General features: G+C 43.7%; 3 protein-coding genes and 1 long non-coding RNA gene across 7 annotated transcripts in view; all 4 read right to left on the bottom strand.

Moving 5' to 3' along the window:
• Positions 1-12,040: 12,040 nt before the first annotated feature.
• DTD1 (D-aminoacyl-tRNA deacylase 1) lies at positions 12,041-32,117 on the bottom strand. The gene is made up of 6 exons (XM_027748345.2): positions 32,014-32,117; positions 29,652-29,742; positions 27,228-27,463; positions 20,626-20,723; positions 14,430-14,606; positions 12,041-12,644 (listed from the first exon to the last, which is right to left on the bottom strand). Exons 1-5 carry the CDS (start codon positions 32,054-32,056, stop codon positions 14,451-14,453), a joined length of 624 nt encoding a protein of 207 aa, XP_027604146.1. The 5' UTR covers positions 32,057-32,117; the 3' UTR covers positions 12,041-12,644; positions 14,430-14,450.
• Positions 32,118-33,648: 1,531 nt separating this feature from the next.
• On the bottom strand, positions 33,649-35,596 carry SMIM26 (small integral membrane protein 26). Its single transcript, XM_027748343.2, has 2 exons — positions 35,452-35,596; positions 33,649-34,336 (listed from the first exon to the last, which is right to left on the bottom strand). The coding sequence occupies exons 1-2, from the start codon at positions 35,579-35,581 to the stop codon at positions 34,152-34,154; spliced, it is 315 nt and encodes a 104-aa protein (XP_027604144.2). The 5' UTR covers positions 35,582-35,596; the 3' UTR covers positions 33,649-34,151.
• Positions 35,597-35,912: 316 nt separating this feature from the next.
• On the bottom strand, positions 35,913-52,989 carry SEC23B (SEC23 homolog B, COPII coat complex component). 2 transcript variants are annotated; one of them, XM_027748340.2, is made up of 20 exons: positions 52,974-52,989; positions 50,825-51,060; positions 49,762-49,819; positions 49,049-49,135; positions 48,607-48,843; positions 48,151-48,236; positions 47,207-47,351; positions 46,066-46,224; positions 45,099-45,214; positions 43,780-43,903; positions 43,364-43,444; positions 42,943-43,032; positions 42,333-42,439; positions 41,997-42,150; positions 40,524-40,601; positions 40,078-40,239; positions 39,626-39,712; positions 38,004-38,159; positions 37,116-37,181; positions 36,070-36,159 (listed from the first exon to the last, which is right to left on the bottom strand). In XM_027748340.2, the coding sequence occupies exons 2-20, from the start codon at positions 51,043-51,045 to the stop codon at positions 36,070-36,072; spliced, it is 2,304 nt and encodes a 767-aa protein (XP_027604141.1). In that variant the 5' UTR covers positions 51,046-51,060; positions 52,974-52,989. The 2 variants fall into 2 exon arrangements, with proteins under 2 accessions (XP_039243001.1, XP_027604141.1); XM_039387067.1 differs by lacking the exon at positions 52,974-52,989 and having other exon boundaries at positions 35,913-36,159.
• An 11,734-nt stretch (positions 52,990-64,723) lies between these two features.
• LOC114002412 overlaps positions 64,724-71,082 on the bottom strand; it is an 8,423-nt gene continuing 2,064 nt past the window's right edge. For all 3 annotated transcript variants that reach the window (XR_005565726.1, XR_003545847.2, XR_003545846.2), the window contains 3 exons: positions 70,320-70,366; positions 69,368-69,406; positions 64,724-65,589 (listed from right to left, as the gene is read on the bottom strand). This is a non-coding gene — a long non-coding RNA (uncharacterized LOC114002412). The remainder of the gene's footprint in view (positions 65,590-69,367; positions 69,407-70,319; positions 70,367-71,082) is intronic.

Below are 71,082 nucleotides of genomic sequence, written 5' to 3'. Positions count from 1 at the left end.
AATGAGATACTGTATTAGAATTTGAGCTTAAAGAAAACTTTAAAGTCTTAAAGTTTTCTTTCACAAGGCACACTAGTCACTTGTGCTACTTCACATCATAATGCTGAGGAGAACTGTATATCAAGAGTGAAATACATTGAATTCTGGCAAAATATCAAAATACTAAAAGAAAGACAGCAAGTAGCCAAAGACCAAAAAAAAAAGATTTTTCAAATGTATTCTCTACCATATGAAAATTCTTGATTTCTCCATTGTTTTCCAGCATAAAACGCTCTCAGGTGCATGGACTCAGGTCACCATCAAAATCTTTAAACTCATTGATGCTGTAGCTTTAAATAGCACATAAAGCTCAAAACTTCCAAGAAGTGGCTGAGATTTGATGCTATATCCTGACAATATTTAATCCTTTGCATAATATTTTATGCATTGAAACTGCTTGGTAAGAGAATAAGAAGAGCTTGGAGACAGTAACATCATTATTTTAGAATAATACTGCATTTTGCCATGAATGAATTCCTGTAGGGTTAGGAATGAGGATCTGTAGTAATAAAGGAAAAGTCAGATATAAGGATGTGAAGGTAGCTCACTGACCTACCATATGTATATTATTTTGCCTCTGCAATTATACGCATTGCACTGTAAAACAACCATTATTTTATCATATTTTATAGCAGGGGTGTGTGCATCACTTGCAATGCAAAAAATTACTTGGGTCATATCTAGAAGAATATATCATTCACTAATTTCAAGTCCTTGTTGGAGCCATTGTGTTGAACTGATACACTGTTTGCATGGCATGGTGCTCTTATTCCAAGAATAATGAAGCAGGGAAGGTACAAAATGTGTGTGTATGTGTAAACAATTATAACAGTGTGGCTTAAATGTGTAGCTTTGGCTTCATGCACAACCCTGGCATGCAGAGAAAGTATTTTTCAATAACTCATCCTTACTGTATAGAATCTAACTAATTAAGAGTCAATTTGATTCAATTACGGCATCAAGCCAAGTTCCCAGCAGACAGAGATGAGCTGATAAGGCCTTTTGAAAGCACAAAATCTAGACTGCAATTATGCTCTACAAGACTCCTCTTCACAGAGCTGAGCTTCCCAGAGGAGGTTTCAGCAAAGAGCTTTAGCACATGGCCCCAACCCCGTACAACATGCAGGTATTAAAGGTGTAACTTTGTCATCTCAAGAGTTAAGGAAGGAGAGCAGGAAAACTCAGTAATATAAAGACAAACCCAGTTATGAATAATATTGAAATGTAAGAGGTAAACTTCCTCTTTTTGGAAAACCATTCACCATGTGATCTGCAGCCAAAGGTTAGACACTTTTGAGCACCTGGGCTGTAGCTGTTTTTAGGTATTGTTTCCAATCATTCTTCATCACCATCACAAACTGCTGCACACATAGGGCTCACTTCTGCTGCTTCTTTGCCAGACATTTCATCAGTATTAGCAACTCCAGAATACTGCAAATATCTAGAGTCACTAATTATTTGTGAGACATTAGAGAACAACTACATTTTATTTTTTTCCCATTACTGAGATTGCTTTAAAGAACAGCATTTCAATAATATGCTTTCACACTGATTTACATCGCTGACTGGTTGCATAAATTACATTGCACATGGAGACTCAGGTGCCTCTAACATTTTGTATTCCATTATTTGGAGTAGGCAAGCAATAAATGTGTTTTAATTAGAACCAGAAACAGATACTTGATACGACCCAGTAATCCCTTTCCCAACAATACTGGGTACCCGTGCTATGCATTTAGATACAGGCTTCTCTGGAGTTCAGAGATGAACATGGAAGCTGCAGACAAAATTAGTATTTCCTTCTGCTGAGCTGCACTCACTGAGATATTGAAACAGAAAAATCATCTTATGTAATAAGTTGCCTCTCTGACCTCTGTCCTCCCCAGCTAACAAAGGACTGGGGGGCAGACACCAGTTCTTTTGGTTACTCAGATTTATCGATGCTGCTCAGAGATGGCAAACTATGTATTGTTGGAAAAGTTTACAAAGGCAGTATTTGATTTAAAGATGTTTCTGGTACTGAAACTTTACCAGCCCATCTTTCATTCTTGAGGAGTTTAAGGAAAAAAAGCAGCTCTCAGTATCTGCTGCATCCTGACCTCATCAGCCTGACAGGAGCCCTCAGTCTGCCACACAGATTCAATGACTGCTCAGCTGACAATCCCCTTTTGCTAACAGTTAAGATAAAGTGTCTCCTTATTATTTTTCAGTTTTAAACATATTTAGTCTGTATCAAATATCTTTGTTCCTAAGTGCTGCCAGTCATGTGCAAAACACAGGATTCCTGGGAGAAGCTTCTCTGCAGTGTCTTCCTACTCTGGGAATTGTTTTCTACTCTTGGTTTTCTGCTGCAAAAGCTACTTATTTCTTAGGGATTGGGCACATCAATAAATACAGCCAGGATAAATTCACCTGATAACAATGCAAAAACTATACAAATTATCATTCAGAATGCAGCAGGACATGGAAATGAGGCAACAGATTCCCAGGTTACCTGACACAAAATTTGGGGCAAAGAATTTCTTCCACACTGAGGATGGTGTCACTTAACACTGGATCCATCTTGGATCCAGTGAAATGGATCCTTTGAAATGCCTGTGTGCCCATTTTCAGCACCTTCAAGCACAACAGGAAAAAAGAAGTCATTCTCATTAAGGAGATACAATTAAAGGATAATTAAAGTGTACAACTCAATGATTTTTTTTCACTAAATTCTCACTGCAATAATCATCATAGGTGGTGTGCAGAATCAGTCCTATTAGTACTAGAAAAGATTCCTTATTTACCCTTATATTAAAGATGTGTACAACATGACTACATGTGCTTACTGATACAAATTGAGATACAAATCAGTATATTAAAAATACCAGCAAATTGTCAAGTCCTCAAAAAGCAATCACTGAAAGAAGGAGAAACCCTTACAATCACCATGCCAACTAAACCTAACCACTAAGTGCCACATCTAGTAATTTCTTGAACACTTTCCAGGAATGATGACTCCACCACCTCCCTGGGCAGCCTGTTCCAATGCTTGACAACCCTTTCCATGAAGAAATTTTTTCTGAAGTACAGCCTGAACCTCCCATGGTGCAGCTTGAGGCCATGTCCTCTTGTCCTGTCGCTAGTTTTCTGGAAGAAAAGGCTGACCCAAACCTTGCTACAACCTCCTTTCAGGTAGTTGTAGAGAGTGATAAGGCCTCCCCACTCCTGCAGCCATTTAAACTCTCATGGACCTACTAGGAGGGATTAAAAAAACCTTACAGCTGAGGCATTATCATTGTCATCTGATAAGACCTATCCTAGATATCAAAGGCGGCCCCAGAGAGACCAATAAATATAGTTATTGTTCATCACATGAAAAAAGCCCTCAAGTCTGATTTGAGCTTTGCTGAGATGCCTGAAGAGGCATCAGTCAGCAAAGGTGACTAAGCACTGACCCCAAAGCCTTATACCATCCTAGCACAGTACTGAGTCCAACCCAATTGGCCCTGATGAGTAGCTCAGTCTAGTAGCCATTTACACCACAGCCTCCTAAAGACTCACACAACTGGCTTGGAAAGTCAACATGCAAAACCCCCTCTTTTTTGGTAAGAAAAGCACAATCTCAATTGTTTCTTTGGTCATTTTGCATCTCTGCCTTCAATCTGTCTTGTTGAATTGGGAAAGCAGGATGCCAGAGCATGGCTTATGAAGCAGAATCAAAAACAGGCTGCCTGCCTGAACCATGCTGGGGGGTTAATGAGTGACAACCACAACGATCATAAAATAAAACGAGACGCTGCAGACTTCAATGGGCATTGCATCCATCAAGGGAACAATTTTGGAAGGAAGGAAGAAGTAAAACTGCTCCTACAGGCTCTCTCTCTTCCCTTACTGTGAAGCTAGTACAGCAAAACCTAGAGGTCCGAAATATATTCCATATATTCCACTTTGTTACAGAAAAGGCTCTTTGGTATTTCTGTAAACAGTAGGTGAGAACATAGGTCCAGGTTCTTCTCAGCATCTTTTATTTTATTTTTACATCCTTCTAAATATTTCCAAAACCATCACAAAACCCACTTTGCAAGTTGTGCTAGAAATTGCACTTATGTAGGAGCCCCAGGGGCATGGGTTCACTTTACAGAGGGGGATTACAATAGACAGAGGAACAGGAGCTGATCAGCTTGATCATGGGAAAAGAAGGGATGCTGGAAAGCAAGATAAAATGTGCTCAAAAGCAATGCATCTGGGACCTTCCCTAGGCATAAAACAGGAATTAAATGTATTCTGAACTTATCTTTCCAAGCACGAGTATTTTAAGTAGGAAATAATAGAAAAAAAATGTTGACTGACCTCTCATTGATATGCAAAATCTTTCTGCCTTTTCTGCCTCCTCAGATTGGAGGATAAACAACAGTGCATCAAGAGAAGCAACAATTCTCCCAGTCTGAGATCCTATTCACCCTCAAAGGTACTAGAACTGGCACAGGGGAAGAAACAAGTGAAACCACATAACGCAGAGCACAGTCTGAACACCGATGCAGAAAACAGCTAACAATTTTCAAAGTCGAAGTTAGGAGACCGTAGCCAAAACTTCTGGGCTAATGTGAAAACCTTTTTCCTAAACCATGTTCAACGTAATCAGTTCCAGTTTCAATGTCTGCACTTTTATTCTTGCAAGAATGCACTGTGCTGTCCTTCAAGATGGTTTTCTTATCAGTATATTCCATGGACTTGTCAACAGCACTCTTAGGTAGAAACATTAGTGTGAACCTAAGCACTCAGATCATTTTTCTTTATGGATTTTAATCAATAATGCATTCTATTTCACTGTAATTATTTGTAGGAACATTCTGGCAAGCTCAATATACTTTCACCAATGGAGCATAATGGAAAAAATACAATTTGTCTCACCATCAGAAATATTTCCAATCAGTTTTTACAGCAGAACAATGTGGATTTTCCCAAAACAGGGATGGGGAAATGGAAATCTAGTCATAAAAAGTTTAGTTAGATGTGTTAAAAATATACTTATATTAAACTAACTGAACATAAAAGAGTTTCTCATGTCCCTCCTCCCACCTGAAACGCAGAGGCAGTTTTGCAGCAGGCAGACAACTTGATGGTTGCAGTGGACACCTGAGCATATGAAGTCCACTGGTTATATTCCAATAATTTTCCTAAAACTTAAACTTTTCATTCTTATTCTTTTTAATCCATAATAAATATTAAACATCCCCATTGTTCCAGCCTCCCTCCCCTTCCATCAAGTCCTCCTCACAAATTAGCATATCATAAGCCATTCTAGTAGGTTCAGGGGGTTTTGTTCAGGTTCCCTTTTTAAAAACATTTATTGACTTCTTTGAAACTCTCCACACTGGTCGGGAGTTCTTTGGCTGGTCAGGGCATCACAAGGTTGTTGCCCAAACTGCTCCACTTCCTGGAACACACCCACGAATGTTGTTCCCCAGCTGATTGCTCTGTGTGCCTGCTTCAGGAACAGCAAACCTCAGCATTGTGAGACCATGACAAAACATTCCAAAGCACACAATAATCAACTCCCCACAGAGAGAAATATTCCACCTGACTGCCGTTTTGAAGTATTATCCTGAAATGATAGCTTTTAGAATGTGAATGTGTTTTAGGATTAAAAACGAATGTGTTTGCTCTTTACATTCCTATCTTGTGTCCTCCTAACCCCAAAGAAACAAAGAAAAGCATTTAGAGAAAACTTATTTGCAGCTATCACAAGCCTTTTATTTCCCTGTAGATAAAAAACAAAAATCCATTGTATAACAAATGGTGTCTGACTTCAGAGAAGCCAGAGCATCTCAAAGAAACAAATTCTCAAGCTGGAATGAAAGACATATTCATAACCTAATTAAAACTGCACAAGCAAAGGCAATCTCCTCCCTTAAAAGAGCACTTGTACACATGGATGATCATACTCTGGTTTCATTCAAAAGGCACACAGCTATTTTTGCAGGCAGATATTTGTCAGTCATAAGGAGTAGTTTACGGTATTTGTAAGCATTGAAATTATCTCAGGAAAATCCACCTCCTGCCTTTACGCCCGTAACACATATATTGGTGCTGCCAAAATCACAGCAGTGTAGCTTGACAAATGCTCTAAAGACAGCCCAGAGCCTGAGGCTTCCATTAAGGCAGCAAAGACAGTGCTGGTACCAGCACACAGCTGTGTAAGCTGCAGTGACAAGGGGCACCAGGCACCCCAGTCCAGTGGCTGCTCGTTCCCCTGGCAGGTTCTCTGCAAGACTGAGGGCTTTGCACAAATGTAACGCAGAGCACTGGGTTCATACACCAAAAAAAATTATCATATTGCACAGTTTTTGAACAGAGAGGCTATCTGGAGAGTGCAAATACTTACAGCAAATACACACACTCTGTAGAAACAACAATGTCAATTATGAACAAAATAATAATTTTTCTTTAAGGAAGGAAACTTCAATGAAAACCTCCTTAACCCACTGTAGCAGTTTTCGGTTTCTTAGGTTTTGCTGACACCAGGTGGCACAAAGGGAAAGAGTCTTAAAACATTAAACATCTCTGTTCCTGTTCCACCAGCCACGTCATACCTTACCCTCTCTGAGTCAAGATTTTCCGTTTCCATTACTACAAAGCCAATATACTCAAAGTTCTAGAAGAGATGCCATGGAAGTCTTTTACAGGTTCAGCCTTGACATCTACCATATGAACTGTTCACCCCCAAGTACTCCAATCTTTTTCATACAGTTGTATTAGTGCAAAAAGATTAGTAAAAAGATGTATATTCACTCTGTAGAGCCATAAGCTTTTCAACTACCCATATAAAATGAATCCCAGTTCTTAATAGGAAAAAATTTTGCCATGATACCTCAGCTGGTCCTGGTTAACATCCCCCAGATAACCTAAACATGAGGAAAAAACACTTTTTTACAGATAGCAAAGTACTCTCTTACACAAGGAGTAAATCTCCTCTCCTTGCATCATGACTGAGCCCCATACACCAGTGTTACAATATATTCATTAAATCCATAATAATTTTTTGTCAAGGAAATAAAAGGATTAACTCTAAAATATTGAGGGTATAATGTTAAATGCATAAAGAACAAAAACATATTTAGATACTGCTGACTGCAAGTATTAAAGTATTTATTAAATCAGAGGATCTCTTTGAAAAAAATTAGCATGGAAAAATAAAATATTTAAATATTTTGAGAATATATTTATAGGGAACACAAGTGCCTTCAGTAACACTAAAGTCCATTTATTCAATACATATTTTATAAGAATATTTACAGTGTATTTTTGTGTGCTTCTCAACAACACATTTCAGGCCACAAAACAGACACTTGCAATTCAGCAGTCTCACTGAGATTTCAGCAGTGTAAGGGTTTATGAGCAGCTCTAACATTATTCACAAAGCTTGTTTCAAACACCAATCTCACATTTACTTTTTCTATGTGTACACTAATTTTTCATTACCACATTTCTTGACAGGGCCTCCTGTGACATCCTGATTCATCCTCAGGACTTTGTTACAGGCAAATCCACCAAACACATGTTCCTTGTGTAAAGGCAAATGCTGCGACAGTGGCTGTGACCATGCACCCACATCACTTCCAGAGCCCCAGCATGCCTGCTCACACAGCCAGTACCCCCTGACTTGTAGTGATGAGTGTCCAGCACAGAGACGTGCTGCAGCCTGGAACACCTGACCACACACTTCTTCCTTTCTTAAAATCTCTTGGCAACGCAACCCCAGAACTGTTCCCTGGTCCATCCTGGTCTCTCTAAATACTTGGTGTTGTCATTACCAAGTACTCCTTTAACAAGTAGGTAAATGATAACACACACGAAGCATACACAGAACAGAGTTCAAAAGCCTTAAGAGAATTGCGAGAAGCCAGTTTGATAGAACGCCCTGGCAAAGGCATTTTGCTTTCCTGAATCCTTCCCCCAAAAACCCAGTGCAGGACAGGCTAGGGAACAGAGCAAGCACCACTGACTTGCTCATGGCACCCAAGTGTTTTGCCCAGAGATTCGCTGCCTCCTCCTCCCAAAATCACGTTTTCACTGACACACTTACTCTATCAATGCTGTACTGTACTGTACTGAAATTGCATCTCATCTCTGTTGAAACACTGAGTGATTCTTTTGAGCAGCATGTGATATAACTAGTAAGATTTTGAGGAAGAGCAAGAGACCTTATCATGAACAAGGCTGGCAAAGGTCCTTGCAATGCGTACCACAAGTCCAGAGCATCAACAGGAATGTGAGCTAATAGAGGTGCACAGGCACAAATAATATTGAGTCCACACCAAAATTCAGGTGTCCAGCAGCACACCCTGCTCTCAGGGGCTGTGGTGAACACAGAAGCCTGCACAGCAGGACAACAGCACACACGGAGATGTCCTGCCCTCAGTGTCTGTCCCAGCCAGTGCAAGCAGAGATATTCAGACCCCACTATGCTGTGGGCTGTCTCCAGTGCCTGGTATCTCTTACCCACCGAGGCTGTGCCGCTCTGACCTCAGTCCCATTTACATCTGTGGCTTCCTAAAATGTCCTACGCTAATACATCACGTGATGTAGTTACAAAGGAAACAGTTGTGGGGTTTCTTTTTAGTTAGGCTTGTACTTGCTCCATTAGCTCTTCCATGACGAGTGTGGAAATCCAAGGTCAGCCGGAGCTCAGCATTTCCATGATTCATTCTCTAGGACCATTGTCATCAAGTCCTCAAGCTTCAGCCTGGCTTCTCATGCCTTTGAGAGTTCAGCTTTGAGCCATCTACACCAGGGTGAACAGGAGGCTGGTTTTCATAGGACTGGGACATGGTTTATTTAGCCTAGCAAAGTGTGAACTGGGGAGGAGACAGGGTGCTCTCTTCTTGTGGCATTGGAAATAGAAGTACTTACAATAAAACTGAGGTTGGCATGGAAAGGAACGGGTACTCTGGAATATGGAAAGGTGACCAACCTCAGGATTTCAGACAACCAGTTTATATTTTCACACCATCTGTCCTGATTCCTGCCATCCCGCTTTCACTGAGAACTAGTGAACATGCACTGAGAACCATGGGAACATGCAAAAAGCTTAGGAGGCTGTCTTTAAATTGTCACCAAATCTTTCTTGTCTGCAGAGTCCATAGTTACATGCAGCTGAGCTGACAGATAAGCATTTCTAACCAATCAGATGCAAAATCGACTGAAAAGGGGCATTTCTAGGGACATTGTGGAACTGCTCAGGATGGACTGGCAGCCAGGGAAGAGCAGACACCTTGCACTTAAAAAAAAAAAACAATCTGAAAACCTGCTCGGGGAGGTCTGGTTGCCCTTTGCTGGGCAAGTACTGAAAGGTAGAAACTCCATTAGTCAGAGCGAGGGTACTGGTCAGCAGATAGAACAGCCAGGCTGCTGGCAGAGCAGGTTTCCCCCTTTCTAAGAGTCCTGTGTTTTACTATACTGGACCATGAAGAGGTAATTCTCCTCCCCTTCCTGTTCCACAGACTCCAGCTCTCTCAGGTCCATCAATAGCACTGTCATCACTGAAAGGACTGCAGATCAACTCTAACTGCAAGCCCATAAACCCAGAAGTGACTTCATTTTTGGCTGGCTATTGAAACGTGGCTTGCAATGAACCTGAAACTCCCCTCGTTCTGTGGAAGAATATATTTTAGAAAAGTGTATTTTAGAAAAGTGCAGCAAATTATTTTGAGACTGAAACCCATCATCACGGAGCACCAGATCAGAGCAGAGAGAGGGAGCTACTGCCAACACATTCAAACAAGGATTCTCCAGGAATGAGCATTTCTGTATATCAGACCAGTTTTAATTAATTGTCCATACTAGCTTCTACAATTGGAAACTGTGAACTTATCCACTGGGTACTTACATCAATGGTCATGATATTTTCCCTTTGATTCGTTGTGTTTACACCCCAAATCAAAATAGTCCAATCATTTTTTCAAACAGCTTTGTAGAAACATCACTTACTCTGACTGTTCCATTCTTAAAATCCCATTTTTCAAACTAACATAGCCTATAGGTTCAGGATCTGAATGGAGATGTTTGAAAACACCTGCAAAACAGGTTTTTGGTGTTATAATTATTGTATTTTCTGGTTATAGCAGTCAACGAAAATTAGCAGTACATTTTCAAAGAAGTCCTAGCATAACTTCTGGTTACCAGGGGGGCTTCTTCGGGGAGTCTTCTGTTGAGAAAATATTCTTTTCCTAAAAAAATATCAGGCTGAGGAACAGAGACAGGAATTCATGTCTCCTGGTTTTCGCCTGCAGCTCACTACAAGCAGAAAAATCCATGGGATAGATACTCAGTTTCAAAGCCATGTAACTGCACTCCTAAAAGTGGCCTTTACCAAGTTTTTCTGCAAGTAGAATAGGCCAGTAGCTTTTGTTAAAACAAACAGTACTTTTAACAAAGCTGGTTGGTATTTTTTTTAATCCTGAAACTAATCACAGTGCATAAAAATACACTGAGGACAACAGGAAGCATCGGCCCCAAACATACAGCTTTCCTGAATATCTCCATTTCCTGGCCCTCCATCACCTCAGACTGTGATCACATCCCAGTTTATGGTGAGCTTATCCGCATGCCTCCCACATAAGGCAGGAGAAAGTTACTGCTTAGAGGAGACTCAGAAAGACCATGCAGTGGGTCATGCAGAGAAAGCACAGCTGAGCAGGGAGCCAAGCATCAGCTCCCTACCATCTTTGCCCAACAGCCCCTTCTTTGCCTGTTGCCTCCCCTGAGACATATTTATGACACTTCTTCTTTTCACTCTTTATTGTTCTTTGTAGTTTAGCTTCTACCAACTTACCTTTCAGAGTGCCAAGATGGGGTTTCCTTCACACTCTTATCTTCTTAAGGACAAGTTGCAAGCCAGAAGTCAAGATTTCAAAGGTGCTGGAGCAAGCAGGACACTTAAGCTAATGAGGCGGGAGTGAAGGTTGGTTGGTCCACAGCCCCAACAAACCTGAGAGGCAGGCACTCACTATCTTCCTGCCCAAATTTGCATTTTGCAGCCAAATAATTTTGCAGCCACTGATTTGAGAACAGCCCATTAGACTGCAGCCCTAAGTGAGGAAGATTCTGAAGGGAGAAGACACAACAGGTATATATATCTCCAGAGGTGAAAGAGACTTGCTTGTGACAAGGCTGTGACCACAGGCAAACTAAACTGCATATCAAGATGAGAAATTATGTAATTCTTAAAGGCAAGACTAAGTGTAACATTTCAACCTATCCTGCCTACTCATTGTTTAAATGCCAGGTGTGTAGCTTGCCAAATCTTTACTTAAGCTTGATTTTAAAAAGCCCTGTCAGGCTGCAGTTCTCAGACTCTCCTATCTTGGGTTGACTGATACTTTACAACATAAGCAGCCTACAAGAGGAAAGTTTAAACCACACACCCCCAGTGGTTGCACAGTGTAACTGTGATGTGCATTTGGATTAAAAACAACTCTCATCAGTGAGTTATCTCTACAGTCAGGTAGAGAGCTGTGAGCATCCTGGCTCTCATGGGGATCATGGTACATGGCTAGGGAAGACCGTACGGGCAAGGCAGGCCTGGAGAACAGCCATTATAAAAGGCACCACCACCTCTGAGAGAAGTCAAAGGTGCAACAACCTGCAGCCTTTCATTTCCCCTGAAGCTTCCTTGGCTTTAACACCCACAGGAGAGCAGTTTTGCAGCTGCTTCTCAGCTCTTGTTGTTGGAAGCTGCTGTTCTGCCTCTGATGGATCTGACAGAAGTCTTCACAGGACATGATGCAGCATGTCAAGCAGCTGTGTGCCATTTTGACAGACACCACAAAGTAACTAAATGACTTAGATGTGTTAGCAACAGTAAAGATTTCAGGCCAGCAATCTTCCAAACTTCCACAGGAGAAGTGGATGAGTTGGAACAGTAGATGTTCCTTGGCCTGTAACTTTAGCTCTGTCCCCCACCCTGTTACACACAGCTGTATCTCAGGGAATGCAGTACACAAACACCAACAGGCACTCAGCTAGCATCATTTGTTTAATAAAGTCTTTTCTGTCTTTAAAAAAGTTTACAGGACACATGTGTTCCACATGATAAAACTACCAGCAGCTGATCTTTCCTTGTAATAACTTAATCCATGCAGAAAGACCGGACTGCCTACCTTGGAGTTAACAGCAGCTAACAACTGACCAAAATACACACAGATCTACACACTGACATGGATACAGGTAGCACGTGACACAGTAGTATGAGAATCAATATACAAGCCTTGGAGAATTTTCAGAATTCAAGTGCAAGTTTAAGGAAAACCCCTGATTTATTTTTTTAAATGGAGCTTATGTACTGAATGTTCTGCTACAATCTGCCTACAGTCACCCTTTATTCAGCAGTCATGTGAAAACACATACACAAAAATGTTAGAAGTCCTTTTCACTACTGATACTACACATTAACAACTAACTCTGATAGCACTGCTTTGGTTGTTTCAATACAGAATGATAGGTTTCTAATGTCTTAGTTCTGTTTTCCCATTTTCCATCCTTTTCCAAAGTCGTTGAAGAGTGTTGCTGAGGCGAATATTGTGTTTTTCTTCAAGAATCCACTGTTGCTTTTGTATAAGAAACTGTGGAAGGCAAAAAAACAGGAACATTACTATAGCTAGAGTAGCAATGCAGTAGGATTCCTTCAAATCCCAAAGAGAAAAGTATCTTTATTTATTGTCACAGCATGAAAATTAACGCTAGGTTATTTGTTTATCACATTTTAGAAACGTTCAGCTCCTTAAAAATTCAAATGTTATTGGAAAGACTGGACTGACCAAAGCACTCTAGAAGGTCTACAAACTTGTGCTGTCTAAAATGTTCTTATTTCAGCACACAACCTGGAAACAGGGGGCAGAAAACTTGTATCCCTGTAGCACAGCAGCAAGGCCAACAGTTGCTGAGAAATAATAGTACATCATCACTTCATTTTCTAAGAGCACATTTTTCTTCCCAATGTGCCTGCTCATCTCCAGGATCAAAAGAGGAAGATGCAACAAACATAGAGGCAAAGAGAGCAGAACTCCTGTGATCCTAGCTGTTGTACCATATGACAATCCACTTCTGACTGCAACTCAATTAAAAACAGAGCCATTTCACACCAATCTTGAAGCTGCTCTTCACGAGGCCAGGACTTGAGAACTTCTTTGATCCCTTTGCAAGGTAAATCTAAAACAAATTTCCAGAAATCTATTCAATGCCTTAGGCAAATTGATTTGCATTAGTACCACTTCTGTAGAACAGAAATAATCCCCCAATGTCTGACCACTAAGGAAATTAATAGATTAAAAAAAAAAAAAAAAAGAAAGAAAAAAAGAAAGAAAAGAAAGTAACTTTGGGAGCAATGTGTGATGCTGAATAGTATCAGCCAGACTGAACTCTAGGGACAGGAAAATGAGAGAAAGGTTAAACCTCGATTTGGCAAAGCTGTTAGTAATTAAACTGCACAGCTGGCTCAGGGCTACAGTGCGCAGATGAGGTTAATAATACTTTTTTGAGAGCTTAGACATGTTTGAAAAGTCAAAATCAGCAGTGTGGCTTTTCAGGGGCAGGGAAAGGAAGGTAATGAAAGCTGCGTCCTGAAGACTTAAAACTGACAGGAAGAGTATGATAAATACATATCTACATAGGCAGATAATCCATGGCAAAGGAATTGCATCTATATTCAGTCTAATTCCATTCACTCATGTCCAGGTGTGCCCTGCAGGTCAAGTGCCTGAAGGGAGAGAAGATCTGCTGCCAAACTCCAGCAGCAAGTCTGGCTCTCAATGCCTGGCCTCATGTCCTTATTAGATGGTGAAGGTATATGAAATAGCCTGTTACCAAGTCATTCTGGGAAAGAACAAACCCAGGATGGATGGGTAGGAACCATGACAGGAAGATGCAGTTCTGGCCTGTCTCCAACTTCTGAGTGGTTTCGCACTTCCACTGCCAGGGACCATGTGTTATTTGGGCACTACAAATGGTGGGGGCTGTTCCAGAATGACCTGCCTGCTAGGTGAAGAGAGAAATATAACTGTGTATCTCCACTCTGAAGAATACAAAGCAGGATTCTGAGTTATATCACTGCTGTATTATAAGATCAAATTCCTAAATTTCCTGAGTCAACCTGGAAACAATCATGGCTGGCCAGACTCACAGACACACCTCCAGCCAATCACACAGCTGGGAAGAGATTTTCACCTACTCCTACATTCTGGTGTGTGACTGCAGACAGAAGCAGAGATTACCCACTAGCAAGTATCAGAATTTCACCTTTCAGCACTTCTAATGCAGCTCTCTGCATGTGCTGCTTCAGTAAGACACACAGGGTTTAGAGACTGCCAAGCAGGAGGCCACAGCTTTACAGAGGAGAGGAAAAGCCAAACCTGAGGCCTGCTTTGGATGAGCTAAGGCTCTCTTTCCGAAGACACATCTCCTTCTGCTCCACTGCTGGCGCTGGGGTCATCCTTGTTTCGGGGGGCATTTCTCTCTCTACTTGACTCAGAGGGCACCTTAGTTCTGGTCTTCTCTTTTCTTTGTTGCTGTTTTTCAAGTTTTGTCAGCTAGTCACAAAACAAGGAGAAAACACTTCATGCAACAAAACCATTCCAGATGTCTATTTATAAAAAATCACAAATGCGAGCATTTGTATAAAACTTGCAATTTGGATTCACGTCACCAATACATATATCAACAAAACAGGAAAGAAAAAAAAAGCTGAAGACTAGGATTTCCAGAAATTTAGAGAAGACAGTGAATTATCACCATACACTAACACAATCATCCCAGAGCATAAGAGAAGTGCACATATTCAAAGAACTACTCTCACTTTTCCAGGGTTCCTTCTTTGTCCAACACAATCTGTAAACGTGGAAAACAGTAAAACACAAGGACCACAAGAGAGAGTTGGATTCCACCAAACTTCTGTTTTGAGCTTTAAGTGGTGGTTTTGTAGTTTCAAAGATGCTGACAACAGATGTGTCCCAAGTTTGGCCATCCAGCACACAAGAATAAATTCATTTTATTATTTATCCAGAGAAAGATCCATGTGAGCTTTAGTATCACCTAGGATATACAATAACCATGTGAAATCAAAAACAAAGACAAAACCCTCAGCTAACTCTACCCTTGCCACCTCTCAGTAGAAATGCTTTCAAATACTACTAAGAGTCAAGCTAAGTTGCCCACAGCTGTCACTTCATCTCTTTCTGATTTTTCAGAGAAGTAAATTTTGGGGATGCTACATACTGATAGCTACTTAAATCATCACACTTTGCACAATTTATCTGTGTGGATTTCTATAATCTAATGATTTTCTTTTTAACACATTATCTGACAACACACTCATTGACAACATGAATGCTACTCTTCAACCAACAAGACTACACTGTTATGTGACATTTTTTAAGTCACAATAATAGAATATTTATGTGGAATTCATGTCTTCCTGACATTTAAAAATGTAAGTTACTTAAATGTCAGTCTTCAGAAGTTCCTATCGTTTAAAACTAACATTTCCAAGGGGCATTACGCAATTATTTACCCCTCGTATCAACCAAGAGTGAGTACACTGCTTTACTGTACTGATACAGGCAGGTTCAATAACAAAGATCTGCTACAATGCTTTCATTCTCCTTATCCTTCCCACTACAGGGTCTAGTTTCACAATATGGTATGAAATATTACATGGTTTATTTCTTTCTGGACCATAATGGAACAATGGTCCCACAGAGATCAGTTCAGCGTCTTATCAGAATATATGCATTAAACACCGAAACTGCTATGTCAATTCCAGCCAGAATTCCACAATTATTCATAATGCTTTCAAAGTTCAGTGGGCTTTTTTTCTGAGTTGTCACCACGTCACCTCCCCAGGTAACCTGTAAAACCTCATCTTGCTCCATTTCTGTCTGGCTACTTCTATTAGCCACAAATTCCTACAAATAAATACAAAGTACATCTCCCTAGTCTCCCCCAAAATATGATATACACTTACAAAGCATTCTGGGCACAACTAAACTAATCTCAGCAATAATCCCAATAAACTTCATCAAGACAGCACAGAAATTTGCTACACTCTTAGCCCTTGGATAATTACATTTACCTCTGTAATTATGCAAATGGTTGTATGCAAGTCCAAAAAGAATTACCCAAAATTGCTTCCCCAGTTAAGGCCAGAAACTACAATGCTTGTGATTTGTTAGTACAAATGTTTGTTAGAACATTAGGGAAAATCCTTCTGCTTTCTGCATCACAGCCAAGAGTGAAGAGAAATATCTGATCTCCCCTCATTCTCCAAGACTGTGTAAGAAATGTAGTCACTATTACTGAACTCAGTACAGAATCATCGCATATTGACCTTCTTCCCTTTTATGCCTTTTTGTTTTCACATTTCTTATCCAGTTTCTAATCCCTGGATTTGTTTTGACTTTCAAGTAAAATTTCTTGTACATCTGACTTACTAAAAAGATGTTTTAAGAGCTCAATTAAATGCCAGCAATTTTTGACTTTTTTACTTTTCCATTCACACATCCAAAATTCAAAAAAAAATCACGAATCTTCAGTAAAGGCTCAGCAATCACTGGTGTCTACTGGTGTAAGAATCTTCTGATTTACTTCATACTTTCAAATAATTTGCTTACTATTAAATCAGACCACAATGAAACTGAGCAATTCACAACAAACTAAACTCTAGTTGCTTCCCCTGCTTACTAGGGTTTCACAAACAGCTGTGATACTCTCTTTCTTATTTGTATATATATAGACTCACACATCTTATATATGTTATATATACCCATATACATATTTATTGTACAAGGAAGACACATTTATTTTTAATTTTTTTATTAATTTGATTTATTTATATCCCTCTAGCACAAGGAATAAATAATATACATTTGAATTAATTATTTTTATTAATTTTATTAATTACATTGCAAATGAATTATAAATTTCAGATTACCAATTACAAACACAGACAATCTCTCAGACAAAAAGAGGTATTTCACTGCCACATTCAATGACAGAAAAGAGCTATTCATCAGCAATTATGTGTCTAATTTCTTTTGGCTAACATCATATTAAACACTGCAGGATGGTTCAGTCATCTCTTCTGGCTAAAACAAAAAGCAAGAACATAAAAACCACACCATCCCTAAGACTTAGTTCCCATGCTACAAGGAAATCAACAAAAAAAAAAAATGCCACGGGCAGGGAAGAGGAAAGAGAATGACATTTTAAACTGGCTCTTCCTCATCACATCTTGTATGATGGGCAAGTCAATGGTACACATGTAAAACAGTATCAGGAAAGGATGCCTCAGAGCATCAGAAACAGCAGTGCCTCTGACTGTGTGTTAAGGTCTCAATATGAGCTAGAACAGATACCCAGTAACAGTTAAAAGTGCTGCCAGTTTTCAAGTAACAGGGTTCTTTGAAACGTGGTGTAGATCAAACTCTCAGTGCATCCAAAGCACACAGGGCTGGATTCCTTTATCAATGTCTCTGCCACTGTAAAAGCTCACCCATTTCTGTGACAGCCAAGAATCCCCCAGACCAGGACAAGCAATGAGCTGGAACCCAAGGGGGCTCATGAAATGTGCATGGGCAACACACTGCAAAAGGCAGGAGAGCAAACTTTACTCTTACTCTCACTGCAGACTGTCCAGTACCCACTCAGATACCCATACAAGGACTCTGACCTTTACACAGGCTTTAGGAACGCACTCAGTAAGTAGATCCTTGGTGTATCCTTACCTTAGGACAAGTAACAGTGTTCTAAGCACATCCTGCACAAGAAGCCTCATCTCTGCTGATGAAATGAGTTTTAAGGAGGAATGGAAGCCAATCAGCAAGCGAGACTGAAGCAGAATCAGACATTCACACTAAACAAAGATTTCATGCCAGAGAAAGTTTGAAAACCAGCATCCTTCCCTTACTTCTGTCCATGTTGTGGTCACCAGGAAAGTGTTGTCAGATGGGTAAAGCAGGCAGCCTTGAACTGTGAAAGCAAAATCCTTACACAAGCCAACATTCCCCAAGAAAGAAATGGAACCTTGAAGAATCCTGCACACCTTGGTGATTCCTCTTGGGTTATTTAACACCTACACACAGAGCAGTGGGGTAAAAGCTCTCTGAATCCTCTCCATTCCAGTCAGAAACTGCACTGTGCCATCCTTTGGGGATCCACCCACCCTTAGGTCAATGATTCCCACTGACTGCTTCAGCAAAAAAGATTGCTCACCAGTTTTGCCCTAGAGACCATGACACCATGGGCTCCATCTCATATTCACAGGCAGCAGGACACGATGCTGCTCTCCATCTTGCCACTATGCAGTCAACTGCAGGCTACAATAAAAGCTGCTACACAAGGGATATGGCACCTGCACCTGAGACAGAGCCCTGCAAGAGCATGGAGAACTGTGCAGAACACATTGCCTGATGGCATGGAGGGACCATGTCCTTTCCTATTCCACAAAGAGTTGTAGTGGCAAAATCAAAGGGTTGATACCACCACAAGTACCACAACTAAACCTCAACCTTAACAAGTCATAAACATGGCACCTGAAAACACGGGGCCGTAACCCTCTTGATGGTTAACGGACAGTTCAAAGGGGACATCAAAGCACTCTGTTTCTCTGCCAATCCAGCTTTCTGCAGACTATTTCCCAGGCAAATCAAGCAGTAGCTCAATTCCCCCAAGTGGGAATGTGAGTGCCTGAATCTACAAGTAGTTCTCACTCCAAAAACAGAGCTACTGTTGCTAATTATGCACAGTTTGGCCTGAGAACTCGTGCTAAAACTGTGAGGGTACAGAAAGAAAGACCAGAAACAGAAGAACTACTACTTTACAGTCTTGCTCCACTTCCCCTCCTGAGGAAGCTGTAGTGAGCAATGAGGTCAACCCTCAGCCTCCTTTTCTCCAGACAAACGTAGAGTTCTTTGCTGCTCCACACAGGACATTCCTTGCAGCCCTTTCACCAGCTTTGTTGCCTTCCTCTGGATGTATTCAAGTACCTAAACAACCTTCTTGAATCGTGGGGCACAGAACTGCACATAACACTCAAGGTGAGTCTGCACCAATGCTAATTACAGCTAATCACCTCTTTAGACTGGCTGTTTAAATTTGATACACCCCAGGATGGGGTTTGCCCTCTTGGCTGCTCAGGCACACACTGCTGACTCCTACTGAGCCTGCTACAGGCTAGCCCGTCACACCAGATCCTTTTTGGAGAGCTGTTCTCCAGCCACCCCTCTCCCAGTTTATGTTTTTGCCCAGCACTGTTCTGTCTCAGCTGCAGAATCCAGCATTTGGCCCAGCTAAATATCATGCCACCGATGACTGCCCAATGCTCCAAACTATTTAGATCCTTCTGCAAGGCCTCTTGTCCTACAAGAGAGTCAAGAGCACTTCCCAGTCTGGTATCATCAGCAAATCTGCTAATGGTGCATTCAGCTCCTGCATCCAGACTGATAAATATATTGAACAGAAGGGGTACCAAAATTAAGCCCTGAGGAACACTGCCGGCGACTGATCGTCAGCCAGCGGTAGCCCCACTGACTACAACTCTTTGAGCCCTGCCCTTCAGCCAGTTCTTCACTGTGTATCTGCTTATTTCACAGCTGGAGGACTTGTTGAGAAGAATGCTGTGAGAGACAGTATCAAAAGCCTTACCAAAATCCAGAAAAACTAAATCCACCACCTAACCTTCCTCCACTATGCAGGTGACCTTATTGTAGAAGGGTATCAAATCAGTTGGACAGGACTTTCCCTTCTGAATCCATGTTGACTCTGCCTGATGACTGCATTGTTCTTTAAATGCCTTTCAACAGCACCCAGTATGATCTTCTCCATAATTTTTCCAGGTACTGAGGTTAGATTAACTAAATTGTAGTTTCCTAGTTCTTCCCTGGTGTCCTTCTTATAAACTGCAGTAACAATTTTAACAAGGTTAAGTGAAACGTTATACAAATAAGATTGGTGTGGCCTTGCTGAGGCACAGTTGGTAATAACAAGCCCTCCCCCTTCTCTTTCAGCCTGGAAAAGTCACTGTTGTGTTTAGAAGATGAGAAAACCTCATTACTGCATTTGGTTTGCAGCATAACTTGTGCTGTTCCTAAGAAGAGCTAACTCTCCTCTCCGCTCCAGACTTAAATTTGGGACTTAAATTGCTGTTCCCTTTTTTCTGACAAAGAGGCATGTCTCCAGTTCCATCCAGTCACCCACATGCACAAGCTCCTACATGGCAAGAAACTTCACTAAAAGCTGGCAGGGGTGGTTGTCCAGACACATTAAAAACATCATTAATGAGTCATGATTAAACAGCAGCTTTAATGATGAGGAGGAATAAACTGTAAAAAGCTTTTTTGCATTACACATGCACAACCTTTACCAGGACAGCAGGCAGCTATCAACAGGCCAGGGAACTGAAGAAAACAATGAAATTATTTACTTTTCAGAGGCTGCATAGGAAGGACGAGGTCCTTGTGTCTAAGGAAAGCTATACTGCTTCATAACAAGAATGCTACAAATCTGCAAAGGATATACATCACTCTTTCCAGGCAGACCTTCTGGGTCACTTACCTGTTTAGGGTCAACAGTGGCAGCTGGGGACTCCAGCTCTATTGTTACAGGACCATCGTTCTGGATGTGTACCTGCATGTAGGCACCAAACTTGCCATCTGAAAAGGGAAGAGACAAGAAGTGCTGAGAGCTCTTGGAAGGATAACACATACCAAAGTGTTCAGCAAATGTGCTACCAAAAAAAAATAAAAATACATGAAAGGACTAACATACTGCAGAAAGCAACTAAGAAAATAACAGTGTATGTGCACCCAGCTATGTAGTCTGGCATTCAGAGATGATAAATACACAGCTAAGTATAGAAACATCCACAAAACAAACCAAGTCTACAGATAATCAAGGTGCTCACAGTTCAGGATAGGGGGATAGTTCTCACAGTCAGGAGATGAAATTTTAAAGGATGTAACAGCTAAGCCTAAGGATCCAGTCCAACTAACCAGCTGATGTTTTGAAGAAACTTTATACATAGGCAAAAGATAAAAGCCTGTTCTGAAGCATTTGTCATAGAATACTCTAGAGCAAGGAACACTGATGTGCAGCTCAGTCCCAATCTGCTACAGCCATTTCTACGTTCCTGCTTGCAACATAGGTTGTTCTTTGACAGAGTTTGGCAAGAAAAGGTGGAAAAAAAGACACTGCCTACTCCTTCAACCTTGCTGACTTCAGAGGAATACACTTCTGAAATCACAAATGTCTATGTCATTTGTCATCAATGGCATTTATTAGCATACCAGCTGAGGCACAGGCCAGATTCTTTGTAAGCATTTGAGAAGGTTCTATGATGACAGAGCTATGACATTTTTATCTTGTATAGTTTAGAAAGGCCATCCTGTTGTATGCTGTCTTCTCCTCACATCTCATTTTTCTTTGTCCAAACTTCGTTGCTTCATTTTTTCTAGTCTAGCTCTCTACTCCTCAAACTCAACCCACCCCTGGCTGAGCCTATTCTGCTCACTACCACATATTCTCTTCTACTGTCCTGCACACCTGAGCAGCCTTTATAGACTTTCCTGCAGGGACAGCAACAAGAAGAGATGTTCCCGTATCACTACAAATGCATGGAAGAGAAAAAAAGTGTACTGCAGCAAACTGACAGCAGTTATCCAAAGACTGGAGCAGTCTCACTTACTGGGAAGGCAGGCCTGGAGTCAGCTCAGCAACCCAACCAAAACAACTTCCAGTACCACCTTGGACAGTGAGCAAGAACATGCTAAAAGCCATAGGCTCAAACTTCAGTGACACAACCACCACTGGGAATATTTACATGAGATTTTGTATAGCTACACAGCACACCTGTTGCTTTCCACAGCAACAGGTGATGTCCCTGACTGAAGAGAGATCAAGCTATTCTGATTTTTCACAGACATGTTACTGGGGACAAAGAGCTCTCAGAGAGTTCCCAATGTTTCCCTGTCACATCCTATAAGTCAGACAGAAGTCTGATATTTGCTTAAAAGAAAAAGGAAAAAGAAAAGGCATGTTCAGGCCTGTCCAACACGTATGGGCCATATCACAATCAATCTACCACCCAACTGCTTTTTCAAAAGCTGTATGCCACAAGGCACCCTATGGAACTAGAGATACAAGCTCTGGCAAAGCCAAGAATCATAGCACTGTACAAAAGTCTGCTGCCAATATTTCAGCAGCCAAGGAAAAGGTTCTGGACTGATCACTGAAGAGTCACAGCAACATAAATGCCAATGGAAGGGGGGGTAAGAGCATGATTTGAGGGATTTGTTTTATTAAAAGACCTGTAATTTACTGCATAATTTTACCAGTTGCTGTCCTCAGATGTTTTGCCCCATAGAGGACATGGCTGAAAAGAATGCATGGCTCCTGCACACTCTGTGCTTTCCTCATGGGATGCTTCTGGATTTCTGTTCTGGCAGCTCTCTTACACAACAAAACGAGGTTCCAGTGGTCCCTTGATTCCCACAGCTCTTTTCAAGAAGTGACCTCACTGTAATACAGCTTTTTGTTCTGCAGCTTTTGGGTCTGATCTTGCCTGAAATAACACGGTAAAGATAAAACCTAGTTTCAACATTTCTTCTTAAATCAATGCCTAACTCCTCCTTAGGAAGACAACTTCTTCAGCAGAATCTCCCCCAGTGCTGGCTGTCTGCCTCAAATACATGCTCCTGCATTCCTTCCCTTGTCCACTGTTGTGTCAGTATGTGGCAATTCATATAACCTTTCAGAAGGGGGGGCATCTCTTATTTGTGCATTATGGTTTCCTGAAGAGGTAAGTTGGGAGACAGCCTAACTCCCCTAAATCAGACTGACATCTGTGGAAACACTGGATGTTGCATTCAGCTAAAAGCACATGGGGGGAACACATCACTTCTGCAGCACTCAGGCAGACAGGATGCAAAGTTCTGCCCTTGAATGCAACTTCTGAAACTCCGAGGCAGATAAATCCCACTTCTGTACAGCACTGCAAAGAAACTGAAAACATCATCTCTTTCATCTCTCTGTCCCGAGAGTTTGGATTGATTTTCACTTCTCAGTCAGAAGGAGAGGAGGAGAAAGAATCCATCCTCCTTGCATATTGCTTGTTACCCCAGCAACTTCAGGTAGATTTATCATATGACCCTGAACTGTCCATGGGAGACAATAATAACTTACCCTTAAAAACACTATTTCTTTTCATGCTTTTTATACAATAATGCACTTCAATGTAGTAAATCTTTCCCCACTTTTAAGACTCCTTGGCTGATAAATTCACCTTACAACATCTTCTGCAATAAAACAGGATCCTGGAATTATAATTAGTGTCAAGTTTATTCTGCTGGACATCCATCTCTCCAAATTCCTTGTCTCTAAAAATCAGGCATGCATACCTTCCTCAGAGGTAAAGAAGATCTTTATCTATGGTGAGTCAGAGAGGCCACATCTGAGATGTAAAAACTTGAAAAAGAGATATAATTTACTTTCAGAATATTTTTGAACCTATCTCAAGCCTTATGACCCAAAAACCTCACACTGGTTTTATTCAGGAGTTACTTCTAAGCTTGTCTACTTAGAAAGTTATTTTTAATTAACACCATGCGATTATCCTTGCTCCAGATAAGAACACTTATTCTGAAGTGACAACACTTACAAAGGGAATTTAATCAAGGAGAATAATTCTGCTTTCAACTTGTACCAAACCTTAATCTGACTTAAACTCTTCCTTGTGGAACAATCCTCTCATATTTACTGGGATATTACTACTGAAGGAGCATGACATTTCACACTCTTTGCCATGCTAATCCTTACTGCCTCAGAACACTAAATGCACATGCAAGGCAGAGAGCAAAGGCCCTGACACATAACCTCTTCCAAGATTTTGTTTGTCAAATGTTCCACTGCTCTGGGTGTGAAAGAATGGTTTGTGTTTCTCTTTACTGAGCTCCTAGCTGGAAAGCTCCAGACAGACCAGATAACAGACAGAGGAGCTGCCTGCCCAGCATCTCTAAGTAGCACACATAGCAGCCTAACTTCCAACAGCCAAATTATCTACCGAGAAAAAATAGGAACCAGAAAACACAGGGCTCTTAGGCAACAGGACACGACATTTATTGATCTATCTTTGCCTCAGCTACACAAATTCCAATTTCAGTGACTACATTACTCCTCTAAAACGCATTAAGCAATTTGTAAGATCAAAGGGAAGGGCACCTAAAGCAATCCAGAGAACCAAACTCTAATCTCCCAATAACTACAACTGTGTGTATGTAGGGGAAATACATGAGTAGAGATTTTGTAGACAGCAGCTAGAGCCTCAAGCTGATACACTAAACCTATTTAACAGTCCAGCCCCTCATTTACCAGAGCTCCTTCTCAGGGCCCTCCCACCACCCTTTGTAACCCAGTAGCATGTAGGGCAGCCCCCAGCAAGTCAGGTTTTGATTTCCTCAGGACTTTTCCAGGACAGAATTCAGTATGTTTGCATGCCATAGTAAATCACAGATCAGGAATTACAATTTTACAAAATTATACTTCAGCTCAGGGTAACTGTAAATTCTGCTACCACAGGATTTGGCCCACTACCTATGAAACTGCCAAACTTCATAAACTTTGCATGCACAAAAATAAATAGATAAAACAAACAAACAAACAAAAGCACTAGCAAAGCAATTGACACAACAGAAACTTTGACCTAACAGAGTCATAACAATATAGTCTGGTACAGCTTAATAAAAAAGCAAAATCATAAGTTAACACGTAGTTCCAGTGCTGCCAGCAGTTTTAAATGCATGTGTTGTCTGACACAATACCACAAGGCAGTCACTCTTATGTTTCTATGTTTTCAGCACAGAAAGAAAATGCAGAAGTTTTAGCTCTTTTTGCAGAAAGTACTGGCAAGCAAGTGCCAAAATATGGGCACTTAACAACAGTGGCTATGCATTTCAGGTATACAACTGCTATTCACTGAGAGAAGTTCAAAAAGCCGCTGTCAAATTATAAACTGATTGAAGGTACTTCAGAAACAGAGCATTTTCCAAAGCCCAAGGACAAAAAAGTAGATATACAGAGATATATCAATTTTTCCACACCTCATTTAAGTGAAAGAAGAAAGTCCATATTTGCTTTTAGTTTCCCAGGACGTAAGTGTCAACTCAATCAAATCTCACCAGAGCAAATCTTATTCTCACTAACTTGCCAGGAAGTTCTGTTACCAGTTTCTGAGGCATAGGAATGGGTCCTAACTTAGTCAGAACTCATCAAAGATAAAGATTCAAAAAGCAAATATTCTGAATTAGTTAGAAGTTTTCTATATTACCAACTAAAAAGGATGCAGGGAAGGGGTATGAGAAATGCATTCCTTATCATGAACAAATGTTGACTGGAAGAACACATCAAGCTACCAGAAAAGAGGGACATTTTATGTGTGCATTTCAATGTGCCTCCTTGGAAAGCACTGAGATAATTACCCTAATCTTAGAGTCAATATAAAAATTAGCCTATAACTCTTTCCCCAGCTACCAGTTTTCTGTCTTTTTTTTTACTTTTTTCCTCATAACGAAAGTAAGGCTGACCATTATCCATTAACAGCCACCATTTAAAAAATAGTCTTTTCTAGGTACTTGTCTTCTGGTCAAGTGTAGCAAAAAATCAAGTCTAAATATGAAAATGGACAGAGAGAAATCAGAAAAGCAAACAGAAAAGATTAAGAACAACAATACCCAGGGAAGCCAGGCATTCTCCAGTAAAGAGAAGACTGTTGCATACGTGACATAGAGTTGAGAAAAGATAGCCTAAATCAAATACTGTTCTCAAACAACACATTACAACTCCCGCTGTCGTCATTACCATTTAACAGGATGTAGAAGCAAAGTGACAGATGGAACTATCACACACTGGTGACACCTTCAAGCCTGACTCAACATATATCTCAGAAAAAGTGCTTGTCCTGGGTTAATCTAACTACACAGCACAAAACATCCAGCTTTTGAGGGAGCCTGACCTCAGAGCTTGTTCTCATGGCTGCAGCCTCTCTGCGTTACGTTGTCAGTCATTGCTCATGTCGTGCAGCCAATAACAACACAAGAACATCCATAATTCTTAGTGTTCCAGAGGAATGACAGGAAATGGTTTGGTTAGAGGAAGACTGGAGTGATCACCCTGCCAGGCCACTAGTGAAAATACCATAACATCCTCTCAGCTACTAGCATATAAAGACAGCTCCTTTGCAAGTGTCCTAGTTACAGGGGCTGAGAGCAGTTTATCACTATGTGGGTATAACCAAAACCGTATTCTACACCCTCTATGTCATTTCTGATGGACTGTTAATAAATAGATTGTTTGCAGCAGCTGCCCAGGGCACACCTGACACCTCAGGCTGGGTGTTAAAAAAACACTGTGAGGCAGGGAGTGTTCCTTTGTCTTCACACCAATGACTGGGCTGTGATAACTCCCCTCCAGGGAGGCATTAACACCTTCACACCCAGCCTGAGAGGTCATCTCCGCTAATGGCCCATAATGGACTGTCATAACAGGCAGCTGCAACAACCTAGACCATCAAAAATTCCAAAAATATCCCATGACTCACAGAGTTAAATCACCCATTGTGAAACTCCCCACTATAGGGGAGGTACTGGGCATTCCCACCTAAACCTGAGCATATACAAACTCTGGGTTTTGGGACTTCTGGTACCACTTGTCGGATCCAGAGGAGGACCAGAACTTCAACAGGACTGCAACTGCCACTTCGACAAGACTGCAATCATTACTTCGACAGAACTGCCACCATCATCCAGAACAACAGGTTTCCTTTCCTTTTACTTTGCCCCCGGGAGGGGCCATGTGGTGCTCAACACAGGGGCTAATGAACACTGTTCTGTTCCTGTCCCAGGGTACTGAGTTATATATCTGTCTTTGGGGGTTAAAACCAGTGTTTTCTCTGTATCATTGAATTTATTGTAATCTTTTTAGTAAATTGTAACTCTGACTTGTAATCTCTCTTGAGTTGGGTTCACTTCTCCCCCCAGTTCACTTTTAAACCAGCACAGCAAGACAGACAGAAAATCACAGAGTAAAGAAATCAACAATCGGGAAAGAACACATACAAGAAAGGTACGGTGGTCACATCAAGGACCTTACCAACCTTCAGTCCTTACCTTTAATAAGCTCTGGCTTGTAGGCTTTTCTTAGCTGCTCTAGGAAGTTGTTATAAAAACACTCTGCCTGCTCTGTGGGCATTGCCATGTGGTAGTCAGGCTTGTTTCCTTTCAGGATGCACTGGAGGGTAAATTGGCTCACACACAACACTTCATACTGTTTATCCATCACACTTTTGGACCAGTGCTTCCCACTCTCATCTTCAAATACTCGCAAGTTCAAGATCTTTCGAACCCTAGTAGGAAAAAGATAATTCTTAAATTGTCCCATGAGGAATCAACAGGTACCATACAGAATAAGATAACAGGAAAGGCAGATGCATATTCATTCTTTCTCCCCATAACAAGATATCCCTTTGCACCTTCATTCCTAAGCCGTGGAAATCTCGTCACATTATCAGAGGCATAACCAAGACAGCCCTTATACACCTACACAATGTTGTCAGATCATTAATCCACACCATCGTTTCATGGAGAATGGGATCAGAACTGAATAACTGCATGTTATAGAGTGACGTAAAGATGGCATAGTAAGTTAAGAAAGCTCACTCTTTAATATCTGATTTTATGTGTCACAATATTCCTTAACATGTGAACAGCTTTGGGAATTTTAATCCTCCCACCGCACTGGAAAATCACACTTAGTATGAAATGAGATCATCCTACACTGTAGTTGTTGCCAGTCATGATTCACATATACACCTCCTGCTTTGTCACTTCCTAGCACTATTCCCAAACCAGGCCCCACAAGCCAGATAAGGGCAACACTTTTTCATCAGGAGAAGAGGAAGGCAAGGAACAGGGCAGAACTGCAGGTGGCAGTAAAGTGGTGATTTGGACTTGTTTGAATTTTGGACCCATTTTTGGCTCTAATACTCAAGAGAATAAGAGGAACTTCACAAATGGATCCTGAAAAGCAACAGGAGGACTTGCAATCCAGTCCGTGTCAGGACTTCGATTGGTAACAGGACTGCAAGCCACTCTCCTGTCTTTGGTTTCTTCTCCACATCTGCAGCATCAAGAGAGCACATCAAGTGCAAAGCATTTCAATTCCAGTCATCAGCCAGGCATTCTATATGGCACCAGAGGTGAGGCCGTTAGTATAAGATAAAGCTGAGACTTTGTTATGGTCTAGCTCCACAGCTTTGCCATCACTAAGGCACAGTCCCAAGAACCATCCTTGCCAATCTGTGTGTGTCAACAGCAAACAGAATTAACTTCTGAATGAAATAGATGGTTAAAAGCATCCACTGGAAGACCCCAGCAGAAGGTTTTAATCATCATCACTGCTCTGTTTTAATCTTAGAGGTGTTTGTTGTTTCACTTGCAGGATTACTAAAGTTTCCTTTAATAGGACCTGAAAAACCTGGTTAAGCTGATTTCTTTCATTCCTTTTTCTCAGATGCTGGCTTCCTGCCCTTCCTGCATCAGTCATCCCAACAACCTGGTGTTGAGAGCACAGTCACTGTGGATCACCTGCATGTAATATTCAGAAGCATCCTCCACATTCACCAAGGTAAGGATAAGAAACAATGACAGAGCAAATGTTACACACTGAGCGAGGCAAACAGTAAGGTAAACCAATGAAGCATGTCAGAATAAAACCCCCTTCAGCTCTGCTGCAATTCTCTACAAGTTTCAAACGTTTATGTGAGATCTTTGGTGACATTCAGGTCATATCCTCAGTCTCTTACTTTCTGTGCCACATCTGCTAAGGGTTGTTTTCACCATCCCTCACATTCTTCTCTCTTCACTGCTTGAGCCTTTCCTCTCCTTGACATCAGTCAGCTCCACCACCTGTTTCTTCTTTGCCTTTGTAAAGACTGAGGTCAGTCTTAGAATAATGATCTGTCTGAAGGAGACAGAAGAAGCCCCTGGAGAACTCCTTCTTGCATGTGATTGCTGGCTGAATTACGCTATTCTGTGGCCATGGAACAGATGGCCAGAGCCAGTCCTCAAGGCTGCCAAAATTGATTCATGTTTCCACACAACTAACTGACAGGAGTATCCTGCCTTTTGGAAGAACAAAACTTCTGTGCAAACTAAAATGAGAGTTTGAGGTTTCTGATAAATCCCATCCTTGAAGGATGGATTTCTTCTGGGTAAATTCATGCAGTAAAAAGGACAGACAGCTAAAAAAGGGAAATCTGAAAAACCCAACATGTTGATTCTTCCTTTTTGAGTCTGCTCTTGTTAGAAAACACAGAGACAGGGAACAGAAACAGATTTTTCTCAGTGGAACATAAACTAAGAACTAACTAAGAAATTTGTATTCAAGGTAAAATCTCAAGAGGAACTAACAGGTAAACCTGAATCTCCCAGTAGGAATAAGCAATTTGTTTGGCTACTGCACAGGTATCAGTGATTCAGTATCGGCAATAAACAAGTAAAACAGCACAAGGCAAAAGGAAATAAGCGACTTACATGTGCTCCAGCTCTCTTTGTGTATCTTCCAAAGAAATGCCCAGCAGCACACAGAGGCCTCGTCCTATTGAGCTGATCTGTTCACCACCCACTGGGGAAGGAGAGGGGGAAAAGTAAGGTTAAATGCACTGTCTTGTTTTATGACACAAGTAAGTACTGCTTTCAGCTGGAAAACTCTTCATCCACCAAACAGCATTTCCAAATCCTGCTTATCTGTGTTAAGTTTGTAGAGATTAAAGATCACATAGAAGCATTCTTTCAAAAGCTTCCCAGTGTCACTTCTTTGTGAGCTCAGGATGCTTATTCCAGCATCTAAAAACTGTTGAAAGATTTTTACTACTGCTGGATCAGCCGTGCTAACCAGAGAAAAGGCAGAACTCTCTCCAAGACTTGTAAAAATTATCCACCTGGTTGATGTCACTAAGTTTCTCAAGTTCTCTACTCCACCATTCCCTTCATACTTTGTATTTGTTGTGAAAAGGTGACTTCTACCTTCTACCCTCACGAATTTTTTTAAATATGACTTGTAACAACCTGCAAATTCTGCCCTTCTAATTTGGAACACAACCCCTTTAATGACATTTACAATAAAACACAAACCATCCAAGATCTATAGCGTTTTCCTAAGAAATGTTTTAAATTATCTTAAACTGATTATCTTAATTTAAATTATGGACCGTGGTTGATACTGAGATCGCTGTAGTAAGATTAGATGCAGCCTTAAAACTGAGATAAGCACCAGTTACCCAGCCGTTAAAACTGCATCCAGGTTCATGACTGGGGAAAAAAGCTCCAAACATTCTGTAAAATGAGAGGAGATCAGGTCTCCAGCAAAAGCTGAAAGCTTGTGTCTCTGCACTAGTGGCCATATCAGGACTATTCCCAATGGGCAGAAGCAAACCAGGGGGAAAAACTCCTCACAAAGACTCTTTCCATTGGATCTGGGTATGAGTCCTCCAGCTTAGAAATCTGTTCTGCTATGTACAGCACTCTCTCCCTCAGAGAGTGACATCTCAAACTCTTCAACAGCCAGAAGCAATAGTTTAAATTATTCCCCAGGGAAGTGGCAGTAAGTCAGCAAGAACTCCAGTGCTGATGGGGACTGACCACTGTTGTGGCCGCAGTACCAGCTGTGCACAAAAGCTGTGCCCCTTACACAAACATGCTCTGTCAGTGATGACACACAAGCAGAAACTGTTTTATAGCGTGAAGGCCATCCTGCTGCACACTCCTTGACCCCTGGGCCGCACAGCAGAACTCACTGCCTCACGTGCAAACTTCTTGGGGATTTTAAGCATGTCAAGCACAGAAGGTCCAACCAGTGCAGTAGCGGGGACATTCCATCAGGACACACCATTCCAATCGGCACCAGGGCTACTGACCCAGGCAAGCAGTGCCCAGTGGCAGCAGGGACAGCACCACTGACACACACAAGCAGTGCAAAAAGGGGCCCCAGGCTGCACTGCCAACGTGCTTGCAATGCTCCGAGGTGACTGTGATTGTACTGCCAATGCACAGGAGCCACAGGAGAGGGAAACTGGGATGGCACTGCCACCACATACACGCTGCATGGAGGCACCCTTGATTACAGTGCTGACACATTCGCTGGGGGAAGGTGATCACAGGCTCACTGCTGACATGCACACGCAGGACAGAGACAACTGTGACCGTGGTGCCAGCACGTGTCCATGGTGCAAGGAGGCAGATGGGATGGCTACTCTGACACACACACAGGCAACGTGGAACAGTCACCGGTTCAGTTCTGCCACGCAAGCAACCGATGCAGGTGGCTGTGGCTGTCGTGGCACACATGCAGGAGCGAGGGCTCGCAGAGGGGATGGCACTGCCAACACACACAGCGCGGCAGTGACCAGGACGGCCCCGCCAACACGGACACCAAGCCTGACAGAATTCAAGAAGCGTTTGGACAAAGCTCCCAGGCACATGGTGTGACTCCTGCGTATACCCTGTGCAGGGCTAAGAGTTGGTACTCGATGATCCTCGTGAGTGCCTTCCAACTCAAAATGTTCTGTGATTCTCTGAACGCAAAGCAGCAATGCAAAATGACTGCGACTGTGGTATGAATACAAAGGCACTCGAGGAGGCGACTGCAGCGGGACTGCCAGCCCATGCCGGCAAGGCGAGGATGTACACAGACCTCGATACACAGACCACACACGCAACCCATGAGGGAGCTCGGCTGGGCCCCCGTGGGAGAAGCAAGCGAGCCGGCCCACGCCAAACCCACGCAGCGGGACAAGGAAAGGGGAGCGCACACATGCATACATACACACACACACACACACACATACACGCACACACACACGGCCGCCCCCAGCCCTCCCGGCTGGGGCGCACTGACCTGTGACGCTGGCCTGGGCCACCCGCTGCACGATCGCCTTCATGGCGCAGCGCGGGCCGGCGCCGAGCGGGGACAGGCGGCGGCGCCCGGCAACGGCGGCCGCTCCCTGCCCGCCGCCCGCCCGCACCGCCGCACCGCGGCCGGGAGGTGCTACTGCAGCCCGCCGGCACACCCCCGACAGCGCCAACAGAGGCTGCTTCGAGAGCAAAGGGACAGGTGTGCGCAGGACAGGTGTGCGCAGGGCAGGTGTGCACTGACCAAGTGTGTGCAGGTGTGCACTGACCAGGTGTGCACAGGACAGGTGGGCACAGGACAGGTGGGTTCAGGACAGGTGTCCGCAGGTATGCGCAGGGCAGGCATGCACAGATGGGTACAGGCATGTACAGGCCTAGTGTCTACAGGAAAGGTGTGTTCAGGGCAGGCGTGCACAGATGTACATGGGACAGGTGTGCAGAGGCATGCACAGGACAAGTGTGCACAGGACAGGCCTGCACAGGTGCGTAAAGGACAGGTGTGCACAGGTGTTCAGTGCGTGGAGGGGCTCCCTTCCTCTAAAGGGGAGTTAATGTCTGTACGGTTTTGTGGGGTCGCCTACAAAAGGGAGAAAATGCAGGTGATCAGAGCAGCACCTCTATAGCAACAGCTACAGGGCCACAAGGCGGTGCCCAGAGAAATTAGTGCCTGGGAGTAGCCCTCTAGAAAAGGAGGTGGTAGCTGTAGGGACCAGAGGAGTCTATATGGAAAGGTGAGTCTGTAGGTGCATGGACTAGGTGGGGCTTGTGTTATAAAAGCTCCAATAGAATTATAGAATGGTTGGAGTTGGAAGGGACCTTAAAGATCATCTAGTCCCAATCCCGCTGCTGTGAGGCCTTTCACTAGACCAGGTTGCTCAAGGCTTTATCCAAAACCTTGCTTTGAATGCTTCCACAGTTGGGGCATCCACAACATCCCTTGGCAACCTGTTCCAGTGCCTCACCACCTTCCCAGTAAAGAATTTCTTCCCAATATCTACCCTAGATTTTCCCCCTTGTCCTACCACTACAGTTCCTGATGAAGAGTCCCTCTCTGGCTTCCCTGTAGGCCCCCTTCAGATACTGGAAGGATCTGGAACCTGAGGTGTGTGGGCAGAGACAGCTTTCCTTATGGCAAGATGGGAGACCTTAGAGAGACTTGTGTGGGGTAGGGCAAGGGGTGTCCTAAAAAAGCTGTAGGGAGAGCCTTGATAGAAAAGGGGAGGTGGGGCAGGGGCAGGTAGAAGCCCCTACAGAAAGGAAGCTCTGCCGGTGCAGGGTCTTGGGTCAGCTCCCCCCAAAAGGGAGGCCATGTCCATAGAGACTGGAGGAAGCCTGTGGAAAAAGGAAGGGTTGGGGGCAGAGCTCTAGATAAGAGGAAGTGGAGGCTGCAGGGAGCCCCTGCAGCAATGAGGGTCAGCAGTGAGAGAAACGAGAGGAAACATCAACAGAAAATGGTGGCCAGGAGCTTGGAAAGGAGGTGATGTACATAAGGACTAGAGAAAACCCTACAGAATGAACATTAGTTATGGCCACAGAGCTAGGGGACAGTATCCTACAAGGGGGAATAGCATGTATAAGGATCAGGAAAATCCCTATAGAAAAAAGAGCCTGAAGCAGAAAATTTAATAACTTTTTAACTCGCAGTAGTTGTAATTCATCCCTCATAAGCTTTTATTTGAAGGATGAGTAAGAACTCTTGTACCTGAAACATTAAACTACACTCCTTCCCATTTACTAATCGTTCTTCAAGTATCCATTTCAGAGCTGCTCAGTTGAGAAGCCATCCCAGGTATATTCTGGATCATCCGGGTATGTCCTGCACACCAGCTGGGAAATCACACCTGGTCAGAGCATTGGTTGCAGGACACCAGGCAGCACACAGGTTCATTACCACCTCACAGGACACCTGGATGAACCCAGTTCATGTTCAGCAATTCCAATACACAGACAAAGAACAGCAGCGATCCAAGCAGACAAGAAGGTTGGCAAGTCCAGCAGAGTGGTGACCAAGATGGAGCTGTTGCTTCAGAAATGCAAGGGACAATTTTCCAGTGGTGGTCTGACATAAGGCACTGGGATGACATTCTCAGAGCCCCAACACAATGTTCTGAGCTTTCAGGCAGCTCACTTTTCAGAAGGCGGGCTGCCACTAGAATCAAAGAATGATACCACACGCCTGAGCAGTCGAGTAAGAGGAGGCTGATCATCTCTGTATGTTACTTCTGTTCTCACTTGGAATCCGAAAGGTGTTTCCGTAGTGTATACTTCCTTACGGGGCCCTTGGTTCCTCTGAGGATCATTTTCATTCTCTAAGGAATGGGGGGAGGGTAAGAGGGGAGACAAAAGAGAGCACAGCAATAAAAATGTTTCATGCCTTCATCATGACACAACAGTAGCCACTGGGCATTCAGTCTTCTCTTCCCTTTTCCTCAAATTTTGAGGAATAGATAGCAAAGATCTGGTAACTCTGTAGTCAGAAAAAGTGATTTACTAGGGTAGGTTAGATACCTGCACTGGCACTGGACAAGAAACAGTACTACAATAGCAGCAATAACAACTGGCTTCCAAGTTACCCACATTACAGCTAGCTCAAGCGGCTCAGTGCAGAGCTGACCAAAAGTTAAAGTATTGTCCAAAGGCCTCTTAAACACCGACAGGCTGGGGGTGTCGACCACCTCTCCGGGAAGCTTGTTCCACTGTCTGACCACTCTCCCGGTAGACATGCTTCCTAATGTCCAGCCTAATCTGCCCACAGCACAGCTTTCAACCCATCCCACAATGTAAATAAAAGCAACAGTTCGGGAAGACTCTAGTCCCTGTTCCTGTGACCTGCGGTAAAGCACAAGCTTCTCCCTTCAACAGGGGATTTATCTTCCTTCACGGTTAACCCATTCGGGCTGCCAGGGGGTCGGGCGGACACCCGGTTCACTCACCCGGCCCAAGCAAAGGCCGCGCTCCGGCTGCCTCACAGTTGCTGATCACAACTGGGTTCTGAGCTATCACGTACTACAACTATGTGACCATGACCAGAGTACAAATGAAGCAAGTCAATCTGAAAAAAAGACTGCTGCTGTCACTTCCAGACCCAAGCGCCCCGAGGGGCGGGCGGGCGGGCGGGCGTACTGCCGGGGCAGCGCGGCGGGGGCAGCACCCGGCCCTGCTTTCCCCGGCCGAAATATGCGGCGGGCGCGGTCCCGGGGGCGCTCCAGGCGCTTTCCCCTAAGACTCGTCCCCGGACAAGCCCCGCGCGCGGCCGAGCACCCTCACGCAAGCACCGCCCCCGGACACGCCCCGCGCTGCCGGAGCGAGGCCCCCGAGCGAGGCCCCCCCTCCGCCAAACCCCACCCCTAGGCCCAGCCGCGTCACGCCTTCCCGGGGTGACCCGAGGCACCGTTCCCGGTCCCGGGGCCGCGCCAGCCCGTACCGGGGCCGCCGCCGCTCTCGGCGCCGCCGCCGCTGCCGTAGCGGCTGTAGTAGATCATCCCGCCCAGCGCCGTCCATCCGCCCAGCGAGTACAGCAGCGCTGCTCGCGCGTTCCACACGGCAACGCGCATCGCGCCCCAGTAACGCCGGCGCTCATTGGCCGCGCCCCGCCGCCAATGGGGCGGCGCGCAGGGCGGGGGCAGCGGGGAAAGGAGGAGGCAGGAAACGCCCATTCTACGTACACCTGAAGTCGGGGACAGCAGTAAGGGGTGGTTCTCTTACCTGATTTTATTTTTCATTAATACAGTCCGCTGGTTGCCAAAAGCCACTTCTTAAGAACACGCGACATTAAAATTAAGCCAAAGACTGTCAAAATCTCTGTTGACTAAAACATCCTTCAGCTCTAATTACAGTGTGTGAAAAATGTAGAGTAAGCAGAATATAGACAAAAGGGAATACAAATAAGTTAGAAAGGAGCAGTAAAAACTGCCCCGGAATGTTTATTTCATGTAATACTTAAAACCCCTAGTTTAAAAGAGAGAAAAGGAAATGTAACTAAATTGCTCCATTTCTGTCATCAACATGATCCATGTCTCTTCTTGCTCCTCAGTTTGATCCCTCATGATGCACTCGAAACTGCCAGCTTTTTTAAGTGGTCCATGAATACCTGGAGACTCACATCATCTGTCAAGATTGGAGCTCCTGATTCCTGAAAAAAAAAAAAAAAAAAAAGAAATAATGAGCCTAAAGTACTGTTGTTAATGCAGGGGACTAATTGAAAGCAAATAAAATGTTAGCACTCTGAACTGACTGCCTGCTAAATTAACCACCTTTTGCTCCTGCAAAAGACAAGATCAGTAGAGATCCTTTGCATCTCTAATGAAAAGTTGCTACTTTTTGGCAACAGCACTAACACTATCCTCCAGTACAATCTGAATTACTGCAGAAAAGTCTCTTCTACCTAAAGCATTAGGAATTTTGCTGCCCAAAGTGCTACACAAACAAGGTAAACAAAAAGGATATAAAAGTCTAGTATTCTCAGATAGAATTCTTAGACCTATATGTATCCATATGCTAGTTACTTTTTCCAAAATACTAAATACATTGTGACCTATTTAAATCATATTTGTAGGGAAGGGTCAAGATAAATTTCTACATCAGGTCACCTGAAATCTCTAAGAACATAGGCTACATAAAATCAGCTGCTTCCTTCAATAGCAGCCAACACAGAAAATTCTCCTGGTTTGCCTGTGCCCCCCATGCAGCTGAGATATGGGAAGGGAAAAATCAAAGGGAAAAACCACTCCTTGTGGAAACCACTCCTTTCCTGCCATCAAGCTACTCAGGTCCTGAACTATGGATGCGTCACCTCTGTTTGGACAGGCATTCCTTGGACGCCTTGAGGAAAAACCTCAAAATCAACTGGGTTTTGTGGAAAATTTTTGGTGATTCAGTACAAGAATAGGAACACGAATTAGTCATCCAGGCTTGAAAACTGTTATTCTCATCACCTAGTGGTCCCCACCAGTACTGTTTATCTTATCAACAACCATGGTAAGAAACTGAGGACAAACATAACCTGCTCACAATGCCTGCTGCCCAGACAAATATGTACATGTACATTTTACAGCATTCCCAAACATGAGCAGCTCTTTCATTGCTTACCTGTCCCCATGCATAGAGGTTATTGTGGGTCTGAGATGGGTTCACTTTAGACAAGAGGAACCGGGCCTATCAGGACAAAAGAGAAGTAGTTTTGTAAAATGACAGACCTGTGAGCTCCCTCAAGCTTCCTACCACCTTAGATCCATGACTAGAGATGTTCCTCTGCTTTTACAAGCAAGGTACTAATGTAACTTAAACAGGTTTCAAGTCCAGAAACAGCTCTGCTCCACAAACAACCTGTGTCCAAGGGGCATTGAGTGCTCTGCTACAAGTCATGCTCGCCTGGCAGGGCAGCTCTGGTTCCATGCAACATGGGCATGTCACCAGCTCTGTCCCTTGCATGCCCCATCTGCTCTTCAGAAAAGGGGTCAGTAGAGGACCAGTGTAACAGAGTCACATCAAAAATCAATACCAAATCTTTGTTTTGGACCATCAGTTCCTGCCTCTTCACTGCTACAAATAAGCCAGGCACAGGGAAGCACGGCACAACTGCAATTCCAAGAAGAACAACAATAGGAACTACTTTATATCCTCATTCAGTGTTAAAGAATAAAGGAGCAGGTGGTCAATCATTCAGCATTACTGCAGGCTAACTACAGACACATAACCAAATCATTTCTTTCCCACCTCTTTGGGAATAAAAATGTATTTAAGTCAGCTTTTCCATTTTTTTCCCATCCTCAGATTTCAAAAGTATATCCAGCAAGTGACTTACTTATTAAAAGACAGAGTTGTAGTAAAAGCTCATGAGAAAATATGCAAGCTCTGTACTTTGAAGAGCTAAATTACCACTACATTTAACTTACAGAACCATCCTTCCAGAAAAGCAGAAAGACAGCCATTTGCTCTAGGCAACAACAGAAGGAGTTCCTCCATAAACTTTCCTACCTGACTGCCCCCATGTTCAGTGTGGATGTAACGTGGCATTGGGAATCTGGTCTGCAGGATTTCCTGGCCGTCATCCAGTGGGGCTTGCAGTAGGTGCTTGAAGTTTTCATATTCAGGCATGTCTTGGTATCCAGCTTTCTGCCACTGTGCAATAGTCTATTGATGATACAGGGATGAAATGAAAACAAGAGCGGAGATATCTGCAAGCCTCTCCTTTTTAACCTGCACATCTTAAAGCAGCAAAATGTTACACATACTTCTGCTTACAGGGTAAATGCACCCTTTCACTGCTCTGGCAAAAACATTACTTTCTGTCCCTGAATTTAAGCACAGGCACTCAACACAAAAGCTGGTAGCAATTTGTGCAGTGCAAAAGCAATTAGTTGAAAGTGATCTTCAAGCCTTTATGTTTCAGCCTGTGCCAACATAGAAACATGAAGAATCTGACTTGACCTTACAGTATTTTCAAGGTACCTATTATATGTACTATATATATGTAGCAATTGTTCTACACATATACAGGTCACACACTTAGCTCCTCCTCTGTCTAAATTTTACCGAGTTGCTGAGTGTCTTGCTCTGCAACAGCAGGTAGAAACTGTTTAAGGTCACTCCAGATTTATTGTCATTGTTGACTCAAGTGTTCAACTCCTGTTCGTGTTAACTGGGTATCCCTTCTCACTTCTCAAAGGGAACAAATCCTATATGGAGTGAAATCAGGAGCTAACAGCGGGGCTGCCAAAAACTATCACGCCAAACTTCAAGCGTTCTAATAACAGTCATCAAATAACAGCAAAGTAGCTTAATTCAAAGACAAAGGGAAGGGTTAAAATACCTCCCAAAAAGTTTTCACTGATAGGAATCATATGAGGGAATATGGATAGGAAGGATATGAGAGGGGAAAAAATGCATCAAAGAACAGGGAGTTTTCCAGAGAAAGAAGTGGAAAGCAGCCTTCCTCTTCATCCCTTACCCTATGACTACTCTAGGATGTGACACATTTTTGTTCTTCAGCTACAGTATTGCACTGCTCCCTTCCAAAACCTGACAGGACTGAAATACAGATCTACAGGTCTGCATAGTACACAGGCAGACCAAAGTAGATCAAAGCCAAGGAGTAAGTCTGTATGTTCAGAAAGAGCCAGTATATAAGCATTTACCTCAGTCATGATGGAAGACATATAAGAGCAGCTTCCAAAAACATCCAGTATTTAAAAGCAAAACCTGTAAAACTGCCTAACTGATTTCTTTAAGAGAAGCACTATTTAAGTGTCAAAACCCTGCAATCAAGTCTGTCACGTACCTCAAAAAATCAAACTGTAACTCTCCGTCCTGCTTAGTTTCAAGTTTCTCTAGCCTTTTCCAGGTATGGTAAGGGACCACCTTCATTACTAAGCTAATATAACAGCTGCTACTCAGTGCAGAACACATCCTTAGCAACTCCAGTATTATTTTAACTCTGACAGTGGAGAAATTCTATTCAAACAGGCAGCATGTATACCATGTCATTAAGCTCATGTGGGCTTTGCAAGAAGCTTATTTTACACTAACAACAATGCTGTCCACATGCACGGCAGGAGGGAAGGAGTGCAAACAGAGAAAGAGAACATAGTTCACTGTACCTCACCAAGGTAGATAACTATCTGGAAGAAAGTATCCATCAGGAGGATTCTGTCAGGAAGAATACTGCTGCTATCCAAAAGCACTGGCTGGAGAAAACAAAGAACAAAGTCAGGCACCCCTAAGCCCTCAGAAGTATATTAACCTTCACGGTTGGCCAAACAGCTTGTTGAACCCTGCCCATACGGGCACTGCTCAGTCCCAGCAGAGTGTGGCCAGCCTCCTGCAGCATCACAGAATGGAGCAGCAGGTTATCAGCACCTGTATGAAGTGCAGGATGCCAGAGAGCATCCATGGCCATCCAAGTGTAATTTGATATGATCTTGAACAAAAGAATCTCGGCTTTAACAACTAAAAAAGAAATATAGGGGCCTTTTTGCTGAAATAGTGTTACTCTGACTGAATACTTGTTATTTTGGGTTGATTCACCTCTTCCTGTAAAACACAGACTCACCTCAGGAGGCCCATGGAAAGAATAAGCATAAAGGATGGGCTGGATCATAATGAGAGACTGGGTGAGATCTTGCCTAGCAAAGTGGTGACGGTAATATGAAGATTCATCAGGACTGTTATTGAAGACCTGCAGGAATGGGGAGCGTCGTAGATGGAACATGAACTGCACCAGAAAGATGAGTGAGAAGAGGAATGTCAGCCAAAGTTGCCAAAACTTCTGGACCCAAATCCAATCTTTCTGAACAGCAAATTCTTTGGAAAAAAGTCTACCCCTTATTAACTACTCAGAATTCTTCCCCTATCAGTCACTTGCAGCACTGAACTACAGGACCAGTCCACTAAATTAAAAAAGCACCTGTTCCTCCCCTCTTGAATCTGACAAATAGTACAAGATGTTTTAGTATCACTCACACTCACTCTTGCACACTTTTCCCATGACATCCTTACCTGAGGATACAAAGAAAATGATTCTGACAATCTGAAGGAGTTAGGATCATCTTTGTTGTATTGTCCAAATTTCTGACACTGTTGGAAGCAAAATGGATACTCTGGTTATCTATCTCTTTTTTCTATTTTTTCCCCTTTTTTTTTTTTTTAGAATTAACACCTTTTTTTTTTCCCAGAAGGGTGTTCTCTTGGTTGTTTTTAAACAATCAAGGCATGAACCTGATGAGAACAAGTAATTACAACATTCACATTCTTTAAGTCAGTGGTTACTCTGTCTTACTGGAATGAGAATGATGATTCAATCTATTTATATATATATATATAAAACCCCTAGATTTGAAATTATCCAAGACTGAAAGAAATAGTGCTTTGAAGATCTCCATAGTGCTTCTTCATATAGTGCTTCTAAAGCACTACCCATTAAATCAGGGCTACTACATTATACTTAAAACTGCTTTGTACACTATGAAACAGTTCTGTGACAATTACTTCCTGCTAGAACAGCACCAGACTGGCATTTCACCAACTGCTTCACTGAAAATAAGAAGCATCAATGGTTTTAGCAATTTAACTATAAATGACTCCACAGTCTTTTCAACATGCAGTGTGCTTGTTTGTGTTTGTGTTCAAATCTCAGTTTTTCAGTGTATGATGTGCCATACTGTGTTAGTACCAACTCCACATGGGTGTTTGGACAAGGCCAACACTGATTTAGACAATCTGGGCTTGTAAAATTCAAAGCAAGAGACAGCAAGAGCTTGAAGAATTAATTCAGATTATTGCTCTGAATTTAGCCCACATCTGAGTGCTCTGTCTAGTTTTGGGCTCTCCAGTGTAAGACAGACATGGATATATTGGAGTGGGTTTAGCAGAAGCCACCAAGCTAGTCAGGTGTTGGAGCATCTCAGGCAGAAAGTGAGGATGAGGAAGCTGGGTTTGTTCAGCCTGGTGAGGAGTGGGATCAAGGAGTCCAATTGCTGTCTACAGCTACTTGACTGGTAACTGGGCAAATGGAAATTCTGACTGGGAAATAGAGGCAGGGGAGAGAAAAAAAGGATCCTCGTGACTGTGATCAGACATTGGAACAGACTGTTAAGAGAAGAAGAGAAACCCCATCTTTGGAGATCTTCAAAACTCAGCTGAATAAGACCTTGAGCAACCTGCTCTAACTTCAAAGCTGGCCCTACTTTAAGCAGGAGGGTCAAATCAGAGACCTTCCCACCTGCATTACTGTGTTTCATTATCACTGATTCAACCTCAGGTTTAACTCTTTCAGCATAATGGGATGTTTACCTACCCCATCAAAAATTTGCTGATCACAACTTAATTCTGAGCTATCACATACTACAAGTATGTGACCACAATCAGAGTAAAAATGAAGCGAGTCAATCTGAAAAAAGACTGCTGTTATCACTTCCAGAGAGCATTTTTACTAAATCAAGAATGCACCCAACCGCAGTCTGATTTTCTTACCAGCCTGATCAGCTGTCTGTCCAGCCACCGCAGAACATCAGGTCCCTCCTCAGATTCAGCTCTGTACACTCCCAGTCGTGCCATCAGCACGGCAGCTGCTTCCTGGTCAAACGCAGCTTCTATATGCTGGAGCTGAGTCTGTGCATCTGCCCAGCTACAGGGTTAGTAAAGGGTTAGTGCTCCATGCATCCACCTTCGGCAAAACTCAAACCAGATTCATCCTCCTTGTGCCAGCTACTCTGTGGCCACTGCATGCAACAAAAAGCTAGAAAAATTCCAGCAGTCTGCAGCTTAACTTTCTGCCACTCTGCTGGAGAACTGGCACAGGATACTCACTTTCTGGCTATGGTGGTGACACGAATGCGCTTTTCCGTACTGGAGTGTTGATACTGAGTGACAAACTGCACTGCCCCTCTGCTTCCCTGAGGTATCGGTGCATTGTGCTGCAAATGAAACAAGGGCAGCTTTCAAAACATCATGGCTTTTCCATAACTCTTTCCAACTGTAACAAGCCCACACAAAACAGAAAACAAAGAGAACACACATGGAATAAAATTCCTTTGGGGTAATCTTCTGAGCTGCCACAGTTACTTCTGAGCCATCAAGTTATTACAACTTGAAGGACTAATTCTCCAAAAATTTTAACATATTTTAACATTATTTATTCTCCACTGCACCTACTGGCAAAAAGACAATTTCTTCTTTGTTAAATAAATACTGTAGAAAAAAAACAAGGAAAGAATGCAGGTTTTATAAAGAACAAAAATAACAGACAATTTATACCTATGAAAACAATTTCTGAGACTATTTCTTTATTACAAAACACTTGATTGCTTTGCAACCAACCACCTGCAACACAGGGGATGTCATTGCACTTTCTAGCCCTGTAACAAGTAGTTTGATGTGTAAAAAAGATGATCAAAAAAAAAGAGAAGCCAAGACTGACCTGATTTACCACTTCAAAGTAAATGGCCAGAGTTGTACTGGGATCCAGACTACAGATTTTCCATTGAGATGTTCCTCCAATTCCAAGCTCCTGCACAGAATCAAAAAGAAAGCAGCAATTTTGCCTCTAGCAGCAGGAAAGGCAAGCTAATGTCAAATTCTGATCCGAGATAGAAGTAATGGCAGGCCTTCTAGATTCATTATCTTTTGAGTGTGACTGAAGTTACTGAAGGCCATACAGTTAAAGAAAGCCTTATGGGGCAAGAATTTAGTCTAGGAAAGACTGTCACTTCGTAGGGATGTTTCCAAGTTGTTCTTCTCCTTGAAAACTCTGATATTCTAGCTGAGCTGTAGGGCTAGACAGAAACTTTGCACTGTTTATTTACTTTGCTATTAAAGATTTTTTCACGTCAGAAACTTACATTTTCAGAGACACACGGGCCTTTAGCATTCAGTGATATGCATGGTCCAATAGCTCCTGCAATTTTCAGCTCCCTAGAGGTCTAGAACAAGGTAAAAAAAAAAAAGTCGTGGATTTTTTTTAATCAAGTCAATCAAATAGAGTACACAGTCTAAACCAGTTGCTCAGCTTTGGTGAGATGATAAAAAAACCAAACCCACAAAACAACAGCAACAACAAAAAAACCCGCCACAAACTTACTAAGCTTTCAAATAAAAATTCCTTCCACCAGTGTGGTGCTTCTCCCAAAGAAGTCAAGATGACATCTGGCCTCAAACATGTACACTTTTATACGCCCCAGAGACTTCAACTGACTTTTGAGTGAACAGCACTTGTATTATACCCCCATTATGTCATCCAATCAAACTGATCTCTCACCTTCACATCCAAATTTGCACCAAAAGCCATCCGAAACTCTCCGTTGTACCCTTTGTTAAATACCCGCTGGAAGGTCTGTCTGAAGAGAGAAGTGTTGAAGGAGTCTCCCATCACCATGTGTCCTCTGGGAAAGAAAAAACAATACACAAGGGAACTGAAGCAACTGGGAACTAGAAGTACAAAGGATACATCCCTGCAAGTCTAACACATGCAAACACATTCAGTAACTGTTTTAGAGCATGCCTTTGCATAGGCAGAACTCGCATCAGGGAAGGCAGATTCATGGACTCCTACAAAGCCAGACAGGTTAGTAGTGCTCCGCCTTTGCCAGCTTGCTTTCTCAGCTATATTTCTTACCATCCCTTTAGCTGCCTTCAAAATGTTCATGTTCCACGTGTTAGAAATGTCTCAGCTCAAGAAGGCTCTTTGTTCAGCCTGCTTTCCCTGAGCAGGGCTGGAACCCTCCACACTACACGAGGGATGCCTGCACTGCTGCAGCACTTGGACAGTTGTGTGGGTCTGTGCTGGGCCTCCCCTCAGTGCCATGGCAAACCCAGCCCTGATCAGATGCAGCTTTGTAGTGCAAACAAAGGGTCTAACAATGTCTCTGCTGCTTACTGAGCACTGAGTGATTATTTACAAACACCTTGCATTTCCTCTAACCATCCTTTGGCTCTCTAGACACAGAGTATTTTAAACGGCCAGTAAGACATGCCGAGTCTCCAAAAGGCCTGGTTTGGCACACAGCCTCCCCAGAGAGACCATATTCAGCAACACGGAACACAGACATTTATTCCTTAGAGATATCACTTAAAACTGGACCCAGGGAAGGCAAGAATCCCTGGAGGAAGCACAAGTGAGCTGTTAAGCAGAGAAAATCAGGCCCATACAAGAAAAGCTTCTACCCACCAAGCCTAACAGTTGTGTGATGGCACTTCAGTCATGCACAACCACAAAGCATGACATCTTTATCCCATAAATTCTGGAAGGGATACTTGCTGGCTCCAAAGGAGACATAAGGCACTTGCAAAAGACATATTGCACCATGCTTTAGAATACTTTTCTCAAAGCAGGACATAGAGTTTTATAACAGCAGTGCTAACTCACATGCTGCTTTGACACTCCAGAAATGTGGACTGGAATCAGGTAAGTTTTGGCCGTTTAATTCCTGGCAAATTCAAACACAGTGTAGAACAGAATAACAATCTCACCCTTTTGCCATGGCAGCAATATTAACTGCTTTTTGAACCATTCTTCCCCTCCAAAAAAAAAAAAAAAAAGGCAGGTGTCAACTTTGTGCTGTCCTGCTCTGAACATACCCAGTGAGGTTTGCACAGCACTTCATCTCCAGCAGCCCAGTCTGGTCCAGGGCACAGGCATAGATGTCGATGCAATGCCCGTTGGCTGCAGTGCGATTAGCCAGAGTCTCGTAGTGCTGGGGAACACATACACAGTGCTCAGGATGAACACATACACAGTGCTCAGGAGGCTGCAACGGGCAGTGTTTCTGCTGCTCTCCAGCTGAGGCACACACGTGAAACACAAGGTACAAATGTGGCAATTACCAGTGCTGTGGTAACTAAACAGCTGTTTGCTCTTGCTGCCCTGCTGCAGCACACTTCTCCCATCTAGGATGAGGGATTCACTTGGACGAGATTGAGTTGCATGTCTCAAATACAGAGAGTGCATGAATCGCATGGGATCTTTGCCTGTGATGACTTAGTGGAAACCCAAAGATTTCTAGGTGATAGTTAAGAGAATAGGTGCCATACGGCTTTCTCTAAGCTGACAAGGACATTTCATGTCTGACATTTTTACTATTTTAACAATTGTTTTACACATCAAGAAGAACAAATGAAGCTTTCTGGAAATGACCAATTCTTGGAAGACAGGTTTTTTCCTTCCCAGAAGGAATTACAATGATGCTGATGAACAAACTCTCCACCCAACATCAGCTAAGAAATAACACTGAAATACTTTTTTCTCTGAGAAGATACAAGACCATGCTGGAAAATAACTAGGAGAAAGTCTTTTACCCTTCCCTTGACCATTCTCACAATTTATCACACACAGAAGACTGGGCATTTCAAGCACAACCATGCAAATATCTGGACATACCGTTCCTACATTGATAGAACAGAATATATTTACTGGGGAAGGACATTGGGCAGCTGTCAACATAGCAATGTATATAGCTTTGTGTACTGTCCTTTCTCCCCCATGTATTGTTCCAACACAATATTCAGTTTTAGCTTTTAAACACACCCGGCAGGCACTAGCACCTACTTTGGTGGCCTTCTTCATGAACCTTGCATTATCCTTCTCTATGTCATGCCAAGAACGGATGGGTGTTTTCAGTTCATCCCCCACCACCATGCCTGGTCCTTGTGTCGGTGGCCCGCCTGTAAACAGCATTATTCTGGCCCCTGTGTTTGGAAATGTGCCCTAAAATAAAAATAAAGACTTATATCAGAAGGAAGGGAGGGAGGGAGGGAAGAAAAAAGGAAACTTATTAAATTAAATGGTGTTATGGGGTTTAAAGCCTCTTTCTGAATTTTCGCCATGCCACCACGCAAGGGTGCTCACCGACAATGGCACCACGGTCTGGCCAGGCAGCAGTGGGAAGAGCTCTCTGCCATCCTTCCCCGCATTCCTTTGGTTTGCCAGGGGGAGGGGGGAAACCATGCAGCCGGGCGGTCTCCAGTCTCTTGAGGGGAGGTTTGGAGAGACAGACCATTTTCTCTCTGTACCCCTGTGGTTACTGTGTTTTGTTGTTTTGTCTGTTTTGGTCTGTATTGCTCTCCGTTATTAGTAAAAACTGTTATTTCGTTTCTACACGTTGCTCAAAAACTCTTGTATTTTCAAATTTACAAAAAGTTTGGGAGGGAGGGGTCTCTATCCTATCAGAGGTCCTGCCTCCCTGGCATACATTGTCTTTAACCCAAGATAAATGGCAACAATGCTTTCTTGAGACAAGTGTCTGCATGTGTTTCTGCAATGTCATAGGCACCTGTCCCTGCCAGAGGCCACCTCGATAAGTAGCGATGACAATCACAGCACTCTGATGAAGTTTAAACTCCAACTATGTTAAGCTTCCTGTTTTCAAAACAGGAAGCAGGCAGTTTCTGTTCTCTTCACTTTTATCTTAGATGACCCTCAGATAAATCCAGTGCATGGTATCACCTGTTGTGTGGCCATACACACGAGAATCAGAGACTTTTAAACACCTGTGAATTTTACCATTTAGATGAAACCTCCAGCCCACTCTATATCAGCTGGTGCTTATACACATCAAATGTCAGTAGAGACAAATTGCACCTCTGCAGCCCAGTCTAACCCAGATGGACTGACACCTGCACACATCTCAGCAAACTTTGCCATGTGCTTACTTTGACCTGCTCATCTCAAACAGCAGCATTACAAGTACCTCCAATAAGCCAACTGCGATGGAAAGAGCTACTCCAGTGGAACGTAAAGGTCTCTTTCCCTGGGTCACTGGCCACGGGTCCCTTTGCAGTTCTCCAAGCAGATCTGTTAAATTCATGTCAATCTTATGTACTGGCTGTAGAAACCTGCAAAAATTCAAATGAAATGTTGTCCTACTTCTAAGTTCAAAGAAGGAAAAAAGTGTCCCTTTGTTCCTGGCACACATAAATTGCATTGAAACAGAAGCAAAAAGACATGTGGCATGTTGCCTTCTTACATCCAAACTTTCCAAGATAACAAGCCTGTGCAAAATAAAAAATTTGATCAAAACAAGACATCAGACACTGACATGAAGGCAAAGTCACACAAAGAATAGGAAAAAAAATTCAATGGTGATTTAGTTTGCTGAAACATGAGAGCTGCCACTGAAAAAGAGGAGCTGCAAAAGAGAAAACTGTATTCAACAGAGGCAAATACGGCTTTACTGTTCAGGGGTCACTGATGATCATGTTTTGGATTTGCTGGATCAGGAGGTAAGAGATGATATATAGGATTGTTATCCATAGTCCAGAGTCCCCATTCGCTGGTCAATCAAAGACAGGTCCTTGCTCCAGGCGACCCCTAAGCAATGTGCTTTCCAAAGACAGCCTCTCTATGTTTTACAAGTAGAAATCTAGCCTGAAAGGCAATCCTGTTCTTGCAACTGCAAACCTAAGATATTGTAGAAGTCTAATACACTGCCTGCAGCTCTAGCAATCCCATCCAGCAGCTCTAGTAACCCCACACATACATATCACTTAATGTAGAGAAATAACTGTGACAAGACAATGCCATTTAAATCTTCTTTCTTACAGAAACTTCTCTTGGGAAAACCAGGTTTAGAAGCATGCCCCTAAGGGGCACAAAACATCTGCCCTGCTCACCTGCTGTGCTGGTGAGGCTTACCTGCTGGAAATAGGAGGTTGCTCTGGAGTTTGAAGAGGTCTTCCCTGTTGCATAGAGACGGCTGGCCTTGAAAGCCCAAGCATATCCTAGAGAATAGTAAAGAGGAGGCAGAGGAGATGTACTATCCAAACACTAAACATATTACTTACATTACTATTTAACATAGCCTGAGGCCTGCAATACTGTAGCAATAAATATATTTAAATCTGTGAAATTATTCATCTTTGCACTCCCATTAGGAATGGATCAATGGCTCCGTTACATGAGATACACCAACTCAATCTTGGACAAGCTTCCAAGGGATTTACAAAGGCAAAAACTGGGAGGGCAGCAGGCTAACAGTTAAGAGCACTGAGCCCTCCTTTCTACCCAAGAGCCCTGTGCTTAAAAGACTAGCAGTGGTGTCAACAAAGCTAACAGGAACAAGCCAGTGGCCTACAAGATAGCAGAGCATACCTGTATTTGCTTAGCTGTCAGGTCCTTTGTGCCCCGAAACACGTAGCTCTTGGAAATCCCTTCACAGCTCAGCTCATGAACCTGGACCATCCTGCCAAAAGTGATCAGCCCCACCAGAGCACTGGCAGGCAGCAGGCTCAGGGACATCTGGAGGGACTCCTTCAGCGCCTGCAAATCCTCCTCTTCCAAGCACGTGTCAACAACATACAGGAAGATCAATGGCGTCTGCGGACCTCGCTAGTGTGGAAAGAGATGAATTTTAGGGCCATGCATACACCAGGTGATACTTTTTAATGCCTTCAGCCAAGGCATAAAATTAGTCCTGTCATAAGCACCTTGCAGATGTTATTTATTTGCTTTATCTAAAGCAAATTAACACATATATAATCTGTCACAGACAAGACAATTCTGGGGGCTTCAAACTTGCCTGTGATTCATTTACCTGCACTATATATTCAATTGTTGAAAACTGAGGCATAAGCTCTGCTGGTTGATTGACTTCAGATATGCCTGCATATGCTGGGGGGAACTGAAAAAGAGAACAAAAAATTAGGACAAGGAAGTTGCAGGACAGAAATGTAGGGCTCTCCTCTTCAGTACAGAGCCTGCCCTGCTCATGATGTGGTTATTGAACTCTTTATTTACTGCCACTGCACCAAGCTAATTAATTCATGACAAGAGACCCACACTGCTGCCTTCCTAAGCACAAACAACAAGTGGCCAGCAGGATGGACAGCTGCTCGATCCAGGGTAAATACAGTATAGGACTATAGCAGCAACTGTGCATTAGTTGAAAGTCTTGTAGCCATGAGGTAGTTTCTGATGCCAAAAGTCTACTCAGATCTAATGAATTTCATACTTTGCAAGAACAGTAAAATCAAGTGGAAAAAAACCACGGGAAACACATGGGACAAAATAGCATTTTTATTTCCTTTCTATGTCCTGCAAGCCAGCAAAATCACTGGCAAAACTGGACTGAAAATAGCCAAGATGTCAGGTAAAGCAGACTGTATTCTGGCCTGGGTTCAGCAGACAAAAAGGCCAAGGTATGGAATCTAGAGAAGGGCAATTTAAGCTTAATGTCCTTTGTCACAGAAGGCTATCAATAAAATGTTCACTGAAAAGATGAAAGGGCTGATGCTTTTTCCAACTTACCGGATTTCTCTGAAAACAGAAGTTACAAGCCCAAAGCTTGGCCCGATAGTCAACTTGGCTGCAAGGGAAAGATGAGGCATTAGTATGACTTCAGAAACAATTTTACAGCACAGCTTCACAATTATCCATGCTGGTTCACAGCACTGAGGAAGAAACAGTATCAGACACTCCAGACTGAATAACAAATGTTCTAAGGATTCAGACTCTTGTTCTATTGCCAGAAAGTTCATTAGCTTATTCAGCCCTGCCAGGCTTGTCAGTATGATGAACCACTGACAGCTCTCAGGAGCAAAGGCTCTGGTAGACAAAGACTTGGGTCTAATCCTTCTTTCACCACACTTAGGCTTATCTCAGTTGTCTTACTGTTTGTACAGCTGTAGCACAAAGTTCTACAGTCTCAGAGCAGCAGGAGGCATCCACCTAGTCCTGTGCAAACATAGAACAAAGAGGCTGTTCACTGCCCTAAAGAGTTTACTCTCCTCAGCCTGTTACAACATCCTGCTGCTGTGGTATGCCTAGCCATATTCTTAGTTCCTAGGTTTGGTCTCATTTTTACTTTCTCTTACTAGCTTTTCCTACTTTTTCTCAGCCCAATGCTACACTCAGAGTATGCATGATCATCACATGATTTTAGGGGCCAAGCTTATTCCTCTAAAATTACTTCCTGATGCTCATACTGGAACTGACCTACAAGCAGCAGGATGTGGAAGCAGGAAAACAAATGAACGTCACAGTCCAGAGGATGGTATCAGTAAAACTGGCATCTTTGTTTATTTTGAGTTTTAACATTCACCACAAAATTCTCTGCAATGGTAGGAGGATTGGTCATTTCATCTCTGCCTTAACAGCCTCCTCCTGCCTCCTCTGGTCCTGCCAGCTCTAATAACAGACATGTTAATGTATCTCCTTAGGCACGTGTGGATTTTAACAAGCCCACCAGATCTAAATGAAAGAGCCTCCAGGCACTGGGCAGAGAAAAAGGGGAATAAGGAAGTAGTGAAGTTCAGATAAAAATTAGGTACTATTCAGCCTCTCTTAACATCCCCAGCCAAGAAATTCATACCAGAGCGGGTTAAGCACTGCTTTGCAAGTTGGCCTGCTGCAAAGCACCGGTTCATACTGCACAGGCGGCAGGTCAAGACGTTCCTTCAGTGGGGTCAGGAGACAAGCCAGCGGTACAACCATCCTTGTGGCCTCCAGCCTGCTGGAGGGCCACACGTTCCAGCTGAAACGCACTCCGTCACGCTCCTCATTTTGCTGGATGAACTCCAGGTAGGTCGCCATGGGACTGCAGAAGCTCTGAAAGGACATAAGAACACACATTCAGGCAGCAGTCACCTATTTGGACAACAGGCCTGCAAAGGAGGTCAGCAGATTGGCTACAGGTAGGCACAGGGCACTGCAGGACAAAGCCAATACATTACAGTGCATTAATCCCATTATCAAACGAACCACGTGACTACATTAATCTCTTCTGTCCACTTCTCTCATCAACTTACAGCCAATCCAAATCCAACAAAGAAACAAGGAAATCTGAAACTCAAAGCCAGAAAGCAAGGGGGTTTTTTTCTTATGATCCACATTTAACATCTCAATACCCAAACAGCCTCATGCTGACCTCAAGGCAGTCCTGCCTGACTGGGCTAGTAACAGAAAACAGAGGCCAAGTCTAAGACCAAAACATTCCTCACATATGTCACCTGGCTGCCAGTCTGATCTGCTTACAAATGGAAAGCAGCACATGACAAACTGTCAAAAAAGATTTTCTGTGATTTTTAGACACCTGCTGGGCATGGCACCATTGTCCCACTCCCAGTAAGGAAGGAACTGAGAGTCCAGCAGACTTAAGAAAACATCCCGTTCTGGGAGAGATATCCCCAACACAACAGAGGAGTCACTGTCTGTACTGCCTTACTAAATGCTTCAGAGTAGGACATGAACAAAAGCCTCCAGGCTGTCATTGCCTTTGATGTCTCTGAGAAAGGGAAGAACAAGCCTACAAAAAAACTTGCTTGTCAAATCCAGTGCACAGACACCACACCACACTAGCAGCACCTCACAGAGCCTAGAGCAGCAGCTCCACAACCTGCTCCAGACAAGGAAACTCAGAGGTTCACCTACAGCTGCAGATGCTCCAGCATTACCTTACTCCTGGTCCTCACTGCAGGTGGGATATTCACAAGGGCCACATGCATGAGAAATGAGAAGCATCACCTTCACTCGGAAAAGTTTTCCTGCAGAACTCCAAACTCACTGACATTTTCTTTGTCCTTGCTATTGAGGATGTAAATCAAGCTCATGGAGAATTGCCCTATATTTCTACTCCCACCTCTGGACAAAGTGGTTCACAACACATCCCCATCACAAAAAGGTCTGCTGGGGTAAAAGTCAGAGCTGAGCCTCCCTGTAAAAGATCCTGGACATCAGAACAGCAAGACAAACACCTGACACCTCAGGTATGCAGCACAGCCACAGGACAAATTAATGCCACATTCCTCCAACTGCCCCAACCTCTACCCTGCCCCAGGCCGAGCCCGAGTTGTCATACTGGGCTTGGCATGGGCTGTGGTCCCACTTTGGGGTCAGGACAGCAGGAGGGGAGGTGTTCCCCCCTCCAATGAAGGGGGGAACTGCCCATCTGCCTGCCCATCTGCCGGCCTCCCCGCCAGCGCAAGGCAGGGGCCCATCCCACCAGTGGGAAGGTCCCAAATCCCCTACTCAGGAGATGACGGACCCTTCCAAAGCCTTAGCAGAAGAGTGGTGGCAGAATTCCATTCTCCCCGTGGGATCTGCTTAGGGCACAACGCTGACACCCGCTCCTTCCAGCAAAGCTATAGACAATGCTGCTGCTTCCAAAAAGTTCCCTGCTGCTGCTGCTGCTACAGGGAACCCCACGGATCAGCAGGCTGCTGCGCTTGGCATGGCTATAAGGGACAAAGTTACAGGGAACACCGCTGAGCCCCCGTGCTGCTCTGTGGGAAGCTGCTGACCCCCATGGAAGCACTGAGACAGGGGACACCACTGCTCCCTCAGACCCTCCCGTGAGAGACACCACCGACCCCCCCCAACCCCCTCACAGGAGACGCCCCTGACCACTCCCCCCCCCTCCTCGGGGGACCTCAGTGACCCACCCACTCTGCCTCCCCTCACGGGGAACACGATTCCCCCCCCTCAGTTCCCACCGGAACCTCCGCAGGCCCCGCCGCTCCCACCTGCCCGCGCCGCTCCCGCCGCTCCCGCCTCTCCCTCCCGACGGGCCCCGCCCGCCCGGCAAGGCCACCTCAGCACTACGCTCTGCCCGCAGCCAAGATGGCGGAGGCAGCACACCCCACCCTCCCCCCCGAGGCTCCGCCGACATCTTGACTAAGGGCACCCTACGCTGCTTAAGGAAGGAGGCGGAGCGACCTGCCCGTAACAAACATGGCGAGGCGTCGGGGAGGCCATCTGGGTTAAGGGTGGCAGGTGCCGGATGGGAATGACGACAGACGGAGTGTCTCTGCTAAATGTGGGAGTCGCTGTGGCGTTCCCGCTCTGGCGCAGGATGGAGGAAGCAGCTCTGCTTTCAGGGTGCTCGGCAGCTTGGGAGGGTGCTGTCATGTTCAGCAGGGAACATAGAACCTCCTGGGAAGAGGTTATCAGTAACGCTCCACTAATAACACAGACACTTTTTAAAGAAATAAACTGCAAGCCCCAGAGAGCCTCACCTTTGCCTCAGCTCCCAGCTCCTCTCTCAGGCAAGAGCTGCTGTGCCCGGGCACATTGGCTCAGTGAAGCCAAGCCATCAGGCCACCCAGGCCAGCAACGAGGCAGGGACAATCAACTGGATTTTCTTTCCTCTCTGTTCCCAGAAAAAACTTTACCCTCACAGTTGCTTGAGGCAACGCTGGTTCATCACTCTGTCAGGAAATCTGTACCCCAGCCCACTGGGAAGACTGCTGCAGTGCCCAGATGCTCTCATGATGGCCACAATTTTCAGAAATGCACCATGGAGCCTGTGGATATGTGGCAGATGTTTGACCAAGCCTGACTTGCCCCTGGAATTTGTCTCTGCCTTGAAACTAGGCAAATATGTTCCCTCTTTCATTGCTTCCTTCTCTGTTGGTTCCCAGAACCTTTTCCAAAGCCAAGGAGGCAAGACTGTTCCTAGTGAGACCGACAACAGGAATCCTCCACTATAGCTTTGTGTAATGCCGGGCAAGTGGGATTTGTCCTATCTGAATGCACGCACACAAATCCATCTCTGAATGCTGCAGACTTCCACACATACTTCGAGGGGCAAAGGCATTGCAGTGAAATATCTCAATCTGCTTCACACTGGTTTGTGTGTTTGCCTTAAATTCACGCAGCCAGTCAAGTCAGCTTATAAATATTCCACAGGCTTCTGTGTGGGTATCACTCCACCTTTGCTTTAAGGAAATTAATGCCCTGTGATCTGCCCATGCACTGTCAAGCTTTGGTTTTTTTCCTGCTTTCTTTCTTTTAAATACAACAGAAATCTGTGTTTTGAGTATTTTTTATTTTTCTAAAAGTCATTGACTGAAAGAAAGCCTAAAGTTTGTTCTCAAGTTGCTTAAAACAACAGGAGCAACATGTTTGAAATGCTCTGCAGCAGTGTAGTCATCCATGCAGGTTTGATCCCCAGGCTGCTATTTTTCTCCGATGAGTCCAAACTCACTCAGTTATCATGTTGGTGTCTGCCAACACCTGATATGATAGATAAAAAACTCAAGAGATGCAGTGCTATGGAGATCCACTGATGGAAGTGGCCAAAATGCCTCCAGCTACCTAGCACAAGAAACATGAAAGCTTGGCAAACCATGGATCTGGAATTGCCTATAGAAGGTGACTTTTGAGACCAACCACAGGGTGATTTCTTACTCTATGAGCCATGTGGGACACACCTCATACTTTTCTTAGCTATATGAAGGTTTTGGTAAAACCAAGCATTGAAAATGTGGCCAAGCTTGACACATAATGAGCAATTAGGAATGTAAATGTTTTAAATATTGCTGCACAGTCTGGGGTGGAATGCTTGGCTATAAAAAAAAATTTAAAAAAAGGCAATCTCTTCTCATCTTTAAAGCACCTGTAACAATCTGTGACTGCTCCATTAGCAGTCCTGCTTCCCTTCCCTGGAAAGGACAGAAGGAATTGGCTGGCAGATAAGGAACGGAATAAGTACACAGATAAGAGCCATTTTCAGAACACGGAATTCCACAGCGAAATTGAGGTTATCCAGGGAAAAATTCAGGAAACTGCTTTAACCAAGAGCCTTCACTCCTTCTTCCCAGAGCAGAAAAGGTGTCCTTTCTACTGAAGCCTGTGCTTCAGTAGAAAGCAGAGCACTATTACAGGTCCAAAACAGAGCAAAATGAAACACTGTCTGAGCTGAACATTAATTTTGCCTTCCCAGATTCCTGACATAAGGCAAATTGTGTGCTCTGTGTAAAATCTGTGAACACAAGCAGAAAGATCACAAATACAGTGGGAATAAAAAAAGCAGAAGCATTCTACTTAGGAATGTATGCTAAAGTGTATAAAATTCTGATTACTACTAATGCTAACATCCTCAGCCCCAGGACTTGCTCTCCAAGCAGTATGAGGCAAAGCAAATCAGCTCTTCTGAAGTTGTCCGTTTGTCCTTCATTTTACATCTTCCTCACATTGCCACATCAACAACAAAGCACAGAGCCCAGGGCCAAGGCCATGCTGCACCCACCCTGCTAGCATTAGATTAACTAAAACACTTAGCAATGATTGTGAGTTTGTGTCCTGCTTTCAGCTGGGATAGAGTTATTTTTCCTCCCCAGGAGCTGGTTTAGTGCTGCATTTTGGATTTAGGATTAGGATGATATTGGTAACACCCTGATGTGTTAATTTTTGCTGAGCAGTGCTTAGTGTCTAAGTCAATGACTTTTCAGCTTCTCATGCTGCCCAGCCAGCCGGGAGGCTCAGGATGCACAAGAATTTGGCAGGGGACATAACCAGGACAACTGGCCCAAGGGATATTCCATACCATATGGTGTCATGCTGAAAAACAAAACTAGAGGGAGTTGGCTGCTGGGTTGCCAGTCCACTGCTCAGGTACTCCTTGGGCATTGGGCAGTAGATGAGGAGCATTGTTCATCACTTGATTTAGATACTCTTTTATCATTATTTTCCTCTTCCTTTTCTGCCCTCTTAAACTATCTGTATCTGAATCTACAAGTTTTACTTTTTTTCTGATTCTTTCCCCCATCCCACTGGGAAGGAAGTGAGAGAACAGCTGTGTGGTATTTACCTGCCTGCTGGGCTAACCCACATCAGTTCGGAAGAGGAACACAACCTTACAGCCCTGTGTTTCTGGGGCAAATAACCCAAGTAAAAGCTTTCCATTCTTCAGTTTTTCTGGAAGAATTGCAAGCTTGCTAAAAAAGGGAGAGAAAGCAAAACACTACAGGCTCCCTACCTAAGCCCCAACTTGTTTTGTTTAACAACTGAAAGACAAAAAAACCTTTGAACTCCAGTTCCCATCCTCCACACTTCCCCCAAGATCTCCCAAAGAGTGCACAAAGTGCAATGATTAAATTTCTCAGCTTGGAGGTGAACATTTTCAAAAAGAACTTGGACACCATCTCCAGAGCTTGTCATGGTACGTTTTTGTCTCCTCCAGGTTGCAACTAAGCTGGGCTCAGTGCGGCTGAAGAGGGCCTGGCCACGCACTTCTAACAGGTGAAATGACAGAAAGTCCCAGCCACATGAAGCAAGAGAAGGGAAAGGTGGTCTCTGTGTGGTGGAGGCTAGCTCTGTTTGAGATGTTTCGCATCAACAGGAGACCCAGCTGTCTCCACTCACTACAGTTTCTTTCAAAAAAATGTCTCTGCATGTGGAGGCAAAAAGAAAACCAGGTTTAAGGGCTTCCTCTTTTTTTTTTTTTTTTTGGAGACCTGTGGGAGCCATACCAGGACGAGACAGAAGATGGTGTTCGAACATCATCATCATGGCTAAGCTTCATGAATGAAGATTTGAGAAGGACTCTACCCACGCTTGCTGCAAACGCACTGATGGTTGCAAAAGGCACAGTGGAAAGTTTCCTTAGGCGGTGTCGGCAAGACACGGTTCTTTCTGTGTTGTCTTTTCTCCTCAAGAATGATTCTGCGTGTGTTCTCAAAAGAAGCAGCAGTGTTATGAATAGTGTGTCTCCATGTCTCCCAACTGGAGGCCAGAGTAGACCAATGATGATGATTAATATGGCCAAAGCTGAGATATTGTTTCAGAGAGTCCTTGTATCTCCTCTTCTCTTGCTCTGAAAATCTAGTCTGAGTCCTAAAACTGAACATGGATGAAGACTCCTCCCAGACAAAAAGTCCCTGGACAGAAAGCTCTTGCTGCCCATGGATTGCTGAGGCTGTTCCACCAACTGCACCTGAAACCCAATGCCCTGAAACCCACCCTGGGAGAGGATGGACAGGAGCCTTCTCCCACTGACCATCAGTTTCTGGTTTCTCTCCCCAGAGTGCCAGCAGCTCATCATATGGTGTTTATCCATGCAGCCCTCAGACAGGCCATCGTTGGAAGACCTTTTCAAGAATTCTTGGCTGCAGGACCTTCACCAGCCCCAGGAGACAGCAGAGATCCATCCCCCTGTACAGTAGGATCCGGGATCCTGGCAAGGAACAGCTCCATGTGTCTCATGGCATTAAGAAGCAAAGAAAACCACTGTTTCTCTATGACTAGCATAGAGTAGGGATCATAGCTGGTGAGATGCTTCCACCAGTGCTGGGGGAAGTTGCGGAGGAAGTGGCTGAGCACTTTCCACTATATTTGATGTGGCAGTGTGGTGAAGTTCCCACAAACTGGAAAAGGGGAAACCTCACTCTCTATTTTGCACATTCATATCAGTAAAAGAAACCTCCAAGCTCTTCCTCCAGTCCGAGCTGCATCTTCCCTACACCCCCATACTCCCCCACCTGTTCACGTGCACTGCTCCCCTCTCCTGCGCTGCCTCCTGGCACAGGGCTCATCCCTCGGCACCTTCCTTGAGCAATGATTCATCTCCAGATACATCCAGGGGCTTCCTCCAGCTGCTGCAAGATGCTCTCACCATCACTGCTCGACAGCCTCCCTGAAATCTGCCGCTCCCCTCCCGAAGCTCCCTACAAAAAGGGTTCCCAGGTAACCACCCAGCGGGCCCCGCCCATCATCCTCACTGGCCACAGCTGGGGCTGTCTCACCCCTTGTCATCCTCACTGGCCACAGCTGGGGCTGCCCCGCATGGGAGGGGAGGGTGGGTGGAGCCACAGGCGAGGGGGATGGAGACGAGCTAGAGGGGGCGGAGCCAGGCGCCTCTTTTTCGGGGACGATTTCAGTGCTCCGTATTCATCATCAGGTGGCAGCAGTGGTTTAAATCCCAGCCAGGATCTCAGACGTGCTGTGTTACACCGAGAGACAGAAAAAAACCCTCCGAATACAGTTTCTATTTCCTTCATATCGAGCATATTTTCTCATATTTTCACGCCCTTTCTTGGTTTTTTAATATATGAAACTTATATTTGTATTTTCCAACCCTATATATCTATGTTCAGAGTTTCTTCTACTCTTAAGATCCTGTATATAATGCAGTTGTTACAAGGTTCTATTTTGAAATCAATTTATATATAAAGTTGTGGGGTGAAGTCACAGCCCCACAAATGAAGTTGCAGAGTGTCAGGCCATTTCCCATGAGAGCAGTGGAGCTATTAGATAGTTCCCATGGACACAGCCTTGAGCTGTGTGGCTGAGTGCAGGTGCCGCATTCCTGGATGTTGTTGTAAGAATATGTTTGTGTTGTGTATGGGAAAGTAGAGGTGGGAGAACTGAATAAAAAAAGCTGCCTGCTGCGTTGAGTGGGCAGACATCTCTCTGGCTCTTCATCCTAGTGTGTCTCTTCATCCTAGTGTGTGTGTCACGACTTTCTTCCCCCACAGGACCAAGGCCTTTCGACAGATACCCAGCGACATAAAGTAGTATTATTTTTCAATATATAGAAAAATGAGAAATGTTAGTCTTTAGTATTTTTTGCGCCCTGCCCACCCCCTAATGAATTTTCAGGCATTTTTGGAAGGACCCTGCAAAAACCCCCTCGCTCCCCACCAGTCTCACCTGTATGAGGACGGTGCCTTGTCTCCACTCAGGCTCCACCCAACCACACTCCCCCTCGTTTACTGCGCTCCAGTCAGTGCCAGATGTCTCAGCCCTACCGTAGGACACTGCTGCAGGGAGATCAGCCCATGCAGCTTTAGGACACGGCTGTACCGGGATCAGAATTTGTGCTCACAGACCCACCTCAAACCGAATCCACAGCACCCACACTTTGGCCTCTGTGCGCCTCAGTCTGTAGGGAATAACCTCTGCAAAGGGGCCTTGGGAATGAGCACCGGACACAGGACACAGTTACAGAGTGCTGAATGCAGCGAAAACTTGAATATTCTCTGAAAGATCTGAATACTACACAGAAAAAAAGAGGATTTTCTTTTAAAATGTAATTTTATTTTATATTTTCTAGAGAGTTCCTAGCAAAACTTTCCCATTACTGAAGGGAAAAAATACAGGTCAGGCAAGCTTATCCAGCAGTAGTGAAACACGCCCTTCACAGTGCGATTGCACCTGTCCTTGGAACTCCGCTATGGTCCTGGCACTTCATCTTTGCACTGACAAAGAAAACTGCACTGTTGAAAGAGTGCTGAGATAAAGAAGGATACATTAAGGGGACAAGAGGGACACACAAATAAAATAAATAAAGAGCATTTGTAAAACTTTCTATATACAAAATAACTTTTCTTTTGGAGGGTGACTTTCAATTTTTTTTTTAATTGACAGCCTGTACAAAGATAAACCTTTCACCAGAAATCATTTGAAAATGCTGTTTTTACAAGCAATAATGGGAAACTAATCAAACCATCAGCCTTCTGCAAACTGCCGAGCCTCTCCTCAGAGTCGAGGGTGCCAAGCTTTGGGGCCAGCCATGCTGCGGAGCACAGCCACTGGTGGCCCCAGGGCTGCTCAGCACGGCAGGACTGACACTCTGCTCCTTTTGAGTTCAGCGTCCTCAGACAAGGGAAAAACCAGTCACCACCTCATCAACTAGACCTGAGTGCCACGTCCAGTCATTTCTTGAACACCTCCAAGGATGGTGACTCCACCACTGCCCAGGCAGCCCCTTCCAATGCCTGACCAGCCTTTCCATGAAGAAATTCTTCCTGATGTACAGCGTGAACCTGCTCTGGTGCAGCTTGAGGCTATGACTTCTCCTGTTGCTTGTTACCTGGGAGAAGAGGTTGATCCCCACCTGGAAACAACCTCCTTTCAGGTAGAAAACCTGCAGATTATTTCCAACTATGTTCTAGAATACTTGTTAGGAACAAGTTGCTCAGATGCTTCACCGAGTGTGACACTTTCTATACCCCTGGCCTGCTGAGTTGCCATAGCAGGAAAAGTTGTCTGTGACAGAAAAGTCTATGCTTTTGAGAAATCACAGATATGAATTCAGCAGTCATGGTTTGTGCTCTAAGACGGAGGGCACTGAGCTCCAGAAAGCTGAATTACAAAGAATAAGTCAACGACACAGAACATGAGGTGACTGGCATGTTGTACCAAGGAGATGAACGTCTAAACTGGATTACCTATGACTTTTACGATATCACATTTATTTTGCCTCATGGCTGCACAACTCAATAACTGAGCTACCCAAGAAGTTTGCAGACCACCTGTAAAACAAAAAAAAACAAGAGATGGGTGTAGCCACAGCTGATGGTTAGAAGGTTGCCTACCACCTGTAAAAAAAAAAATAAAAAAAATTAGACAGCACATGCCTTGGTCCACCGATGATACAAGACCTAGAAGAAACATGTAATTTGGTCCAGGAAGTGGAATGATCACCTTGCTCATCTCCCCTCTGGTGCAGATAGCTAACGCCACCCCAGGCTCATCATCTTCATGCTCAGAAACAAAAAGCCAAACTATAAGGCACTCAATGGACCCAAAATTGGTGACAGAGACACATCGTCTCTGTGATGCCGAGTGATGATCCACCTTCTTGCTCTGCTGCTCTGGCTTCCTCCAATTCTGCTGGACACCCTGTCCACTGGCCTCTGAACAAAAAGAAGGACTCATCATCTCACCCAGATGCTCAGTGAAAGCTTAACCTTTTCAAAGTTCTCATGGCCATTCAGGAAATCTAGATGTCAACTACAGCCTGCATTAAGACAGATAAAACAACCACCAAAATTCATGGCGCTGCTAGACAGTTCCCATCACATCCACAGTGTCAAGCCACGCTGAGGGATGCTCAAGAGCTGTGCCCAAACCTCCCAATCGATTCTCTGTTTTGGAGGAGACCACAATAGAGGGACATGTGCCACCTCTTCCAGCTCACCAAGGGAGATCAACCTCCCCTGTATCTGCAAGAGCAGGATGCTCGTGTGCCACCTGCGATCTCCCAATGACATTATTTCCCCCATGCCGTGAAGCTGGGTACCTACCCCAAGACACCCTTGGCAGGAAGAAGAGCTGGCCCTGGACAATGTCCTCATCGTTGTTGAAAGGAAGGTCCCTGCAGACCATCTCATAGACCAGACTGTTGCTGAATAGCCACAGTGGCAGTGGAAGAGGATCCACTCCAGTGGGCTGTATTCCGCTGTTCCTACAGGACAGAGGAGGAGCTCATCAGGTGGATGCTGCCCACTCCCAGACTCCTGCCCAAGCATCCCTGAGGGTGCGGGGGCTGCACCAGTGGCACTCAGTGTGACTTGCCACCTTCTTGCCAGCACCCAACTCGTTTACAAACTTTGGGTTGTAAAAGAAAGCCCCCGCTGCTGGAAGAGGGTGTCGGGGGCCCTGGGAAGGCCCAACTGCCACACGCAAGGAAAAGACCCATGGCTGCATACGGAAAACCTTGCTTTTATCCCCCTACACCCTAGCCTGGCCTTGGCCAAGAAAAAAATCATAGGCCAAGGCAGAAAAGGGGACTAGAGCAGCCCAAGCCCTTCTGCATGCACAAAGGAACACAGGCAGTGCATTGGGATTTGCAACCCCCACTCCGCTACCTCCGTGGGTTTTTGGTTTTGCTACACTGGCTCCTCACCACCAGCCCCAGGCCCCAGGGGGTAGTGGAGGCTGTCAGCAGAGCTGGGAGCTGAAGTGCTTTCAGGCTCGCGGAGTCCAGAGTATCCACTCTGGTGCTGCCACACAGTAAAACGAGCCAGGGCGCAATCCTCTCAGCTAGATGTACCCTGAAGCACTTTCAGGCTGGCAAAGTCCAGAGTGTCCACTACAGGTCCCTCCCAGTAAAGCAGGCCAGGGCAAAACCAGTTGCTGGATTTGCCCTTCTCTTTGCAGCCTTTCAAATCTACACTACACCCTGGGGCTAGGCACTTTCCTTCTCTCATAGATGGACTCTCCTCTTCCACTCTCGCACATCTGTCTTGGGAACCATAAAGAATCCAGCAGCTGAGCCCATGCAAAATATCCTAACCTGCAGGAGAATCCTATAAACTTTAGATAAGGGGCAGAGTTTGTAAGCTTAAGACTATTAACCAATCGGCATCCAACATTCAAGGCTGTGAAACAACTCATTAGAAGCGAGAAGATACAACAGTAATTTATAGACTAGGATGAAAAGATGAGTGCTTAAAAGACCATGAAAAGGACTGTAAGTGCAAAAAAAGGACGCTGGATGGCACTAAAGACCGTGTAATAATTACAGCTTTTCTCTCCACAAATTTCCCTGGGAGAACTGGAGCTGAAAAATTTTCGCTTTACAAGAACACAACGGGTTTTGACCTGGCTGGTTTTACTGTGCGGGAGCTGCAGTGGACACTCCAGACTCTGCCAGCCGGAAAGTGCTTCAGGTTACACGGAGCTGAGAAAAACGTGCAGCACAGTGTTGGGTGTGTGCAGTTTAAAGGCTGATGCCTTGCACTTCCCTTCTCAGCTCTCCCAACTATCTTGTTCTGTGTATCTTGCAGTGTTCTTGTAAAGTGAAAATTTTTCAGCTCCAGTTCTCCCAGGGAAATTTGCGGAGAGAAAAGCTGTTAGGATTCTGTTCCAAACAGCACCCCTACATATGTTGCCAGAAAAAGCCCCAGATCACAAAATTACAGAATCAATTAGGCTGGAAAAGACCTCTAAGATCACAGAGTCCGACTTTTGACCAAACACCACAATATCAACTAGACCATAGCACTAAGTGCTATATCCAGTTGTTTCTTAAACAACTCCAGGGATGGTGACTCCACCACATCCCTGGGCTGTCCATCCCAATGTTTAATCACCCTTTTTGTGAAGAAATTCTTCCTTATGTCCAACCTAAACCTCCCCTAGCACAGCTTGAGAACTGTTTCTCCTTGTCCTGTCACTCATTGCCTGAGAGAAGAGGCTGAACCCCACTCAGCTACAACCTCCTTTCAGGTAGTTGTAGAGAGTGATAAGATCACCCCTGAGCCTCCTCTTCTTCAGGCTAAACAACCCCAGCTCCCTCAGCTGCACCTCAAAATCACTGATGAGGTGGGGATCCCTGCAGCTTCTAAAGTGATCTTCGTAATACCACTCAGAACAGAAGAATGCAGGACAAACCCCAATGTAAAACCACCAATAATCATGGATAGTAAGAAACATCGCTGAGCATGTAGTTGCTCAAGGCACAAAGTCACCTTCCTCAAAACCAAGACCTGTTAAGTGATGACAGAAGACACACTAAGATAGCAACATTCCCTGGAAAAAGGCATCCCCAAGCTAAAAAGGATCCCAAAAACCCCATGTAAACTTCTCCACCTGCTAATCTGCTGGTTCCAGAAGAAAAAACGTGGAAGTTAACACATGGAGAGCATCACGGGAAGCAGGAAACCACAGCAATAAAATCTGGGCATGCAACACTCTGAAAAAGCCAGGGTGAAGCACTGCTCCAGAATAGCTCTGTAAAGTGCCCCAACATACACCAGTCACTGTAGAAGTCAAGAGAAAAGCCATAGGGTGAAACACCTCAAAAAGAGGTGGAAGCTTTTGAAAAAAACAAAGAAATAAAACAAACAGGTCTGAAGGACTACTCCAGGGCCACGTGGTGATGCACTCCAAAAAACACCAGGTGAGGAAGAAAACAAAAGAATCAGTGAGCAATGTGCTAAAGAAAGGCAGTGAAGGACTTCACTGTGAGGCTGTGATGAACGATTCCAATAAAAGTTGGGCAGTAAGGCGAAGGAAACCAACCTAATACGAGATTTCAAAAAGAGCTGGGCCTTGTGGCAACAGGCTCCTGCAGGGGCAGTGCAGCACAACACAGTGTAAAACTCTTCAGGGGTGGCACAGTGAAAGACTTTTGTGGGGCAGCTTCTCAGGGTGGACAAGGTGAAGGTGGCTCCAGAGGGTCCATGAGGTAAGAACCTGGCTGCTGAGGTGGTCAGGAGCAACAACATGGTGGTCCAGCAGGTCTGGCCCATGGCTTCCAGACTGGCTCACCTGTCTCCTGGCCCTGAGGGCAGCAGCTTCCCCACCCAACACATCCCCAACATGGTGGGAGCAGGAGAGCTCAGGGCTGTAGGGAGGGGCTGAGGCCACACATAGCTCAGTGCAGGAATGGCGAGGCCCAGGCACCACTTGATTTGGTTTCCCTTGGCAGCTTTTTCCCCAAGAGGAACCTCATCACAACAACAAGGGCGTGTGAGCCTGAGTCAAAAAAAACAGCATGGGTATTGTAGAGAACACCACATCCACAAAGTCCTTCTGAAAAGTCCATAAAAACAGCTGCAGTGTATTTGGATGCCTATTTGCAGCCACAGAAGAATGATTCCCCTGATGAACTTTAGGACTGTGTCCGGCTCCAGTCAGCTGTCCCAAAACATACTAAAACTTTTTAGCTTACTTTCTAGGAGGTTCAGGGAAGTGGTGAACACACCGAAGGCAAGATATTCCAACAATGTCTTTAGAAATCAGAGAGACACAGTTACACATCTTTCCTACTGTATGTTACAAGTTTATTTGTGCAAAAATACAGTCAGTCATCAAGACTTCAGCTTTGCTGAGAACTGAACACAATTCCAGTGATATACAGGCATGGAAAGAGGTACTGTTGTAATTGGAACAAATACACCATAACTGTTGTTGAGTCAGCCAAGTGGTTCAATACACTTTGAGATACTGTTCTCAAGTGATTTAGACAACCTGTATTTAATTACGGTACCTCAAGAGAACCAACAAAGGTTGGGAGCAGAATAATGAAGTTTACAACTGCACTAACTCAAAGGAACATTAAAAAATGGTTTAGGCTTTCCTAATGCCAGTATTTCTTTCAAGCATAGGGAGATGAAGTTTTACCAACCTTTAAAATTGTATTTCAGAGTAACTGTAAAACAAATAGATGAAGAAAAGAAAGAAAAAACAACCAAAACTTTCAGAGCTCCATCCTGTGGGTCCACCACTTCATAAAAAAAGCACCACACCACCCCCAAAATAATACATATGGACAAAAAGGCATTGCTGAATCCCTCGGCCCCACTAAAATCTTCCTGTAGCTTCTACATCACTGAGAAAAAGTTTTCAAAAAATTCCTCTCCTCTGTGCAACCATGTTTTAACAGAACCACATTGGAAACTCGTAGCATTGTTCCAAGCAGCTATTTTTTGGTCTTAACAAATCTACCTGCTTCTTGCACAAGTGTTTCAACATCCTCATTGTCCTTTTCTTCTGAACTTGGTTCCCAGTCCGAGTCCTCATCAGTAGCTTCACACTCCTCTTCCTCATCATCTATAAAGCTGTCATTGAGGTCATACTCATTGGCTTCACCATCATTGGCACTGTCTTTCTCCACAGCCCTTTTTCCTGTAGGGACAAAAATGTCCTGAATATTATGAGTATTCCTGAATCATACGTGCAGAACTCAAGAGCCCTCCCAGAGCCCACCAAGTTAAGTCTCTCTCCTCGAGAGGAGAAGGAATCACCTAAACACATCTTCTGATTTACTTCCATGGTTACTTTGATTCTAGATCAAAGACGACTTCTTCATCCATCTATATATACTTAGGGCTATTTTATACTTTCAGTCTTTGCAATCTGACATGGCTTTTAATTCCTACTCACTTCTTTCCTGAGCTTCAGGTGAGAGAAGGATGTCTTCTATATCACTTGCCTCCTACGTTCTCCATTTGGATCCATGCTGGATAGTCTGGGCTTCCTTTCTGAATATGGGTTAAGGAAACAACAAGTGCTGAACACTTTCCTGAGCTGGGGGCAGCCTACCTGTGTCCCAGTTCAGTCTGTTATATCTCACTGCTTTCCAGTCTGCTTCCCATCCACCTACTTCACAACTTACATTCTATCATCAAATTGCCTTCTGCCTTCACAGCTTTTCACAATAGTCTTTATTGGCAGGAATCATACTTGGAAACCTCTCCTTAGAAGAAATGGATGCCATTCACAGCATGCTCCAAAACTTTCTTATAGTTTGTCTTGCAGCAGTCTTTGCATTGCTTGAACGTGTTGGCACATTTAAATTGATCCCCAGAGGCAGGATAATTCTGCTGTTTGAAGAAGCCTTACCTATCTGACTTGGTAGGTATCCATAGGTAGGATACATACACAGCTGCTGCCATGGCAGCATTGACTTCTTTTATTTATCAGTAGTGAGCACCTTCAAAAAGGTAATTTTCACTGCATTTTGGCAGATATATGTAACCTTTTCTCTGCAAGCCTATGACATCTCCCTTTTTCTTACATGCCCACAATTCCCAACTAGCCATGGCCTCTTAATATTCCAATCATGTCTTATTCTGCCACTAAGTCACACCTCTGAGTTTATGCCTCTAATTTTTGCATTCTTATCTAGAAATAACTTCTCAATGATATAGGGACAGATAACTTATCTGTTGAGCAGTTATCATCAGCTTTCAAATGAAACTATAAACATGTATTTTTTTCTCAGCTACAGACCCCAGTCCAAATCCTCACGTTTATATTAACCACAAGCACTTTCCAGCAAACTCTTAAAGCTTTGGGTCAGAGTTTCAGGCACTCCAGCTCTGTGTGGCGAACAACCACCACCACTGGCACCTTGTGCAGTCAGACCACAGCCTCTCTCAATTACACTTTTTTATTACTGGGAATGCTACTGTTCCAGAATTATCTTCCTTTTTATGCTTGCTAGTTTATTGTTTAACAGACTTCAGTGGAAATTAATCATGGCCATGTCAGCCCATACCAGCAGAATTTCTTGTAAGATTCATCACAGACTATGGTTCTGCAGAATGAGTTATGGCTTGAAGGGGAGGGGCCAAAACAAAGATGCTGAATGCAATAAGAACAAAATCCCACTACTCAGACTAAGCTTATGAGAATAATAAGCCCAAGAGCTGCTTAGCAAAGAAAAGGTCTTCTTCACTTTCACACCACTGTGGGGACATTTTACAAGAGAAACAGGAATTCTGGCACAATACTTATGACTTCTGTATTTTTCGTATAAATGCAGGACTAGCATACTGTGTTCTCCCTCCCTGTACACCCATGCTTTTGGATTTCAGCAGGGAACAATGCACTTCCTTCCATGTCTTCCCCATCCACCTCTTTCCATTGTAGTTTAATCAGCACCACAGTCTCCAACACTGCTCATTAAGCTCAATTCTGCTTCTTCCCCAGTGCTGTATTTATAAAGATGACCTTTAAACTTTCTCTGAAAGTATCTCCTTCATGTAGGGAGAAAAAGCTTGCTGACCACTCCTCCCAAAGATTCTATTTGGAAGTGAGCTGATCAGCTTGCTAGAAAACCTACAAAGAAGTGTGTAGGAGAATCCTGCATATTCCATGGTCACAGCAGGTCATTCATCTCAGTAGCAACAACACAATGAAGTCATTCAGTTGTGACAATTTAATGACAGCACAACTCTTGACTTTTTTTTCTTCCTCCCTCACAACTACTCCCCCAGTAATTTGCCTCAGACTATTTCTCGGAACATTCTCTGCAGGCAATTCGTAAACCCTCTGGTACCAATTAGACTAAAAATGTTAAAAACCAAACATGTCAAATGTCACGTAGAGCCTCTTCTCTTGGCTGGTGGAGTTTAAATACACATGTAGGGAAATTAACCCCACTGTGCTTAATGGTGCAGTTGTGCCAAACAGCACAAAATAAAGGTTAATGAAGCCCTGACTGTTTGTGTGACCCTGCTTGGTACAGCTGCCTCAGGAGTGAACCTGCTGAGCACTACACTTTTTACAAGCTTTGCCCTCAAGAGAGCTAAGTGAGCCAGTCAACATGATATTTAAAAATTTTTAAAAACCCAGTAAATATGAACAGCACTTTAATGAATTAATTCCCTTCTTTCCCCTGTGCATGGAATATCAAGTCTTCCCCGGTTCAACGAGAGTTGAATTTGATAGATTTAGACTTTTAGATATGTACACAGCCCAGCCTGTTTCATCCCAAAATCTTCACCACTCACTACTCTTACACTGCTGCCAACAGCCCTGACCACTCTGTAACACATTTTTACAAGGGACCTCTGATCAAGATGGGGCTGGTACTTGTATCACAGGATGCACCAAAGCACACAGGTAACAAATACACCTCGGAGTATTCTGGTGCACAGATACAGCCATAGCAAGCATTTCGTGAGAGCCAAAGTGCACACATGTTTGATAAGGAATTGGTATGGGAAAGAAATTTCTCAGCAGGAAGTTTAAAACAACCTCCTGCACCCATCCACAACAGAAATGAAGGACAAACCACTTTGCCTAGAAAACTAACTACAACTATTTCCACTTTTATTTATTTTCTCTAGAAGGCAGATCTCATTTGAGGAATTCTTTAGGAAATGCCCAGCCACACCTTGGTGATCTCAAGGAAGACAAGCCAGTTCCCACTCCCTCTCAACATGCAGCAGTTCCACACCTTCCTGTCTTGCTCAGGCCAGTGAAAGCAAAGACTGCATAGCATCACACTTTCAGTCTGCTCTTTAAAGCCCACTTTTAAATTATTTTAGAAAGAATAAGAAGCTTCACATTTAGAAGCTGAGACACAAAAGAATCCTGGAAGCAGCCCTAAAGAGTATTTAAAACTAGTCTGTGCATCTACAACATATGAACTTCTTTCACTTTAGTCCTAACAAGCCAGTATTTACCCTGAAATATCAATACCTAATTGCAAGTTTAAGAAAAGTTCATGTTCGCGCGCACAGATTATCACTTGAAAGTTATTTCAAGGTCAATGGAATGCACAAGGAATATCTACATGTTTCAGGAGCAATCAATCTTTATGGGGCAACCTTAACTAGCTTTGTATGAAATATTGGATTCCTTTCATCCTACTGTGACCCCTGTGTAAGGAAGAATTGATTTAGCCACATGTGTCTCTTGTTAGAAAACTTGTTTGTTTTCTTGCCTGCTTCCAGGGAAGTACAGACATGATTATCCAGAAAGCCTGGCACAAATTCAATTGAAGCAGTATTACTTGTAAAAAAACAAGAAGGGTTTTACTAAAATAACAATTACTTTCTCCTCAGGTAAGTATTAGCAAGCATCTATAGTACTATTAAATGCCAAAAAAACCACAGCAGACTTGTTGTGCCCCATGATGATATGCCCATTCATAACTTTAGAACACACTCACCATTTCTTGAAGTTTGTTGTCGGGTTCCTCTTTCAGTTCCTAAAGAAAGGGAAGTTTTTAGTCAGGACAGAGTGAACCCTGACATAAGGGTTATGCCATTAAACAAATCCTGCAATGGTTGTGCTGCACTTACAAGTATAAAAGCCACTCTGCTGCCCAAAAACACCTTTTTTGCCTTGAATCATTCCCAAGAGATTATCCAGATGAACTGTTGTCAGTGTTATGACCCCTTGCCATCTGTAGACAAACGTCACCAACAAAGGTTGGGGGTTTTTAAGAAGAAAACTGGAGTATTAAAAAGCATTTATATATTTTACACTATTGTTTCCATAACTGCAGTTCTTTCCTTAGTAATGTCACAATCCTGAGTCTTTACAGTAAAATACATTATCATTACAATTCCATTAATGTTCTGCTCTAAACTACTGTTTACTGCATTGGGATTTCACGTGGAAAAAAACCCTAGATTCAATAATCTAGAAAAAGCACAAAAAATGTGAAGTAAAATGTGAAGTATCTCTTTCAATTATTTAAGAACAGACAAAATGTAAACAGCACATTCCCCTCTGTTTTTCAACAAGTCAAGTTGCTGAAATATAAAAAGACTACAAAGTGTTAGAATAGGAACTCAAATTCAGTTTTAGGCCTCAAGAGAACATACATGCAAAAATTAGTTCTCACAGTAAGAAAATCACTGGTCCCCCCCAAAAAAGAAAATACAGAAAGACGACAGATATGGTCGCAATGTTTGGTTTAGAGCATCAAAAAACTTTAAAATTGTAACTTAGCAAAAGAAAAAAAATCCCAGAAAAAAAATAATCCAAATACAGAGTAAGATGTAAATTTTATTCTAAAAGTAGATTAAAGCATTTTATTACAAGTTTTGGGTATCCATCACTGGGTTTGGGTTTTTTAACTCACACTTTGAGCAGTATTGAACAAGCTGGCTTACCTGGAAGCGCAGTGTGCTTGTATTACAGCTTGTGCTGTGGGTTCTTCCTGCAAAGAAGAAAATAGCAAAAGCTTGATTCATCACCTTGTTCCACACTTAACAAGTCCAGAATTCCCTGGTATTTTATGGATAATTTTCAAGGCATAGCATTTAGATCAGTTGATTATGCTCCCTTCAAGTAGTGGCCAACACAGGAGGACAACAAAAAGAACACGAAAAACCTTCAAATTATATCTGTTGCTTTATCAAAAGAATTATCACTGTTTCATGGATACCTCTTTTCCTCTACGCCCAAAGAATGAAGCAAATATTAAGAAATTACCAACTAATACAACACAGAGGTTGTCTTATCTGGAAGGAGAGACAGTTTGGGGTTTAGATAAAGCATCTGTTGTACTCCTGAAAAGCACATTGGCAATTTCATTACTGATATAAACCTACATTGCTCAGCCTGAGATGAAAAGTTCGTCTCATAGAAGTTTATAAGAGAAACACTTTTTCTGCATTAGCTGAATAGAACCATGGTTTTTTCTTAAAAGCTGCCCTCATTTTGTTACATTTCATGGAGAACATGCTCTTTAGGATCACCACACTTTTCAAGAGAAAAGGTTTCTCTGTAGGAAGAATCTTTATTAACAGCAGCCCTTAGTTTCGACATGGCCCCACAGAAGTCTTATTGCCTCAAAATATATCTTTTTATCCATTGTGGGAATTCCACGGCAGTGAAACTCTGCTAAACAAAAGTGTAAAACCTAGATACAGA

Source organism: Pipra filicauda, unplaced genomic scaffold (assembly GCF_003945595.2).
Source record: "Pipra filicauda isolate LSUMZ 115617 unplaced genomic scaffold, ASM394559v2 scaffold529_size498821_pilon, whole genome shotgun sequence".
NCBI classification, from domain to species: domain Eukaryota; kingdom Metazoa; phylum Chordata; class Aves; order Passeriformes; family Pipridae; genus Pipra; species Pipra filicauda.
This window is presented reverse-complemented; position numbering and strand designations above follow the sequence as displayed.

What these genes read in the sequence shown, in the direction of transcription:
- SMIM26 (XM_027748343.2), bottom strand. Translation starts at nt 35,581, where the DNA reads ATGCGCGTTGCCGTGTGGAACGCGCGAGCAGCGCTGCTGTACTCGCTG. An exon ending in CGAGAGCGGCGGCGGCCCCG is followed by an intron (nt 34,337 to 35,451) that starts GTACGGGCTGGC and finishes CCCATTCCTTAG; the next exon opens with AGAATGAAAATGATCCTCAG.
- DTD1 (XM_027748345.2), bottom strand. Translation starts at nt 32,056, where the DNA reads ATGAAGGCGATCGTGCAGCGGGTGGCCCAGGCCAGCGTCACAG. An exon ending in CAAGCCAGAGCTTATTAAAG is followed by an intron (nt 20,724 to 27,227) that starts GTAAGGACTGAA and finishes TTCCCTTTTCAG; the next exon opens with ATGGCAAGTTTGGTGCCTAC. An exon ending in CCACTGTTGACCCTAAACAG is followed by an intron (nt 14,607 to 20,625) that starts GTAAGTGACCCA and finishes TTTTGTGACTAG; the next exon opens with CTGACAAAACTTGAAAAACA.
- SEC23B (XM_027748340.2), bottom strand. Translation starts at nt 51,045, where the DNA reads ATGGCGACCTACCTGGAGTTCATCCAGCAAAATGAGGAGCGTGACGGA. An exon ending in TCTGTTTTCAGAGAAATCCG is followed by an intron (nt 49,136 to 49,761) that starts GTAAGTTGGAAA and finishes TCTCTTTTTCAG; the next exon opens with TTCCCCCCAGCATATGCAGG. An exon ending in TGACAGCTAAGCAAATACAG is followed by an intron (nt 48,237 to 48,606) that starts GTATGCTCTGCT and finishes ACTATTCTCTAG; the next exon opens with GATATGCTTGGGCTTTCAAG.